The following is a 72,089-nucleotide window of genomic DNA, read 5'->3' as shown; positions in this document are numbered from 1 at the left end:
GTTTCACGGCTCCTTCCTCATTTTCATGTTTGACACGTGTTGCCATGAAAACCATGCGATGGAAAATATCATTTCTTGAAAAACTTTTTTTTTTTTTTTCCACAGATGCGTACTTTTCCACTTTGTGCAAAAGAGGAAAAATGACTTGCTATATGTTGCAATTCTGTGGTACTGTAACAAAAGTGTTTTCTCCTTCCCTCTTTCAGAATAAAGATAGAAGAAGAGTATGCCAAGAACCTCTCCAAGCTGTCACAGATTCCCCTTGCAGGACAGGAGGAAGGGTGAGTGAGCAGTGGCATCACTTCCTGTGGTGGTTCCTTAATAAAGAGGAACCTACATGTACACTGAGTATACAAAACAATAAGAACACCTGTTTTTTTCCATGATATAAACTCACCAGGTGAATGTTATGATCCCTTACTGATGTCACTTGTTAAAACCACTTCAATCAGTGTAGATGAAGGGGAGGAGACAGGTTCAATAATGATTTTTAAGCCTTGAGACAATTGAGACATGGATTGTGTATGGGCTCCATTCAGAGGGTGAATGGGAAAGACAAAATATCTAAGTGCCTTTGAACGGGGTATGTTAGTAGGTGCGAGGCTCACTGGTTTGGTTCAAGAACTGCACCGCTGCTGCGTTTTTCAGCTTAACAGTTTACCATGTGTATCAAAAATGGTCCACCACCCAAAGGACATCCAGCCAACTGGACACAACTGTGGGAAACATTGGAGCCTAAATGACACAGCATCCATGTGGAACGCTTTTGTCATTTTGTAGAGTCCTTGCCCCGACGAATTGAGGCTGTTCTGAGTGCAGAAGTGGGGTGCAACTCAATGTTAGGAAGGTGTTCTTAATGTTTGGTATACTCAGTGTATGAGTCACAGCTGGAATGGCACGCACTGTGCTCGTGCTCACTAACGCTTAGGAAGATAGGGCACAATACAAGAAAATCGCTCCGCGTCAACATTTTGAACGATTCCATGTCAAAGGTTATTTCACAGATTATGCACATTCTTTTCCAACTCCTCGCCAACTCCTGTAGCTCTGAAAGGATTTGATGATTGTACATTTTAGTCAAAGATGGAGACTTTCTGATGATAAAACAATCATATAGCTAGGAGCAGGAAAACTGTGTTTGTTGGACTGGACAGCAGGGTACTGTGGTTCCTCTCCCATTAGGGTGGTATTGAACCATATCAGGCCAGACTCATTGGTGAGACTGCATGGAGGCCCAGCCAGTCAGTAGAATCAGTGAAAGCGGAAGTATGGTCGTCCTGTAAATCGCTACAACTTCCTTTGATCCAGACCCTCCAGACCCCATCAGACTGAGCCTTTAAACCACTACATACAGTGCCTTCGGAAAGTATTCAGACCCCTTGACTCCACATTTTGTTACGTTACAGCCTTCTTCTAGTATTGATTACATTTTTTTTAAAGTCCTCAGCAATTTACACAAAATGCCCCATAATGGCAAAGTGAAAACAGGTTTTTAGACATTTTTGCTAATTTCTATAAAAAAAAAAAAATGTAAGTACGTTTATTATAAGTATTCAGACCCTTTGCTATGAGACTCGAAATTGAGCTCAGGTGCATCCTGTTTCCATTGATCATCCTTGGACATCCCTGATTGGAGTCCACCTGTGGTAAATTCAATTGATTGGACATGATTTGGAAAGGCAGACACGTGTCTTTATAAGGTCCCACAGTTGACAGTGCGTGTCAGAGCAAAAACCAAGCCACGAAGTCAACGAAATTGTCCGTAGAGCTCCGAGACAGGATTGTGTCGAGGCACAGATCTAAGAAAGGGTACCAAAACATTTCTGCAGCATTGAAGTTCCCCAAGAACACAATGGCCTCCATCATTCTTAAATGGAAGAAGTTTGGAACCACCAAGACTCTTTCTAGAGCTGTCTGCCCGGCCACCTGAGCAATCGGGGGAGAAGGGCCTTGGTCAGGGAGGTGACCAAGAACCTGATGGTCACTCTGACACAGCTCTAGAGTTCCTCTGCAAAGATGGGAGAACCTTCCAGAAGGACAACCATCACTGCAGCACTCCACCAATCAGGCCTTATGGTAGAGTGGACACTCTTCAGAAAAAGGCACATGACAGCCTGTAGTTTGGCAAAACACACCTAAAGACTCTGACCATGAGAAACAAGATTCTCTGGTCTGATGAAACCAAGATTCAACTCTTGGGCCTGAATGTCAAGCATCACGTCTGGAGGAAACCTGGCATCATCCCTACGGTGAAGCATGGTAGTGGCAGCATCATGCTGTGGGTATGTTTTTCAACAGCAGGGACCAGGAGACTAGTCAGGATCGAGGGAAAGATGAACAGAGCAAAGTACAGCGAGATCCTTGATGAAAACCTGCTTAGGACCTCAGACTGGGGTGAAGGTTCACCTTCCAACAAGACAATGACCCTAAGCACACAGCCAAGACAACGCAGGAGTGGCTTTGGGACAAGTCTCTGAATGTCCTTGAGTGGCCCAGCCAGAGCCCAGACTTGAACTGATCGAACATCTTAGGAGAGACCTGAAATTAACTGTACAGCGACGTTCCCCATCCAGCCTGACACAGCTTGAGAGGATCTGCAGAGAAGAATGGGAGAAACTTCCCAAATACAGGTGTGCCAAGCTTGTAGCTTCATTCCCAAGAAGACTCAAGGCTGTAGTCACCTCTAAAGGTGCTTCAAGAAAGTACTGAGCAAATGGTCTGAATACTTATGTGAATGTGATATTTAAGTTTATTTGTAATAAATTAGCAACATTTCTAAAAACATGTTTTTGGTTTGTCATTATGGGGTGTTGTGTGTAGGTTGAGGTTGCCTTTTTTTTATCTAACAAAATCTGGAAAAAGTCAAGGGGTCTGAATACTTTCTGAAGGCACTGTATGAGAGGAGGGAGGTATAGATAGATGGGGGGGGATTGATTAAGAGACAGGTGGGGGGGGGTCACACACAGAGAAAGAGAGAGAGAAGGGGGACCCCTCTTCAGTCTGGCACAATAGGGTAACCTCTCACTGTGAGCACCTCTTTGTCTGGTACTCCCCTGGTAAATGGTTTCCTGAGGGGGAATGGCCGGCTGTATGGTGAGGGTCCTGGGCTAGGCTGAGGGGGAATGGCCGGCTGTATGGCGAGGGTCCTGGGCTAGGCTGAGGGGGAATGGCCGGCTGTATGGTGAGGGTCCTGGGCTAGGCTGAGGGGGAGGGAAGGCTGTAAAAGAACGTCTGCATACCACATTTACGACACAGACATAATGAACTACAGTACATGTGCTCTAAACACACACTGTGTTATGAGACTGCCCTGTGCCAGATACTTGTACCAGATATGGCTCTTTATGGCTCTAAGAGGGGGTGAGAATGGAGACAGAGGAGAGAGAGATGCTGCACCAGTTTATGAGGGGCTTGATGTACTGATGTTTATGATACTGCCCTACGGTCAACACTGAAACAAAGATGGTACGGCACTCTCCTGCATTAGACATATGATGCTGGACTACTAAAACCCCTTCTCTGCGATTTATACAACTCTGTACGAGTTGGCCTCTCTCCACTACTGTACTGCACCAGTGTTATTGTGATAGAATGGCAGGGTGGGGTGGAATTGTTTCATATAGATTCTAGAATCTAGACGATGCCAGTGAGTTCCGTCCGCTCACGCCCACCACATCCAGAGAGAGCAACACAATACTGTTATTATCTCCTCTCCCTCTACCCTGCTCTGTTGTCAGCCTGGCTTCCTGGACAATCACTGTTTTGTTGCTATGCTCCTGCCCTGCCTGCGTCCGAGCCCAGAAATACTGCCTGTTTATTCCTGAATTTACCATTTGTCTGGCCGTAACACAGCCCCGAGAGCATGTGACTAGCTTGTATCACTAGATTCGCTACCAATCATGTGCTGTATTTACAGTGGGCTAGAAAGGAGTGGACACTGGTTCATTTGTTTGACTCAACTGTTGTTGGCCAATGCTCCCTGGGGTATGAACACTTTTTAAGCAGCTGTCTTAAGGATATGAGTATGAGGAACCAACTGTGAATGCGTTTTGGATCGGTGCCATTGTGTACTTTTTAGTAGCCTGTAAGACTTTATATCCTACCAGTATAGAAACCTTCTTGGCCAGGCCTCCCTTGCAAAACACAGTATTCATCTCAGTGGGACTTCTTGATCAGATAAAAGTCAAAATACATTTTTTTAGCTATTTGTTTGTGTATCTGTTCTTATCCGTCGTCTATCTCTTATCTATCTTCTATTTTTTTCTCCGATGGCTCTGAAAGTAGCTGAATATAGTATATTAAAGTGCAGTTGGCAGAGCAGAGAGCAGCACCCCGATGCAGAGCAGAGAGCAGCACCCCGATGCAGAGCAGAGAGCAGCACCCCGATGCAGAGCAGAGAGCAGCACCCCGATGCAGAGCAGAGAGCAGCACCCCGATGCAGAGCAGAGAGCAGCACCCCGATGCAGAGCAGAGAGCAGCACCCCGATGCAGAGCAGAGAGCAGCACCCCGATGCAGAGCAGAGAGCAGCACCCCGATGCAGAGCAGAGAGCAGCACCCCGATGCTGTAGGAATGTAGCCTGCCTTCCATTCTGTCTTCCATTCAGAGCGGTGCTTTGATGTGACCTGGTGAAGAGGCTAAAGACCCTCAGGCCCTCTCCTCTCCTCTCCTGCTCCAGACCCAGACCCAGACCCAGAAGTGCCTCATGGCTGTATGGGCCTGCTGCTGGCTCACTGTATGGCAACTTGGATAAATATTCTGCTAATATTTGGAATGGAGGACTCAAGATTTATGTTCAGAGGACAAGAGGTTCTAGCCTGGTGTCTGGTGTCTCTCTTTTTAACAACGTCTAGTACCCTCTGCTATGATCAGTGTTAATTTTATTTAAATTAACTAGGCAAGTCAGTTAAGAACACATTTTTATCTACAATGACAGCCTACCGGGAAACAGTGGGTTAACTGCCTTGTTCAGGGGTAGAACAACAGATTTTTACCTTGTCAGCTCGGGGATTCGATCTCTCAACCTTTCGGTTACTGGCCCCAAAACTTATTATACATTTTCCCACAATGCATTATGTTACAGAGATTAAAGTGTTGCAGAATGAAGAAGCCGTGAAAGGGTTTAGCTGTGTCTCATATCCTCAGTCTATACATCCTAACCAGCCAGTTAACTTGCAGAGGACCAAACACGACTGTGAGATGGGCTGCCTGCTGGGTTATATGCAGCCAATGAACTTTTAAACTGAACCTTCAGTTGAACCTCATCGCTCTCTCTGTTTGGCGGGATCAACCCTGACACTTCTCATCTTTTCATTCCCTCGCCCTCTTTCATGATCTCTCTTACTCCTCCCTTTTTGCTCTCTCTCTTTCGCGCTCTTTCTCGCTCGCTCTCACTTTCTCTCTCGCTCTGTAAAGCCTGTGTGGTCTTAACTCTTGATGTGAGTGGTACTTACCTCCTACAGGATGTGGTCCTCTCACCCCTACCCTTCTTTCTACTATTACCCCCCCCCCCCCTACTACGTAGTGTCATACAGTGATAGTGTGGTTTCTCTGTGGTCTGACTGGTGTGTTATCTCTCTCCTCAGTACTCTAGGGGAAGCCTGGGCGCAGCTGAAGAATAGTTTGGCTGAAGAGGCTGAGGTTCACCTCAAGTTCTCCTCTAAGGTACTGTATTACAGTGGACCGCATTCTTTACCCAAAGAAACCACTTCACATTTTGGGAATTATTTTCCACGTGACTTCAGTTCACAGTACAGTCTATTTAACATTGTGTCCCATGGTTTTGTAACACTTAATTGAGGCCTATTTACTCTCTGGCCCCTTGCTGCGAAATACACATGTATGATTGGTTTGTCTTGGGAGCGAGAGCGCGGGGGTGGGGTGGGGGGGGGGGTGTATTGTGTGTGAGAGAAAGAGAGGTTCCAGCCAGAAGCCCAGCTGGACTGAGTGGAGGAAACAACGTCAGTGTTTCAATTCTCTGGAGACAGACAGGCACACACAGATGTGCTGTATTTAGTACAGCTTGAGGTTTAGGGGGGAGTATGAGAGATGGAAGCAAAGAGTGAGAGAATGAGCAGAGAGTATTATCTAGGAGGGGGGGGGGGGGGGGGGGAAGTGAGCAGATTTGAATACATTCTTCATGCACCTCTATCTCTTCAATAGCTATTTATTATCCTTAAATCTGTGTCCTATTCAATCAGGTTTCTGCAGTAATTGAATAATGTTTCCTCTTGCATTGTGCTTTTCGTAATTTACTGATTTGCCCATATAATTTCTATAAACTGTTTATGGGCAGGAAGGAGTCTGTCTCCCAACCGTAAATAATCTCCTGGTCCTAAGCAGACACTCTTCAGGAGAATCAAAGCAGCTCACAAATCAAACTCTACATTGACCTACTTTAATGTTTTAGAGAGACACATTTGTGACTGTAAATCATTGACAGCTCTGTCAGATAAACACGTTTTATGGGTAAAAGGGGCTTTTGTAAATAGCTGTCCCTTAGCCACTAAGGATACGAGATACAGGCGTAGACAAAAACAACACAACTGTCAACACAGTATATCATTATTATAGGAAAGGCCATGGGCCAGCTGTTTTTATTAACCACATGGCTTAAACAGGAAAAAAAACCCAGGTAATAGTATAGGCCTTCCTAACAGTTGTTTCCAATGAGGTCTGCATTTCTTGTTTCTGAACTCGTTCAGCTCCAGAGCGAGGTGGAGAAGCCTCTGTTGACTTTCAGAGATAACTTTAAGAAGGACATGAAGCGGTTCGACCATCACATCGCAGAACTACGGAAACATCTGGTCGGACGGCACACAGCCGTGGAGAAGGTACGCATCCCGACGTAACGAGAGGCGACAAACGCATACACATGCAGGCACACACACACATACACACAAACACACACAAAAATCTATGTTTACATTTTTGTTATTTAGCAGACGGTCTTATGCAGAGCTACTTACATTAGTTATACAAAAGTTGACGCAATAATAACCGTCCTTGCACTTTGCAGCTGTAGAATTTCAGGAATCTTCTCACATGAGATTAAAATTCCACAACTTGTCCCTAAGTAGAGGACCGTTTCCTGTCAACACACACACACACACACACACACAACCTCTTTGTGCTTCTATAAATAATGATTGGGCCGATCCCTTCACCTACCATAGACTTGTCAACCCCTCGCCATCAGCCATTTAGACATTCATAATGCATGGCTAATAGCAAGTAGTAGCCTACTGCAGGGTAGGCAACCCTGTCCCTGGAGTGCTGGAGGTACAAGATTTTGTTCCAAGAAGGCAATGAGGTCCAACTGAGCTAAATTCAACACACCTGGTCTTCCAGGTTGGTTAAATCAAAAACATGAAGTGCCTGCAGCCCTCCAGAACCAGGGTTCCCTACACCTGGCCTACTGAAATACCCTCCGGTATGTCCCCATTGGCTTTCTTATCATCTTATAACAAAGTTATGACAACCTTTTTATAACATCTGAATGCATCTCTAGGCTTGTAAAGCTCTAGCGGACAGACAGAAGGACCTGAAGGTGAAGAGTCAGCAGCTATAAGCGTTCATAACAGCTTTTATAACATCTTAATATATCTCTCTAGGCCCGTAAGGCTCTAGCGGACAGACAGAAGGACCTGGAGGTGAAGAGTCAGCAGCTATAAGCGTTCATAACAGCTTTTATAACATCTTAATATATCTCTCTAGGCCCGTAAGGCTCTAGCGGACAGACAGAAGGACCTGGAGGTGAAGAGTCAGCAGCTATAAGCGTTCATAACAGCTTTTATAACATCTTAATATATCTCTCTAGGCCCGTAAGGCTCTAGCGGACAGACAGAAGGACCTGGAGGTGAAGAGTCAGCAGCTATAAGCGTTCATAACAGCTTTTATAACATCTTAATATATCTCTCTAGGCCCGTAAGGCTCTAGCGGACAGACAGAAGGACCTGGAGGTGAAGAGTCAGCAGCTATAAGCGTTCATAACAGCTTTTATAACATCTTAATATATCTCTCTAGGCCCGTAAGGCTCTAGCGGACAGACAGAAGGACCTGGAGGTGAAAACTCAGCAGATGGAGATCAAACTAAGCAACAAGATCGAGGAGGACATTAAGAAGGCCCGGCGGAAGTCCACACAAGCAGGTCAGAGTCCAGGTCAAAGGTCAAACCAGAGGTCATCAGTCACTGTGGGGTTAGCCAGTGGGGTCAAAGACTCGCATGTTTGTTATAACTGATAGGGGTGTCATTAATTACATCCCCCATCTGAGTGTCTGAGTATTTTATCTGCTCAGATTACAGGTTCTTATAGTACAAATCTGACCAAGTGAGACTAAGATGTAGCTAGCTAACACCTAACTTTAAACAAGAAAGTTGTTTATGACTTGCTAAACAGACACTAAACTATATACAAACAGTCGTCATGACTGTGCTGTCAGTGTTATGTCCAATGGCATGTTGCCGTGGAGACTGAGTACACATGCAGACTAGCATATATAGCAATAAACCAGAAGAAAAGGAAAGTTCCTGTAAGAAAGCTCTTGAAGCTGGCAACGAAACAGAAAGGTGTCTAGAGGCTTAATCTCATCCCTCTCAAGTGCCTCCTTTTTGACGGTCAGATGGAGATGGCACTGCACACCATGTGGTTTAATCTATCTGTACAGTAGACTGCACACCATGTGGTTTAATCTATCTGTACAGTAGACTGCACACCATGTGGTTTAATCTATCTGTACAGTAGACTGCACACCATGTGGTTTAATCTATCTGTACAGTAGACTGCACACCATGTGGTTTAATCTATCTGTACAGTAGACTGCACACCATGTGGTTTAATCTATCTGTACAGTAGACTGCACACCATGTGGTTTAATCTATCTGTACAGTAGACTGCACACCATGTGGTTTAATCTATCTGTACAGTAGACTGCACACCATGTGGTTTAATCTATCTGTACAGTAGACTGCACACCATGTGGTTTAATCTATCTGTACAGTAGACTGCACACCATGTGGTTTAATCTATCTGTACAGTAGACTGCACACCATGTGGTTTAATCTATCTGTACAGTAGACTGCACACCATGTGGTTTAATCTATCTGTACAGTAGACTGCACACCATGTGGTTTAATCTATCTGTACAGTAGACTGCACACCATGTGGTTTAATCTATCTGTACAGTAGACTGCACACCATGTGGTTTAATCTATCTGTACAGTAGACTGCACACCATGTGGTTTAATCTATCTGTACAGTAGACTGCACACCATGTGGTTTAATCTATCTGTACAGTAGACTGCACACCATGTGGTTTAATCTATCTGTACAGTTGACATTTAACTGTGTATGAGTCACCGGTTTATCAGCAGTTTCACTGAGACTGGGGGGGGTCTGTGGAACGACATGGAGAACAGCAACAGTGTAGTGCATCTCTAGGCCTGTAGACAGGCGTGGGTGTGGTGGGTTATCTCTCTCCAAGCTTCCCTCTGGAGGCTAACCTACTGGCAGGGAGGGAGGGAGGGAGGGAGGGAGGGAGGGAGAATGCTGTAGACAAAATGTAGTTTTAGGTTAGAGATTTGGAAAAGTAACTGTTGAGAATAAACAGATGACCTCATCCGGAGAGTGACATCATGGCTGGACCATACACTCACATCATGGCTCGCCAGATACACTCACATCATGGCTCGCCAGATACTCACAGTGAGAGGTGGATGAACACACACACACACACTCGCACAAACTTGCTAACACATGCACACACACACACACTCACACACCACACACACTCACACCTCCTCTTTGCTTGCGTAGTCTGTGTGAAAAGCAGCAGCAGTTGTTTGTGACGATGGTGATGGTGGTGTGTGTGCCAGCTATGACAGTCGTGTGAAGGAGACAGAGAGAGAGAGAGAGAGAGCCAACACACCACAACGCATCTGCTTAGCCTTTAGCAAGGCTACATTCTCAGTCCCAGTCCTAATAAAATACCAAACTAAATAAAACACTATATAAGACTCAAATCGCATACAGACCCATTTATAGCAGGTTGTTCTGCAACACGAGCCTTGGTTATCGTTTTAATTTGTCGGCGCTAAGGTTGAAGGAGAAGACTTTCTTCTGTAAGTTAATATTTAGACTGGGGCTCTCTCCCGCCTGGAGAAGTTATTTAACATGCATCATAAACCCAGACGAGAGAAAAAGGTGCCAGCCCGTGTCCAAAGTATAGATGGGTTTGTCTTAACATCCTTTGTGTCTCTACCAGGAGATGACCTGATGCGCTGTGTCGACCTTTACAACCAGTCCCAGTCCAAATGGTTTGAGGAGATGGTGACCACAAGCTTGGTAAGCCTCATCTGTCGTTCATATTGTATTTTCTCCTTTTATTAAAAGTGTCTCGGGGTGTAACTCATTGCTTTGGTAGCCTGGGTGCTAGTCTGTTTCTACTCCAGCCATCTTCAAAAACGGTGAGGCGTTGGTTTTAGCGACAGAAAGGAGGAATCATGTCGTCTAAAACCCCGTTCCCTTCAATCCATTCTGTCCATCAGGAGTTGGAGAGGCTGGAGGTAGAGAGGGTGGAGATGATACGACAGCATCTGTGTCAGTACACCACCTTGCGGCATGAGACGGACATGTTTAACCAGAGTGTAAGTCAAGCGCCACCTCGTAGTACCTCTAGAGGGCACTAAATGCCTTGTTTCCCCCTCCACACACACAAACACACACAAACATACAGGGTATTGATTGTTTTTCCACCTGTCCCTGCAGACGATGGAGCCGGTGGATCAGCTGTTACAGAGTGTGGACCCAGCTAAAGACCGAGAGCTCTGGGTCCAGGAGCACAAGACAGGAGACATCAGGCCTGTGGACATTGAGATATAACACACACGTGGATCCACAAGCCTAAATCTTTAATAGGGCTTCAAGACCTTAGCCCACCTTACTAAAGTCAACTTTGTGATATTATGGACATCCTGAGAAATGAGAATAAGTCATTAGAGAGAGGTTTAATGGCATGATTCACACTGTCAACTCATTCTACTAAAGAGAAGTGATTCTGAAAGTGAATGACAGCAGTGTACCACCAGACAGTATTCTTGATGCCCTTGAGTATTCTATATGTATGGTAGACAGACAGTGTTCATTATGCCCTAGACCTTGAGGACTACTATAGGGAAGACAGGTGTGTGTATATGGGCCAAACTCAAGTGGGGGGGGAATGTATTACCAACATAAACAAACGGAATGGCTATTTTGACCTGCACATAATCTCTGGTCTACAGTACAAGCCTGCGAGACTGAGGCTGTGTGAACTTTATCCCCTTCATTAAAATAACCCCAAACAAATTCTGTAAGTTGTTGGCCAACTGAAATACTGACGCAAAGGTTTATTATGAAATGTAACAGCTACTGCTGCTTTTGTGTAATAACCGTCCATCAAATGCATTCCAATGTATAGATGATATTTTATCTGCGCCACTACATTTGAAACTATAAAGTGAGGTGAACAAAAGGTTTTTAAGGTGACTATTGATTCTGCAAACCTATATCAAATGGGTCGTTTGGAAGAGGGATTGACACACATGTAACAATCTACAACGTTTTGTGATGTTTTCCTTTACTGTTGAGTTGATCGACATTTTAATTATAGTCTATAAGGGGGCAGTACAACTGGGATGCTGTTACAAGGGAATGTGCTTTAGCTTTTTGTAAATACAAGATGAACATACTGGGGTGTAGAAGTAAAACATCTAAAGAATGAAGGATGTAAAATAGTGTGAAATAGTGGAATCGGCAGCAAAACAGATGAGAGATATATATATATATATATATATATATATATATATATATATATATATATATATATATATATATATATATATATATATATATATATATATATATATATATATATATATATATATATATATATACACATTACACAGGAGTGATGGTACAAATAATATATTAAACTGATATTACACAACGATTATTTTTCTACTAAATGAAACGACGACAACGTTGTTTCAGAGACAAGCTAACTGGATATAGATCCTCAACTGAAGATGAAATGGTTACAGTATATCACGATCCCGTTTCTCTCCCGTAAGTATTACGTACATGTTACTACTGTTCCATGCAGACGCATACATGTTGTACAGACTTTTCCATTGTTTGTTTGTTTGGTGCAACAAGAACAGTGAACATTCCAAGGATTCTGAATATGGACATAACTGCTGAATCTTTGGCATTTTAATGTTTTTGCATTGATATGATAAATATATAGATATACATTTTATGTTACATCTATCTCTGGTAGTTCCTTTCTGCTGTTTTTTTATTTTACAATATAACCAGGTGATTTTTGTAGGTGTTTTGTGTTTCTGGCAAATTATTTTGAGGGTAGAAGAAGACATTTAAGGGATGAATAAAAAAGGTTTATTTCTTAACACATTTTCACATTCAACAATAAAATGCTTTGGACAAGTAATGTAAAAATGCTTTGGCAGCGATGTATATGTCTGCACATTATAATAATGGTCAACTTTGATATACCATCTTTGTCAAATCTTACATCCGAAATTCTGGGAACAGCTTATTTGGATAGTACGACCGTCTGTAGAGCATCGGACTATCAACAAACGATCTGTTGATAAGCAATTGCTTGCTAAGGTTACGGTTAGGTTTAGAATAAGGGTTAAGGTTAGTTAGTAGATGGTTTGTTGAAATGTTACTGATTAGTCTGGGGCATCTACAGATGGACTATCCAAATAAAGTGTTAGTGAAATTCTTACTCGACATGCAAGCGTGTATAACCACAGATGCCAGTGGAAGACTTGCGATACAAATGCAGATTTCAGGTAAGGATATTGACCCCTAGTTGCAAAAGGTCATGCACATCACTGCTATATAACTTCACTTGGTCAAACTCTTTGGATGAGCAAGTAGAATGAGAGTTAAAAGTGAACACAAACTTTCTTGTGACCTCTCTATGTCGGTCTTTAAACTGTCTATCGATGTCTTTATAACCAAGCATCAATTTTTACATTTTATATATTTTTTTTACAAAACATTTGATCTGGAGAATATAAACGTGATGAAGTTTAAGAAGTGTTTTTTGTTATCATCAGTATTATGAACTGAATCACAAATACCTAGGATGGATTAAATCATACAAAGGAAATCAACTGGACAACAATCTCATTAACATTAGCATTGTTGATATACAGTTGAAGTCGGAAGATTACATACACCTAGGTTGGAGTCATTAAAACTCGTTTTTCAACCACTCCACAAATTTCTTGTTACAAACTATAGTTGTGGCAAGTCGGTTAGGACATTTACTTTGTGCATGACACAAGTAATTTTTCCAACAATTGTTTACAGACAGATTATTTAACTTATAATTCACTGTATCACAATCCCAGTAGGTCAGAAGTTTACATACACTAAATTGACTGTGCCTTTAAACAGCTTGGAAAATTCCAGAAAATGATGTCATGGCTTTAGACGTTTCTGAAAGGCTAATTGACATAATTTGAGTCAATTGGATGTGTACCTGTGGATGTATTTCAAGGCCTACCTTCAAACTCAGTGCCTCTTTGCTTGACATCATGAGAAAATCAAAAGAAATCAGTCAAGACCTCAGGAAAAAAATGTGTAGACCTCCACAAGACTGGTTTATCCTTGGGAGCAATTTCCAAATGCCTGAAGGTACCACGTTCATCTGTGCAAACAATAGTACGCGAGTATAAACACCATGGGACCACGCAGCCGTCATACCGCTTAGGAAGGAGACGCGTTCTGTCTCCTAGAGATGAATGTACTTTGGTGCGAAACGAGCAAATCAATCCCAGAACAATAGTGAAGGACCCTGTGAAGATGCTGGAGGAAACAGGTACAAAAGTATCTATATCCACAGTGAAACGAGTCATATATCAACATAACCTGAAAGGCTGCTCAGCAAGGAAGAAGCCATTGCTCCAAGACCGCCATTAAAAAAAGCCAGGCTATGGTTTGCAACTGCACATGGAGAAAAATATTGTATTTTTTGGAGAAATGTCCTCTGGTCTGATGAAACAAAAATAGAACTGTTTGGCCATAATGACCATCGTTATGTTTTGAGGAAAAAGGGGAACGCTTGCAAGCCGAAGAACACCATCCAAACCGTGAAGCACGGAGGTGGCAGCATCATGTTGTGGAGGTGCTTTGCTCCAGGAGGGACTGGGGCACTTCACAAAATAGATGGCATCATCAGGTAGGAAAATGAGGTGGATAATTTGAAGCAACATCAGTCAGGAAGTTAAAATGTGGTTGCAAATTGGTCTTCCAAATGGACAATGACCCCAAGCATACTTCCAAAGTTGTGGCAAAATGGCTTAAGGACAACAAAGTCAAGGTATTGGAGTGGCCATCACTAAGCCCTGACCTCAATCCTATAGAACATTTGTGGGCAGAACTGAAAAAGCGTGTGCGAGCAAGGAGGCCTACAAACCTGACTCCGTTACTCCAGCTCTGTCAGGAGAAATTTCACCCAATTTATTGTGGAAAGCTTGTGGAAGGCTACCCAAAACATTTGACCCAAGTTAAACAATTGAAAGGCAATGCTACCAAATACTAATTGAGTGTATGTAAACTTCTGACCCACTGGGAATGTGATGAAAGAAATTAAAGCTGAAATAAATATTTCTCTCCACTATTATTCTGACATTTCACATTCTTAAAATAAAGTGGTGATCCTAACTGACCTAAAACGGGTTATTTCTACTAGGATTAAATGTCAGGAATTGTGAAAAACAAAGTCTTTAAATGTATTTGGCTAAGATGTATGTAAACTTCTGACATCAACTGTATGTATTGCATACCACAAAATCCAGAAAAAAATATTGCTTTGAAATGTCTGACACTGCATGTATGCAGGGAAATTGGTTTGGATTTAAAAGTAAAAACATACAAACGTAGGATCTTAATTTGAGAATTGTCCTGCACAGTAGGAAACACAAACTTGTAGTTTATTTGAATTTTAAAAAGTCTTCTAAAGTTTACTTTCCACTTTGAAATGTCAGACTTAATTTGCCCAAATGAAAAATGTATCAACCCCTTCAAAAATGTCCATGAATTATAATCCACATTTCCTGCTGTAGCAAACTGTCTCAAATTAAGATCCTACATATGTACATGTTTCTTTGCTCCCACTGGAATGTTTGGTACATCCAACTGACTCCCTCCCTAGGTGCTAGTCTATCATGAGTTTCTTCAGGGAGTTGAGATAAGCTGGGATGAGGGAGCTGACCGAGTCATTGTCATCGTTGATGATCTTCTCACTTCTACCCTCTGACCCCACGGAACTGGGTGACCTCACGATCCCCCCGGGGTACGGAGTGCTGTAACCCTGGAAACATGCAAGAGGACGAAACATCAGATCAGCGTTAAGATGACTTACTTGACTAACAACAACTCAACACAATACATAGACTTTCTATAAATTTAAAGCACAGATGTGACCCACAGTTTCAGTACAGACGACATTAATGATGATTTGACTATCTTCAATTCAAGTTACTGCGGTAAGGTTGTAGGACTTACAGACGAGTATCCCTTGCTGAAGCTACCGCGGTTCTTGGTCCTGATCTTGGTGAGAGCTGACTCAGCGATGTCTGCCCTTTCTTCAGCATCATCCAACTCATGTACAGTCTTCCTGTACTTAGCGAGGTTCATGTTGGCCTGCTCCTCCTGTAGGAAACGTGCAAGTCATGTTGTAAAGACAATGTGGAGTCAGAGAACGGAATGAGAGAGACTGAGAAAACGAGAGGATGGGAGAAGGAGCAAGAGAAAACGGATTGACAGAAGGGCAATCAGACAGACAAGCCTTACCGTCTCCTCTACTTGTCTCTTGTAGGCCTTCATCTTGTTCTGGAGTCTCTCCACAAGTTCCTGCATGCGGTGTTGGTTCTTCTGGTCCTCCTCGGACTGGAACAGCAGCTCCTTCAGACGACGCTCGTTCTTACGCAGCGTCTTCACCGTCTCAGCGTGACGCTTCTGCTCCGAGTCCAGCTCCAACTCCAGCTCCTTTACCTAGAGCCAGACACATGGTCAGTCTAGGAAAATATACATTTTGATGCCCATCTTTCCCTGTAAACCTGAAACACTGGGCAATGCGACAGAAACAACCATTTCAAAGTTTAGGAACAGTGTTTGAGCATATGTGAGTGTGTGTGCGTTTACCTTGCCCTCCAGTTTCTGGATGATCTTCTTGCCTCCTTTGAGGGCCATCTGCTCAGCCTCGTCCAGCCTGGTGCCCATGTCCTTTAACTGGGCCTCCAGACCCTTCTTCACCCGCTCCATGTGCAGGGTGTGGTCCTGCTCTAACCTCAGTTCCTCTGACACACGTGCTCCCTAGAGAGAAGGGACATCAATTTCTATTCCACTGGTTCTCAAAGACAGGCGTACATACAGTACATTTGTATTCTATCGATACTTTGAGAAATACATTTTTATTGAAAAAAATATTTATAAATAATGTTCTATTGACAAGTCAATTAAAATCAATGATCCTAATGATCAAAAATCCGGTATTGTCCTACCTCACAGTTGGCCTTCTTGATCTTGTCATTGGCTCCTCTCAGTTCGTTCTGCAGCTCCTCATGCTCCTGCTGCAGTGCCTGCAAATCCACATCCAGTTTCCTCCTACCACTCAGCGCTGACTGGAACTACAACAGGAAACAAAACCACCATGAACTTGACAACATGAGGTTAGCATGGGAGAGGATTGATTCATGTACCGGCTGAAGTTCTGTTCTTCATTGTTTATTCAGTGAGAAACTGAGCTCTTTTAACCTAATGTCCATAATGTAACTAAGCCAGTTTAATTTGATTTATTATTGATAAAACACTGAACAGAAGGTGTTGCAATCTGTACTCTACCTGGTTGTTGAGGTCGTTGTACTTCTCGTTGGTCTCTGTAAGCTCAATCTCTAAGGTTTTGCGTTGTCTGTCAGCATTCTCCAGCGCACCACGTGTCTCCTCTCCCTCGCTCACCAGCAGGAGGCAGCGTCGCTCCAACACGGTCTGCTCCTCCCTCCGCTCCTCCTGCCCACGCACCTCCTCCTCCAATTGGCCCTGCAGTTCCTAAGAAGGAAAAGGAGAGAAGAGGTCAATCCACTAATAAATCAATCTCATTCTGTATGCAGCTCCTTTCAGAGGGTGGGAAGAGGAGAGAAAAGGAGGTAGAGAGAGAGGGAAACGCTGAAGAAAGAGTCAAGCAAGCAGAGGAGACTGGGTAAAGGAAAGAGCAAGGGAAGAAAGGGGATGAGGAGGACGAGAGAGCAAAAGAGAGAGGGAGAGAAGCGATGGAGGTGTAGAATCTCACCTTGATCTGCTGCTGCATCTTCTTTGTGTTCTTGGTGAGCTCTATGTTGTTCTTGGTGAACAGGTCCACCTGTAGTTCCAGCTCATTTAGGTCAGACTCCAGCTTCTTCTTCACCCTCAACCCCTCACCACGACCTTTGACCTCCACATCCAGACTGGCCTGAAGGGACTCCAGCGCCCTCTGGTGGCTCTTCCTGGAAGGGGAGGAGAGAGAGAGAGATATCAATAGAGCAATCAACTGAAGAAGCAGGGCCGGATTACGGAACGGGTAGGGGGGATTGCCCCCTGGAGGTTGGGGCCTCGCTAGATAGCATATGAACATGCCATATGCAACGGCAAAATGTGTAGAATAGCATTATAAAACTTCACATTTTTCTCTCTTCCCAATGGCAAAATATGTTGCAATGCAGGAAGTTAGCCATTTCCCCCAAAAGCTAAAACAATTCCTTAAAATAAATCCCTTTCAGTTGAAAAGAAAGACAAAGGGCAGAGGGGAAAAACACATTTTTCTTAAATTAAAATGCAGCTCTATGGACAGTGGGTACCTTACCTTGCTGCCTCAAACTCCTCCTCTTTCTCCTGGAGTCTCCTCTCCATGTCTCCTTTAGCCTGGGACAGTTCCAGATGCAGACGCAGCACCTTGGTCTCCTCAGCCTGGAGAGGGGGAGGGGGGAGCAAGCGGGCGGGTGGGTGAGCGAGGGAAAGAAAAGTAGAGAGAGGTGGGTGAATCAACCATCTATGCCGAGTAGCCAGGGGGCTCCTGTCTAGTAAGATTCCAGTCCCTGGAGGGCCAGGCTGATTATAGGAGCAGATAGCTGATGGTGTAGTGTTATCAGTGGCTGGGATCTGTCTGCTCTCGGCCTGCATGAATGGCCAATACTAATTGAAACATGTTGTCTGGGGGCCTTTTCTCCCCTCTCACTGTCAGATCTGCCACATCGCTGCCACACTGTTTCACCTCCACACCTCAGTCTTACATTGTGCATGATCTTATGTAAACAGAGATCAAATAATATTGAATGTGACAATGATCTAAGATAACACATTTAAATGCATATTACGTAATAGTTGTGGAATGATTGGTGTAGATGTATTTTATTCCACCCAATATGGCCACCTCCTACTGTAACCTCCATACCTCTAAGGCAGCTTCAGACTCTTCCAATGAGGCCTGCAGCTCCTCCTTCTCCATCTCTATCTTCTTCTTTGTCTTCTGCAGCTCGTGGACGCTCTTACCTCCATCCGAGAGCTGGTCAGTCAGGTCAACTATCTCCTCTGAGTTAACGACAGAAGAGTTGCACTCAGTCACGCAGAAAAGTAACTGGAAGTTTTCCTTTATACCTTGGGCTTTAAACATGTATCATCTCTCACCCTAAGCTACAAGACTGTTTCGCAAGCACAGATTGGAATATGTTCCGGGATTCATCCAATACATTGGGATCCCATGCTCTTTCAATGGAAAGCTATGGTTTCTATGCAATTCCAGATTGCAATTCCTATGGCTTCCACTACATGTCAACAGTCTTTGTTCAAGTTTCAGGCTTGATTCTTCCAAAACAAGGAAGAATTTTGAGTTTTTGTACCAGGAGTCACAGTTGGAAATCAATCTGTGGACGCGTGACGAAGAGGACTCGAACTTGCTAATTTTATTTTTCCATTGAACATACTTCTTTCTGTATGAAATATTATAGTTTAGTTACATTGTAAGGTACCTGAGGATTAAATAGAAACGTAGTTTGGCTTGTTTTAACAAAGTTTAGTGGTATCTTTTTAGATTCCTTTGTCTGCATGTTGAACGAGTGGATGACTGAAATCAATGGCGCCAACTAAACTGACTTTTTGGGATATAAAGAAGGATTTTATCTAAAAAACGATCATGCATGTTGTAGCTGGGACCCTTGGGATTGCAAACAGAGGAAGATTTTCAAAAAGTGATTTATTTAACCTTTTGGGATAGGGGGCAGCATTTTCACTTTTGGATGAATAGCGTTCCCAGAGTGAACCTACTCTGGGAACCTACTCTCTCTACTCTCTACTCTGTCCCAGATGCTAATATATGCATATTATTATTAGTATTGGATAGACAGTTTCTAAAACCGTTTGAATGATGTCTGTGAGTATAACATAACTCATATGACAGGTGAAAACCTGAGAAAAATCCAACCAGGAAATGGGACATCTGAAGTTTGTAGTTTTTCAAAGCTTGGCCTACCAAATACACATTGAGATATGGAGGTGGTTGCACTTCCTACGACTTCCACTAGATGTCAACCATCTTTAGAAACTTGAATGAGGATTCTACTATAATGGAGAGGCTCATGAGACCTCTGAGTCAGTGGTCTGGCAGAGTGCCTTGGTCTCATGACACGCGCTCCCGACAGAGTTAACACTCATTCCAGTGCTTTTCTGAAGACAAAGGAATTCTCCGGTTGGAACATTATTAATGTTTTATGATAAACACATCCTAAAGATTGATTCCATACATCGTTTGACATGTTTCTAAAGGACTGTAACAGAACTTTTCGAGTTTTTGTCTGGACGAAGTGCCTGCCCCTCATGAAGAACGATTACTGGGCTGAATACGCTAACAACAAGTGGCTATTTGGACATAAATGATGGAACTTTATGGAACAAATCAGTCATTTATTGTCGAACTGGGATTCCTGGGAGTGCCTTCTGATGAAGATCATCAAAGGTAAGTGAATATTTATGGTGTAATTTCTAATTTATGTCGACTCCAAAATGGCGGATATTCCTCTGGCTGTTTTGGGTTCTGAGCGCCGTTCTCAGATTATGCTTTTTCCGTAAAGTTTTTTTGAAATCTGACACAGCGGTGGCATTAAGGAGAAGTCTATCTTTAATTCTGTGAATAACACTAGTATCTTTTATCAATGTTTATTATTAGTATTTCTGCAAAATCACCGGATATTTTGGAATCAAAACATTCCTGCACGTAAGGCGCCAATGTAAACTGAGATTTTTGGATATAAATATGCACATTATCAAACAAAACATACTTGTATTGTGTAACATGATATCCTATGAGTGTCATCTGATGGAGATCACCAAAGGTTAGTGATTAATTTGATCTATATTTCTGCTTTTTGTGACTCCTATCTTTGGCTGGAAAAAGGGCTGTGTTTTTTCGACTTGGCTATGACCTAACATAATCATATGTTGTGCTTTCGCTGTAAAGCATTTTTGAATTCGGACACAATGGGTAGATTAACAAGATGTTTATCTTTCATTTGCTGTATTGGACTTGTTAATGTGTGAAAGTTACATATTTCAAAAAAATATTTTTGAATTTCACGCGCTGCCTTTTCACCGGAATGTTGTCGAGGGGTTCCGCTAGCGGAACGCCTGCCCTAGAAAGGTTCATCGCTATTTGTGATTTTATGAAGCCTGTGTTGGTTGAAAAATATGTTGATGTGCTGTGCCGTCCTCAAACAAGCCCTGACCTTAATCCTATAGAAAATTTGTGGGCAGAACTGAAAAAGCGTGTGTGAGCAAGGAGGCCTAGAAACCTGACTCAGTTACACCAGCTCTGCCAAGAGGAATGGGCCACAATTCACCCAACTTATTGTGGGAAGCTTGTGGAAGGCTTCCCAAAACATTTGCCCCAAGTTAAACAATTCAAAGGCAATGCTACCAAATACTATTAATACTACTATTTTCATTTGATCTATTTATTAATTTTCTTACTTTTTAACAGCATTGTTAGGAAAGGGCTCGTAATTAAGCATTTCACGATAAAGTCTACACTTGTTGTATTCGGCGTATGTGACAAATACAATTTGATTTGATCCTGGTAGGCCTTGTTCCAGGGCTTTGTACTCTGGTATCTAACCCTCACCCTGGTAGGCCTTGTTCTCTCTGCGTAGGGCATCTCCCTGTTCCAGAGCCTCTTCATGGGCCGTCTTCAGTTTGAAGAGCTCCGTGGCGTGCTGTCTGCTCTCCTTCTGACAACCCTCCACCTCCAGCACCAGCTCCTCACACTTCTGCTTCCAGTCGCCCAGCTGCTTTTCCAAGATGCGCTGTTTCTTATCCAGCGCCTGGCCACAATTACTAGCCTGGAAGGAAGAACAATGAAGGCAGAAGGATTGGTCGTTATCACCCGGCAGCTACCATTTCTCAGTTTTGACCAGTTAATAATTGATTACATTGATAAAGTAGGTTATTCAGCTCCTCTGCCATGTTTTAATGTGTCCTCTTACCTTCTCCAGGTCTATACAGAGATCCTCCACCTCTCCCTGGAGTCTCTGCTTGGTCTTCTCCAGAGAGGAGCACTTCGCCTGGGTGGCCTCCACCGCCTCCTCAGCCTCCTGGAGCCGAGACGCCAGCTTCTTCCTGGAACACACACAAATGTCTGGATATGAAGGTGTGTGAGAGTGTGTCTCAATACCTCTACATACTTGTAGTATGTGACATTTTGAAAGTATGCTTTAGATGCCAGGATGTCATACTAATTTTGGCTTTTCATCTAGTACAATTCCCTGCAAGCGATTGAAAAAGAGAATCAGCTTTTCAGACCCATGTGTGTTTGACAACACTCAGCTCAAAATCAGGGGATAGACTGTAGCAAAATGAATGAATGGCGGGAAACATTACACATTCTCAGTATGGTGAGCCTAGCATTTTATGTTTGTTGCTTACTGCATGAATGTTTACTTAGCAGTATGATCTAAATAGTATGTCATACAATTGGCACACAGTATGTTGTTGTAGTAAGAAGTAGGCAAGATTTTGGGTGTAACTCTCCCTTCTTGTCTTCTAGCTCAGTTGCGTTTGTGTGTGTGTTCTGTATACTAGTATGTGTCTTACTTGGTCTCCTCCAGTTCGTCCAAGTGCTGTATGGCGTCTGCCTCTTGTCTGGTCCTCCAATGTGTGACCTCGGTGTTGAGTTTGGAGATGAAACGCTGCAGCTCCAGCTTGCTTTCCTGCTCCTCCTCCAGCTGTTCCTTCAACACCTCACACTCCTGACGCAGCCCTGCCAGACTGCTGGCCAGGGCCAGCTTAGACTGGGGACAGTGAAAAAGACGCACACTGTCACATACACTGTAACACACTCCGGACGCAGCCCTGCCAGACTGCTTCCCAGGGCCAGCTTAGACTGGGGACAGTGAAAAAGACACACACTGTCACATACACTGTAACACACTCTGGACGCAGCCCTGCCAGACTGCTTCCCAGGGCCAGCTTAGACTGGGGACAGTGAAAAAGACACACACTGTCACATACACTGTAACACACTCTGGACGCAGCCCTGCCAGACTGCTTCCCAGGGCCAGCTTAGAATGGGGGAGAGATGCACAGAAACTGTCGAAGACATCTGAAAGCTATAAGGATCCGTAATGAAACATTGTGCGTAGGGAGGACACATATTTGGGATATGAGGTCATTCCGATGCTTAGATTCCTCAATTCTTATCAGTTATTGACACAACTGAACTGACACACACACACACACACACACCACTGCCTGGTCCTACCTTGAGCTCCTCGTCCATCTGTTTCTTGATGTCTTCATGTTGGGTCACAATCAGGGTCTTGGAGCGACAGACCTGGCTGGCTCTGCTCTCTGCCTCCTCCAGCTGTCTGGCCAGGTCTGTGTTGTCGGCTAACATCACACAGAGAGAAGACAAGTTAGAGACACAACCAGGGGCTAGATTCTATCAGATCCGTGCCAGCCGACACCCGCATAGCGTTTTTTTTCCCGGCAGTGTCGGAGGTCGAACTGCGCTAGAGCAGTCAAATCCACAAGCGGCTTGCAGCATTATACCTAAAGCGGACATTGCCATTGGTTGCATGGAGTCACATTAAGGGAAATCCCATGCAGCCTTCTTTAGTTCAAACACTGGAATGCGTAATCTACACCTCGATTAGGCTGATAGAAATCCTCAACATTTGGTTTCATGATTTTCATTCATTTTTTTATAGACCCTACACTTTCCTGTTCTGAACATCTAACGCAAGTGGGATGGGTGTAGCTTCATGACTGACCACACAAGCAGCCTCTCACCGATTTGATATCTCTAACTTTACACCTTCGACACCACCAAAATATCACCTTTGAGGGTGTCTGCTATCGCGGGTGAATGCTTGATCTGATTGAATCTAGGCCCAGGTGTGTTATCAACTACCAGAACATACAGGGGACAGAGACCGACTTGGTCAAAACTGATGTGGCCGACTGTGTTTGTACCCGATTCGGCACTTTTACCATACAGCTAACTGATATAAACACATAAACACACACATATGATAGCTATGCTCACAGTGATTTTTAATACACAGAGCAAAGACAAAGAGAGGACTCTTCACGGAATTCGCAGAGGGTTCATGACAGCACTTTATATGATACTTAATGATATTTCCCCTGCCGCATTCAAGGCCATCTGAGGCCAAGAGTGGAGAAGCTGTAAATGATGTAGTTTCTTCTAGTGTGTCTGTTTCCCATTGCTCAGCACTGGACTGGGCTGAACTGAGTTTGGCTGGCAGTAGGCCAGTTGGTCTAAACTCAAAACTGTGTCATAAGGTCTTTGTTGCACCACAGCCCTGTTCGATCTGTATCTATAGTCCTAGTGCTGACTAACTCTGTTCAATCTGTTTGTGTGAGTATTTGTACTCTGCACTCTAAGCCAAGTAGAGGGTTAAACCCGATTGAACTAAACATTGGAGACACGCCAAAGGCTTTGAGCTTTCACTTGGTTGTGTGTGCGAGGTTGTGTGTTTGCACTTGTACGTGCACCTGTGAGTCTGTTCCTGGCTACGTTGACCTCAGTCAGGGCTTTCTGCAGATCGTCTCCTCTGGTGTTGGCCTCAGAGAGCTGCTCCTCCAGCTTCCTCAGCTGGCTGTCTGTCGACACCTGGGGATAAGATGAAAACATGGCATTTCTAGGCGCTTTGGCCATATTACATCGGCACTCACATGGCTGATTCTTTTTAGAGTGTGACTAAAGATCAAGACCTGGAAAGGTTTTACAAGACACCTCCAAAAGCTTGATGTGGGTCACTGTGACAGAACGAATCGCTAACTCTCAGGGACAGCCTTCCCATCCGAGGTGTGACTAACCCTGACTTTCTGCAGGGTGTCCAGTGAGGCAGCAAGGTCCTCCAACTCCATGCGTAGACTCTGTTTCTCCTTGTCCAGCTTGGCCCTGGTCCTCTGGAGACTCTCATACTGCTCTCCCAGCTCTGCCATCGCATCACCATGACGCTTCCTTAGAGACGCAGCCAGGGCCTCTGATTGGATAGAAGACTCCTCCAAGTCCCTTCTCAGACGCTGGAGCTCCGCCTCCCGCTTTTTATTTACTTCAATCTGAGGGGAGTGATTGAGGGAGTGAGAGGGGGAGGTAGAAGCTAGTCATCCCATTTACAATGGCTATGATTACTGTTACATTCCTCCCATTACTGGTCAAATGGAGTGACATGTGAAGTGCAAGTGCCAATACATCTCAGGGTTACATGCTAGAGTGTGTTTGTCTGCATGTGTACCTGTGAAGCTGTGGCTCCCCCTGCCTCCTCCAGTCGGTCAGTAAGGTCATCCAGTTCTCTGGTCAGATCAGCTCTCTGCTTCTCCACCTACAAAACAAAGTCATTTGTAGTCTCTCATAATAGACTTAACAATTACAAATTAGTTGGCTAGAGGCCAGTGCTCATGCGAGATTTGTTTCTGGGTGCAATTGCGTCAGAAACAGAAGACACCAACATGAAGTGACCGCCACAGGGTTCAGAGGTCAGGATCAGCGAACAGCAGGGAGGAGCATCCTTTGCAAAGTCCAAATATTGAGCGACTCCTCTTTCTTGGTCATCTACAGTAGCTACTACCATCTCTGTGTTTCCAGGTAGAGAAGTGTAAATGATTTAAATGTCTATATAAAAATCTATGTTGTGCTAGACCAGACTAAGCATCATCTCCATAAATATAATCTTCAAAGGACAATCACAATCAGAGTGGTAATGACAGGCTTGGGTGATGTTTATCTAAAACTTGAGGCATTTCCATTATAAAACAAGGCAACACATGTAACGGTTATAGTACTCTGAAACATATGGTCGAGAAATGCACAAACGATCAAAGCTTTAGATGTTCCAGTTGAACGCAGTTGTTGGTTTTATGTTGATCTTTTACTGCTGTTTTAAAGCTGTTGTGAATGTTGAGAGGGTCTGTAGCCCTTTCCTCCAATCAAATGACCCAGTGGCCTCGTGGATGGAATGTTCTAAATGTTTTTCATACAAATATTTTTCATACAAAAAAAATATATATTTTTTTTAAATGACAAATATCTGGTGTTTCTATGTCAAACAGTTTTGTTATATTTCAGTCTTCTGTGATGTACAGTTGAAGTCGGAAGTTTACATACACTTCGGTTGGAGTCATAAATTCGTTTTTCAACCACTCCACAAATGTCTTGTTAATATCAAACTGTAGTTTTGTCAAGTCAGTTAGGACATCTACTTTGTGCATGACACAAGTCATTTTTCCAGCAATTGTTTACAGACAGATTATTTCACTTTTATAATTCACTGTATCACAATTCCAGTGGTTCAGAAGTTTACATACACTAAGTTGACTGTGCCTTTAAACAGCTTGGGAAATTCCATAAAATGATGTCATGACTTTAGAAGCTTCTGATAGGCTAATTGACATCATTTGAGTCAATTGGAGGTGTACCTGTGGATGTATTTCAAGGGCTACCTTCAAACTCAGTGCCTCTTTGCTTGACATCATGGGAAAATCAAAAGAAATCAGCCAAGACCTCAGAAAATAATTGTAGACCTCCACAAGTCTGGTTCATCCTTGGGAGCAATTTCCAAACGTCTGAAGGTACCACGTTCAATCTGTACAAACAATAGTACGCGAGTATAAACACCATGTGACCACGCAGCCGTCATACCGCTCAGGAAGGAGATGCGTTCTGTCTCCTAGAGATGAACATACTTTGGTACGAAAAGTGCAAATCAATCCCAGAACAACAGCAAAGGACCTTGTGAAGATGCTGGAGGAAACGGGTACAAAAGTATCTATATCCACAGTAAAACGAGTCCTATATCGACATAACCAGAAAGGCCACTCAGCAAGGAAGAAGCCACTGCTCCAAAACCACCATAAAAAAGCCAGACTACGGTTTGCAACTGCACATGGGGACAAAGATTGTACTTTTTAGAGAAATATCGTCTGGTCTGATGAAACAAAAATAGAACTGTTTGGCCATAATGACCATCGTTATGTTTGGAAGAAAAAGGGGGAGGCTTGCAAGCCGAAGGACACCATCCCAACGTGAAGCGCTGTCACACCCTGACCATAGTTTGCTTTGTATGTTTTGTTTGGTCAGGGTGTGATCTGAGTGGGCATTCTATGTTGGATGTCTAGTTTGTCTGTTTCTGTGTTTGGCCTGATATGGTTCTCAATCAGAGGCCGTTGTCTCTGATTGGGAGCCATATTTAGGTAGCCTGTTTTGTCATTGTGGGTTGTGGGTGATTGTCTATGTTAGTTGCTTGTGTCAGGACAGTTCTCATTATAGCTTCACGGTCGTTATTCGTTTATTGTTTTGTATAGTTTGTATTCAGTGTTCAGTGCTTTCTTTAATGAAAAAATCATGAACACATACCCCGCTGTATTTTGGTCCACTCCTTACGACGATCGTGACAAGCAAGGGGGTGGCAGCATCACGTTGTGGGGTGCTTTGCTGCAGGAGGGGCTGGTGCACTTCACAAAATAGATGGCAGGGAAAATGAGGTGGATATATTGAAGCAACATCTCAAGACATCAGTCAGGAGGTTAAAGCTTGGTTGCAAATGGGTATTCCAAATGAACAATGACCCCAAGCATACTTCCAAAGTTGTGGCAAAAAGGCTTAAGGACAACAAAGTCAAGGTATTGGAATGGCCATCACAAAGCCCTGACCTCAATCCTATAGAACATTTGTGGGCAGAAAAAGCATGTGCGAGCAATGAGGCTTACAAACCTGACTCGGTTACACCAGCTCTGTCAGGAGGAATGGGTCACAATTCACTTATTGTGGGAAACTTGTGGAACTCGTCCCGAAACATTTGACACAAGTTAAACAATTTAAAGGCAAAGCTACCAAATACTAATTGAGTGTATGTAAACGTCTGACCCACTGGGAATGTGATGAAAGAAATAAAAGCTGAAATAAAATAAATTCTCTACTATTGTTCTCGCATTTCACATTCTTAAAATGAAGTGGTGACTGACCTTAGACAGGGAATTTTTACTAGGATTAAATGTCAGGAATTGTGAAAAACTGAGTTTAAATGTATGTAAACTTCCAACTTCAACTGTGTATAAAGTGTCATAATGGGATGCAAACTCAAAATTGAATATTTCAACTCTATATCTGACATGGAACAGTTACCTTCTTTTCTTAAGACCATAACCATGTGTGTGAGGTGTACACTTTTGTTTCAAAGTAGATTTGTTAAAGACTACTAAGAAACACTCTGTAGCCCACTGCAGTAGAAGGTTAAAGCTTCAGTCCACTGGTAGTGTTTGGTAGGCCACACTACCTTAAATCCAAGTGTGTTTGTCCATGTACAGTATTTGTGCCTGCTTCCTGATATTCTACATTCTGTATTTTCTGTATGGTCTTCCTCTTGACATGGTTAATCAGCGCTCAAAGTGAAAACAGACTAATCTCATTTCAGCTCCAACCAAGCAGAGGGATCTCATCTTTCAGTTTCCTGTGCACTCACCCCTCCCCACTCTACCACTATAGCTCCCTATCTCTGTCTCGCCCATGCACTCTGACCTCTGACCTGTTTCTGTCATCACACTCGTCCAGTCCATTGACAGTGTCAACAGCTACTTCAGCTCAATACACTTCACGACCGTTCCCTTTCTGTTCTAAACGAAAGGGGCTAAAGGAAGGTCAGCTGTGTCTTAGTCCATGTGGAATGGCAGACAACTCTTGTTTGCATGAGAGTGTCAGGGAGTTTGGGTGAGCGTGTGTGTGTGTCCGACATTCCACTGGGGAGAAGATCCCATGGAAAACAGTACCAGGAGATAGTGCCGGCACTATCTCCATCTCCTCATCTCTCCCTACCTGAGCTGAGCCAGACAATAGACAGCCTGTCTGCAGCGCTGGTATGTGTGTTAGAGACACTGAGATAAAGCTTTACAAGTCTCTGCCTGTCTCTCTCTCACACTCTGCTGGCTTTAATAGGAGGCAGGGGGAGCACAGGGCTATTAGTTAAGTATACCACCCAGTGTGTGTGTGTGTGTGTGTGTGTGTGCCACCCAGAGCTAGGGAAGAAGTGTGCAAACAGCCTAAAGGGACTGGATGTCACTCCATTCACCACCAGTGAGGATGAAAAATGTATGTTTCTATCTCTGGCCTGCTTATTGCCACAGTGGAATCGCAGCAGGGTCGGTCTCTCTAAAATGCACACAAAACTCAAGTCTCGTTTCACATAAGAAGGGGTTAACAATCTCCTCCTACTGTTAAGTGAACAATCTTCTCTTCTACAAGGGATTAGTTTGACATGGACTAAGCTCAGAGTTTTAAACTCCGTTTGTAGCCTTAACATACAAATATACCAGATGCCTTTTGGCCACCTTGGCATACTGAAGAAGAAGGAGAGCGAAAAAATTATCCTTGTCCATCACTTCTGTCACGCTCGTACGGAGCAAGGTGGAGGAATGTGTGTGTGTGTGTGTGTGTGTGTGTGTGTGTGTGTGTGTGTGTGTGTGTGTGTGTGTGTGTGTGTGTGTGTGTGTGTGTGTGTGTGTGTGTGTGTGTGTGTGTGTGTGTGTGTGTGTGTGTGTGTGTGTGTCCATTTGTGTTTTCATGCGTGTTTGGAATGGTCGGATGTAGGGGCTCTGTTTGCCTCCGGGGCTGCTCTGTGAGTTAACCAGAAACACCAGGGCTTTCCTCTCATTTATTTTCACAGGTGCAGCTGATTTGGGGTAACCACCAGAGGCACGGGACAGACCTATTTACCCCACCAGCATGCCAAACACCAGGTCCCCCAAACCCCGTCACTCCCATTTGCCTCAATCCCACTTCCCTACTCCAACTGAACCCTTCACTACCCTTCCTGTCTGAAATCAACCTCTCACCTTACCGATTCTTCTCTTTTTCATTCTCCAAACCTAACTCCCTTCCCCAGTATTCCTCCTTCTCTCTCCTTGACTTCCCTTCCAAGGTTTCAATCCTATGACAACTCCTAGCTGCACCACGTCTCAGAGTATTACAGCCGGGCAAAGCTCATCTCATCCCACAGCACCTTGGACTGCTCTAGTCTCTGACTGATATGTGATACAGGACTCTCCCTCAGGAAGCTCCGCCATCCAACACCACAAACATTCACTCGGACAGTTCAGGACATGCCTTGCATGCCTTGCACTGACCACAGTAGACAGCAGGACATGCCTTGCACTGACCACAGTAGACCGCAGTACTGGCCACAGCACCTCCAAACATAACGCTAACTCTAGCTCACACTCCTATAATACTAATGACAGCCCAACTCCAGAGAGTTATGGATGCAATAGGTTTGATAGAGTTAGGTGATAATGTAGGGGTTGCAGTACTGGACCAGTGACAGATGTAATGTACCTTGGCTCTCATGGTTCTTTCTGTCTCCAGTTCCTCCTCCAGCTCCTCGATACGGACCTACAGAGAGCCGAGAGAGCATTGTCCTCATTACATGCATGTGCTAGCATTTCATAGAATCACTGTAACTTTGACAGATTTGAATAATTCCCATTGTCCCAGTAAACCTACATACTCTGCAGAAATACAATGTTTTGTCTGGGCAAATAAGAGGCACCACCCCGTTGTTGGCTTGCTATTTCAGGGCAGTAGGTTTGTGGTGAGAGATATTCTCATTCTCCGTATTTCTCCCTGGGTTGGTTCAGCATGCCAGTGGTTTTTTTTCTTCTTCACAGCAGGAATGTCAGCAGCAGTAGCCTCCATCATTATTTCTACTCTGACCCTCAGACTGAGTCTGCATGGGACTGGGCTTTCATATCAGGTCAGTCAGCTCAACAGAGAATATCAACTGTCATTTCACATTATCTTTAATTCATACATGGCTGCCCAACGGGTGGGACGACAGTAATGAAGGATTTCACTTCATGAAATGATCGGGTTCATGTTGCAATATTTGATTATATTATAATTGTTACTATAGCTGAATTATTTATTGCACTTTCATCATTAATATATGACATCTATGACATACAATTGTAGGCTATTATAGCGTCAGTATAGATGCAATGTCATGCAGCTTCTTATAACACTAATGGATCTCTAAGCACATTTCAGTTTTCCCAATATCATAACTCAATTCACTGACACAGGTTGTTTATGTCCTTTTGACACAAACATATTGCTAGAGTTTCTAAACATTGCAGTCTTCAGGCTCCAAGTCATGTCATGTTCTGTGGTATCTACAGCTCCATCTTGTCTCAGTGTCAGGAAGTGTGTCTAACATGTGCCGTATAGCCCCAGGACATCACATCCCATACACACACACACACACACACACACACACACACACACACACACACACACACAGCCAACTCTCTCACTACTAACCACAAAACGCAGAGACTTGGGGAAACACCAAACAAAGTTCCACACTCTACACACACAGGCAGGGTCATAACTTTCAATATCTCAATCACACTCCTTTTTTTTAACCCTTATTTTACTAGGTAAATTAACTGAGAACACATTTTCATGTACAGCAATGATCTGGGGAATAGTTACAGGAGAGAGGAAGAATGAGCCAATTGGAAGCTGGGGATTATTAGGTGACCATGAGGGCCAAATTGGGAATTTAGCCAAGACACCGGGTTTAACACCATACTCTCACAATAAGTGCCATGGGATCTTTAGTGACCACAGCGAGACAGGACACCCGTTTAACATTCCATCTGAAAGATGGCGTCCTACACAGGGCAATGTCCCCAACCACTGCCCAGGGGCATTGAGATATTTTTTTTAGATCAGAGGAAAGAGTGCCTCCTACTAACACCACTTCCAGCAGCATCTGGTCTCCCATCAAGGACAAACCTTACATAGCTTCAGAGGAAAGCTAGGAGTGGGATGCAGGGTGCTAACCTTCCCCAACCAGAAACTGTGGATTGATGGCAGCATTCGCGCAAAACTGAAAGCACGAACCATTGCTTTTAATCAGGGCAAGGCGACCAAAATCATGACCGAATACAAACAGTTTAGCTATTCCCTCCGCAAGGCAATCAAACCAGCTAAGCGTCAGTATAGAGACAAAATAGAGTTGCAATTCAACAGCTCAGACATGAGGTATGTGGCTGGGTCTACAGTCAATCACGGACTACAAAAAGAAAACCAGCCTCGTCGTGGGCCATGATGTCTTGCTCCCAGACAAACTAAATAACTTCTTTGCTCGCTTTGAGGACAATGCAGTCACACCGACACGGCCCGCTACCAAAACCTGCTGGCTCTCCTCTGTGGTCAACGTGAGTAAAACATTTTAACGTGTTAACCCTTGCAAGGCTGCCGACCCAGACGGCATCCCTAGCTGCACCCTCAGAGCATGCGCAGACCAGCTGGCTGGTGTGTTTACAGACATTCAATCAATCTTCATCCCAGTCTGCTGTTCCCACATGCTTCAAGAGGGCCACCATTGTTCCTGATCCCAAGAAAGCTAAGGTAACTGAGCTAAATGACTATCGCCCAGTAGCACTCACTTCCATCATCATGAAGTGCTTTGAGAGACTAGTCAAGCACCATATCCCCTCCACCCTACCTTACACCCTAGACCCACTCCAATTTGCTTACAGCCCCAGTAGGTCCACAGACGACGCAATCACAATCACACTGCATACTGCCCTAACCCATCTGGACAAGAGGAATACCTATGTAAGAATGCTGTTCATCGACTACAGCTCAGCATTTAACACCATAGTACCCTCCAAACTTGTCATTAAGGTCGAGACCCTGGGTCTCGACCCCACCCTGTGCAACTGGGTCCTGGACTTCCTGACGGGCCGCCCCCAGGTGGTGAGGGTAGGAAATAACATCTCCACCCCGCTTATCCTCAACACTGGGACCCCACAGGGTGCGTTCTCAGCCCTCTCCTGTTTTCCCTGTTCACCCATGACTGCGTGGCCATGCACGCCTCCAACTCAATCATCAAGTTTGCAGACGACACTACAGTGGTTGGCTTGATTACCAACAACAACGAGACGGCCTACAGGAAGGAGGTGAGGGCCATCGGAGTGTGGTGTCTGGAAAATAACCTCACACTCAATGTCAACAAAACAAAGGAGATGATCGTGGACTTCAGGAAACAGCAGAGGGCTCAGCCCCCTATCCACATCGACAGGACAGTAGTGGAGAAGGTGGAAAATTTTAAGTTCCTCGGTGTACACATCCCGGACAAACTGAAATGGTCCACCCACACAGACAGCGTAGTGAAGAAGGCGCAGCAGCGCCTCTTCAACCTCAGGAGGCTGAAGAAATTTGGCTTGTCACCAAAAACACTCACAAACTTTTACAGATGCACAATCGAGAGCATCCTGTCGGGCTGTATCACCGCCTGGTATGGCAACTGCTCCGCCCCCAACCGTAAGGCTCTCCAGAGGGTAGTGAGGTCTGCACAACGCATGAATGCGGGCAAACTACCTGCCCTCCAGGACACCTACACCACCCGATGTCACAGGAAGGCCATAAAGAACATCAAGGACAGCAACCACCCGAGCCACTGCCTGTTCACCTCACTATCATCCAGAAGGCGAGGTCAGTACAGGTGCATCAAAGCAGGGACCGAGAGACTGAAAAACAGCTTCTATCTCAAGGCCATCAGACTGTTAAACAGCCACCACTAACATTGAGTGGCTGCAGCCAAACATACTGACTCAAATCTCTAGACACTTTAATCATTAAAAATTGGATGTAATAAATGTATCACTAGTCACTTTAAACAATGCCACTTTATATAATGTTTACATACCCTACATTACTCACTGTACTTACTGTATACACTGTACTCTATACCATTTACTGCATCTTGCCTATGCCGTTCGGCCATCGCTCATCCATATATTTTTATGTACATATTCTTATTCATTCCTTTACACTTGTGTGTATAAGGTAGTTGTTGTGAAATTGTTAGATTACTTGTAAGATATTACACTGCATGGTCAGAACTAGAAGCACAAGCATTTCGCCTCACTCGCATTAACATTTGCTAACCATGTGTATGTGACAAATACAATTTGATTTGGTATGCTGCTGGCCCTAATCATCTCTAAGTCAAATGAGTTTTAGTGATGACAGTAAACCGGTATAATACATGCAAATATTTCAACAATAGTCTACAGGTAGCAAAACAACCAGGAGGCTAGTCCTTCAGATAACATCGGTATAACTTTAGCTAATAACGTTCAAGCATCCTATGAATGGCACAAGCCCACACAAACGTTCCAGAGCATGCACAAAGAAAGAGGAGAGGAGGATAAAAGAGAGCGAGCGAGCGAGAGAAAAGTGGTGTAGAAACTCACGTGCCAGCGCAGGACCTCAGCAGAGAGCACAGCCATGGTGAGGCAGCAGCAGCCCAACTGACTGACTGACTCTCCCCAACACTCTCTCTCTCACACACATACCGACACACACACATGCTGCTGCGCTCCACTCAGCCGAGCCGCTTCTCCTCCGGCATTCTACACTCCACACTTCCTGACACACACACACACACACAGAGAGTAGCAGAGCTCCCCGACTGCTCCATTTAATACCTTGTGTCTGTTTCTGTTACTTCTCCCCCGGTCAACTTTGCCTGAAACTGTTATCGCTAATATTTTGATACAATAATACTGCCCTGTAGAATAACAGTTTGTTGGACCACCTGTTTTTTTCCTTCTGAACATGCCTGGGAACTGCTGTACTGGCACACTATTGTGTTTTACCACAGTAGGTCCATTTCAGCATCATCGTATAAGCATAAGACACCGCAAAAGGAAACAAAACAGTTAGCCCATTATTACAGTGGACTTTTGGACGGTCTGATATCTGAAATTGCACTTACTTAAACTTTCCACATTAGGGGCTTTTTTTCCCCAGTGCAACTCTCCACCATTTTAAATTGAGCATAAATTGCAATCACATGTGAGTTGAGCCTGATGGCTCGGTGATTGTATCTGAGGGGGTATTCTATAGCGTGGGCAGCTATATCCTGTCAACCTCCCTCAGAGAGCCCTCCGAGAGGGGAACCAGACCAGAGGCTGAACGATTAGTCTCTCCTGGCACACGCCTACCACAGACCTGCTCCTGCATCAAACTAACCTCATTACAGACTCTACTGCTACCAATAGAACTCTCCATACTGTCCACGTACGTATGCTTTGATCATTTCAGACTCTAAGCTCTAAAAGTTCTGGAATAAGAACCCTTTGTTTTTTAAAAAAAAAAACACCTTCAGATGGAGCTGTAGCTACCATGGCAATGCCCTGGTGATTTCATTGACTGGAGCGATGGCCAGGTAATTCAAGGCTTTTACCTCATCAATCTCTATCTGGAACCTAAAAGGGTTCTTCAGCTGTCCCCATAGTAGAAGCCTTTGAATAACCCTTTTTGGTTGCAGGCAGAACCCTTTTGGTTCCATGTACAACCCTTTCCACCGAGAGTTCTATATGGAACCCAAAAGGGTTCTACCTGGAACCAAAAACGCTTACCCTATGGGGGATAGCCGAAGAACCATTTTGGAACCCTTTTTTCTAAGAGTGTAGCTGAGGACAGGAAGGTCAAAATCATATTATTAAAAACGATGTGCTCTGTGTACAGTACCCAGGTGGCTGAGGGCCTGGCTCCTGTCCTGTGTTACTTTTGCACATGTACTGGACATGCAAACCCACATCTGCTTTAAAGCAAAACAGAAAAATACTTGTCACAAACTAGTTCATGATGATTGACTTGACCTCTGACCTCACACAATGATCCCTTTTCAGTCCGCTAGAATTGCTTTATTATAAACACCATAAAACCAGCCATTAAACATCTCCCACCTCTGAGATGGAAGTGAATAGCATGCATCTGCTCGCCCCATTCTACAACTGCATTCATATCGTGTCTGCCAAAGCTGCTTTGAACTGTAGAGGAGTAGTGGGAGCTCCATCATCATAGGTCTTCACTAGCCAACTCTCCCCCACGTACACAATATAAATACAGAACATTGCACTGTCAAGTACACATGCTATTCAGAGCTATCACAAAGCTATTCAGAGCTATCTCTTTGAGCTACAACTCTCCTAAGAAGCAGCTGAAATGCATAACTGCTAACCCCAGCAGTACGTTGTGCTTTAACTGTACTGTAGGGGGGGAAGATAGCTACATCATAAATGAGATATCTCTTTGATTTTCTGTGAGCTACAATGCTGTCTTGGGAATCTTGATATATTCATGTGACCTTTATATTTAAACCACACACGAGTGGGCGAGCAATAATCTGGTCTTTTGTTCAGCGCTGGCCTGGCCTGGACACCTGCATCTTTATCTGTGGGAGGAGATGCTAAACATGATCCAAACACACACAGACACACAGACACACACACACACACACACACACACACACACAGGCTTCATTGATGGGATAATGCCAGGGCTACAGTAAATGTGAAAACATGACCACTCTCACCGACACACCGATCGTCTTTCAGTCCCTCGTTCACCCAGCAGACAGACAAAGACAGTCTTTATTCCTCTGTTCTTTCCCAACCTCTGGATAGAGGATCAAGGAACTGGAGTTATCCATGGATCTCAGGATGAGTTTACCTGATCTGCCCCTTTTTGCTTTTACCACTCTCTCTTTTTCCTCAATCTGTCGCTCTGTTTCTCTCTTGGTTTCTCTTTCCATCTCTGTCTTTCTTTCTCTCTGCATCTCTGTGTGTCTCTCTCTGTTTCTCTTCTTGCCTCTCTTTCCGTCCCTCTGTTTATCTGCAACTCCTTCAGTATCTCTCTCCATCTCATTCTTTTGCATGAAGGAACAGAGCCAGACAAAACACATGTTCATCTACAAGTTCCAGTGGCAGAGAGAGATAATCGTGTTGGAGCGACAGTATGCCACTGCGTGTCAACGTTGTTCCCGTAACCTTGTCTTCCGTGGGCCTTTTCATCATTTTGGGGTCGACAGGTAGTCTAGCGGTTAAGAGTGTTGAGCCAGTAACCGAAAGGTTGTTGGTCTGAATCCCTGAGCTGACAACATGAACAAAATCTGCCGACGCGCATTTAACCCTAATTGACCCTGTAAGTCACTCTGGAGAAGAGTGTCTGCAAAAATGTGATGCAATGACAACTGCAAATAGTACAATGAAACCAAACGTCCTGTTTAAAGTAATCATTTCAGCGTTATTACGTGTTCCTTCAGGCATTTATGCCAGACATAAGAACTGAATGACCTGAATGTTATTTTAGTTGCGTAGGCACTGTTGAATCAAAAAGAAATTGCAACCTCTTTCCCAATCATTGACATACTTCTGGACTGAATGTGGAAACACAACAAGCTGCAGGGCGCATCGTTTTTGTTGTGTGTCTCTTCTGAGGACATGAAGCCCATTTACATAGTGCAAAGTATCTGCAAATCAGACACTATAATGACTTATTTATAAAACATTATTTCACTAGGAAGGCTCTTGTGATTTTGAAGTGCATCTTTGCAAACCGTAACCTGAACGGAGAAATCAAAGAGCAATGTCTACACAGCATATATCCACAGAGAGTGAAGGAGTTAACTCTCTAAGAGAGAGTCCAGGCTATAGATGTTTATCAGTTCAGATGGAGGTTAACTCTCTAAGAGAGAGTCCAGGCTATAGATGTTTATCAGTTCAGATGGAGGTTAACTCTCTAAGAGAGAGTCCAGGCTATAGATGTTTATCAGTTCAGATGGAGGTTAACTCTCTATAAGAGAGGCCAGGCTATAGATGTTTATCAGTTCAGATGAAGGAGTTAACTCCCTATAAGAGAGGCCAGGCTATAGATGTTTATCAGTTCAGATGGAGGAGTTAACTCCCTATAAGAGAGGCCAGGCTATAGATGTTTATCAGTTCAGATGAAGGAGTTAACTCCCTATAAGAGAGGCCAGGCTATAGATGTTTATCAGTTCAGATGAAGGAGTTAACTCCCTATAAGAGAGGCCAGGCTATAGATGCTTGTCAGCTCAGATGGAGGATGTGTGTTTTTACCAGCTCCTCATTCTCCTGACAGGCAGGGGGCTGTGAAACCAGCCCACCAATCAGAGGACAGAACACAGCCGTGGTGCTGAAAAGTAGGAATGCAGATCCCTCCTTGACATCCCGACCGGGAGCAACCCCCTTCAATCTTACCCCTCAAATCCACCCCAACCCCCTCCCCCCCTCCCCTAATCTCCCCCCAGTCCTCCCACTCTCTCCGACACGTCTTAATGCCTCCCGACCCCTGACCCTACACCCCCTCTTCCAACTCAACCCATCACCCTCCCCCTCGCCACCTCACAATATGTCTCAATGCCTCCTACCCCTGACCCCAACTCCCTTTAAAGTCCTTCAAACCCACAACATTACCCCTCTCCCCTCCCACCCCTCAATATCTCCACTCAAGCACCCCTTCATATCCAGTCTGGGTCCAACCTGCAGCTCCTTGTTCCTCCTATGCAGGCTGATGTTTAGGGCCTCTTCTGCCTCCAGCTTGGTACTGGTGCTGGTTATCTCCACATCTCTCCTTGAGAAAGAGAGAGAGAATATATCAATATCATCATACCTTTTCCACAGTAAACTGCCCTGTGAGGGGACATGCTCAGCAGAGAGAATGAGTGGCAGACCTCGTTTGATCCTGGTGGTGCAACAAGGTGACTCACTCATTTGATTGGCGTTCACAAGTGAGAATAATATTGTGCAACGAGGATGAATGACTTCAAGGACCCCTCTTCCTTTGAAAATGAAAATGTTTTTTTTGTGAGAAACAGAGGTGTGTGAGTGAAAGAGAAGGAGGGAAGGAAAGGGGGGAAATTAATGAATGACATCTGACGTCAAGGCCTAGTTCTGTTTTGGTAATGAAAATGTTATTGCGTTTGTGTCCTGTATGTCACAGCTGGTTCTACTCTCCAGGTAAAGGTCAGAGAACACCTTCCTCCATTCAGCCTCATATTACTGAGAGGCACATACCAACAAGTTAGGACATTACTGAAACCCTGGCCCGAGGCCCTGAGCCCTTAAAATCTAGATAACGGTCCTCTGCACTACTGATATCATGTTATAACCTCCACCAGGCATCTGTTTTGCTGCAAGCCAGGGACATGCAATCCAAATGTCTGCAAGCAGCAAACCAAATACTGTTTCTGGACTGTTTTTTAATTTCTTGGATGTTGAACAGATATCATATGGCTGATATAGTATGCAGATGCAATTCCTTAGCAAAGACATCAGTTGACAACACCTGGACTGTCGGTCTGCCAATTTCCCTTGTTTTGGTTGAGGATAAGATGGGTATTTCAACAGACTATAACAGACTTTTCAACAGACCAGTCCCAACTCTATTGGGTCTATGAAAAAACTAAGCCACTGCATTATATTTCTCTCTATAAATATCTCATATCTCTGTAACTCATTGTCTATAAGTTGTAATTGAACTCTTCAACTGTTCTTTTTTCAACGATTTGCCATTGTCTATAGCAGGGACGTCTAGCCCCACTAAAATATTAATTAGCCCCCCCTAAATAAATCAATATATCAGTCAATATGTTTTCTTTGTGAATCCTTTTTTTCGGCTGTTGATGCAGAGAATGCTGCACGCGCTAGTGACCGTTAGGCCTACTCGTAGCTAACATTTTGGTTAACGTTACCTACTTCTGTGGCTTGAGACTGCTTGCTAACAGTAAACGGACAGGAAAAGGCTCTGACAGGACGGATTCATGTAGATAGGCTACAATGTGAATTTGTGGTAAGTTGGAACAGAGGGCAAGAGAGTTCATTACTATAAACTTTGGTCATAATCAAAGCTTTGTTAACCAATACGTTTTTACGTTAGCTACCTAACGGTAACGTTAACTTATGTTGAATTTAAAAGACACCGTTATGTGGCGATGATATCTAATTAACGTTGTATTTCATGTAGTTTTGCTATCTGTGCCAGGCTATAAAATGAGACCGAGGACGTAACATCATGAACATATCTTTTCATACTCAATTTCTTTCATTCAGTAGGCCATTGCAAAACAATTATCAGTAGGTCATGTGTAGAAAAGGCGACAGTGTTGATCGCAGTGTTACTATATTATCCTCAATTTCTCAACTGCCGGCTAGCTAACAACTAATGTCAGCTGGATATATGGACATTTTTGAAGAGAGGCAATGCCAGCAGCTCTGCCGAGCTCAATCCGGTGAGAGATGAAGATTTTATCAGTTCAAACAAATTAAACTTAAACTGATTAATCACCTATTAAACCTTGAGTTATTATAAATATGAGTTTAATAACAATACACGTCAAAACATAGCAGACAAGAATGAGGGAAAGAAGCTGGAGGCTGAGGGAGCATGTCGAAGGTTAGTGACTCAAAAAAGCCAGTAGATGTTTAAGCTTTCAGTTAAATTTATACAGCATATGCCTTACTTTTGTTAGGCATAAATAAATGATTTTCATGACATCTTAAAATGGTCATGCAGAAAGAGAGGCTTCTGTGCAAGGCAGAGATCAACATGCGAGCTGTGTAAGTGAGAGAGAGCAAGCATGCCCAGAGAGAGAGGGACAAGAAACAGATCCAGAGAAATGAAGTAGACAAGCTGCTGCAGCAACTCCTTCCACAAATTAGAGCAATTTTGGTGACAAAGACACTGGGCCCAGACAAGTGAAGCTGAATAACTACCCACACGAAAGTTTTGGTACACAGAAAAGGGCATTTTAGCACTGCTGGTTTGAGAAATACAATTGTGTAGAGTAAAGTTTTCTGCTTTCCATGTAGAGTTTTTGGCAAAACCATTTACATTTGATTATTTTGTCAGTAATGGCTGCAAAAATTTGAAAAAAATCTTTGTCCATCTTCGGTAAACATGAGCTGGCACAAACACACAGAGACAGTGTTGTGGCAGAGCAAAGCTACCAAGCAACTAGCAATCATGGGAACATTGCTCAGATTTGAACATCTGCCCATGTTAGTGATATTGCAGAGAGAAGGGAGTATCTGTTACAGTCACCTCAATGTTAGGAAGACAGGGACTCTCTTTCCGTGCCAATGATGAATCTAGTGAAATAACAAATAGAGGGAACTTTCTTGAATGTATGGAGCTTTTGAAGGAGTTTGACCCTTTCCTGCAAAGGTACAACACTCGATCAAATGTGACGTATCTCTCTCCAGAATCTCAGAATGACATGATCGAATGCTGTGTTCAGGGATGGGCAGTCTGAACAGTTGGCTCTGTGTATTACGTATGTGACAGAGGGGACAGTTAAGGAGCGTTTACTAGCACTAGCAGAAATCAAGTCATTTGATACCCAATCAAAAGCAAATGAGTTGCAACAGCAGCTCCAAATGACAGGGGTAGCAGACCTAAAGTGTGTTGACCTATGATGGGGGTAGCAGACCTAAAGTGTGTTGACCCATGATGGGGGTAGCAGGCCTAAAGTGTGTTGACCTATGATGGGGGTAGCAGACCTAAAGTGTGTTGACCTATGATGGGGGTAGCAGACCTAAAGTGTGTTGACCTATGATGGGGGTAGCAGGCCTAAGGTGTGTTGACCTATGATGGGGGTAGCAGACCTAAAGTGTGTTGACCTATGATGGGGGTAGCAGGCCTAAAGTGTGTTGACATATGATGGGGGTAGCAGGCCTAAAGTGTGTTGACCTATGATGGGGGTAGCAGACCTAAAGTGTGTTGACCTATGATGGGGGTAGCAGGCCTAAAGTGCGTTGACCTATGATGGAGGTAACAGGCCTAAAGTGTGTTGACCTATGGTGGGGGTAGCAGGCCTAAAGTGCGTTGACCTATGGTGGGGGTAGCAGGCCTAAAGTGCGTTGACCTATGATGGGGGTAGCAGGCCTAAAGTGTGTTGACCACCTAAAGTGTGTTGACCTATGATGGAGGTAGCAGGCCTAAAGTGTGTTGACCTATGATGGAGGTAGCAGGCCTAAAGTGTGTTGACCTATGATGGTGCAGCTGTCATGAGTGGGTCCAAAGGAGGTGTGCAAGCACATTTCAGAGTGCTGCATCCGGAGGCAGTATATGTACATTGCTATGCTCATGAGCATAATTTGGTGTCGTGTCATACTTGCAGGGCTATTCCGGAGGCTGCTGAGTTTTTCAGTTTCTTGGAGAATGTGTATTCGTTTTTCAATACATCCCTAGTTAACACCACAAGTTCAAAGAAGCTCAGTCCAAACTTGTAATAGCATCAGCTGAACTTGAACAGCTCTCAAACACTCACTGGGCATGCCAGCTGCGGTCCATTAATGCAGTCTTGGACACTAACTGCTATTTTTGATTGTCTATCTGCCATTGGATCCCCCATGGCTGTCGGTCTGAGAGCAAAGCTTCATCAGTTCTCCACCGTGTGTTTGCTACTGATGTTTCAGTCTCTTCTTTCTGTAACTGAGGGACGACAAGTTCCTCCAGAAAGAGACTGTAGACCTGGCAGAAGCTTGTTTCGGCAAACAAGCTGTATGTGACACACAAAGTCAAACGCACAGATGCATTTGCCACAGAACTTGATGACAGAACCAAAGCAGATCCAGGCAGATCCATCAAGAAAGCGCAAACAAAGGAAAATGGGAGATTTTGTGGTGGAGACCTCCTTGGGTTTAGGCACAGAATTGTCATGTTCCCAAACAATGAAAACAGAGTTATTGCTCCCCTGCTTGGACAGGATGGTTTGTGAGCTTGACCAGTGATGCTCTACTGCAGATACAGGTCTGCTCAAAGGCAGACAGGCATGCAGCCCCAACTCAAAAAGCTTCCTAGATACATCATGCTGAACTGAGTTTGCCAAGCACTACGGTATTGATGTTAAAACACAAGAGATGTTGGTAGCCAGAAACTTTCTTGCCTTTTAAAGAGAGGCTGGACGTTCTCCCAAAGATGTACTTGCTGTGCATAACCTCCTGGATGATGATGTGTTTCCTTCTCTGAAGGAAATCATTCAGGTTTCCCTCACAGTTCCTGTGAGCAGCTGCTCCTGTGAAAGGTCATTTAGTGCACTGTGCCGGCTGTACTCCTGGTTGCGTAAGACAATGGGTCAGAAAAGGCTTGCAAGTCTTGCAGCCATGTCTATTGAGGGTGAAGTGCTTGGGTCACTAAGCCACAATAGTGTCATTGACCAATTTGCAACCTTTAAAAATAGGAGGTACACTTTGATGCATCCAACCACAAAATAAGCAGCAAAAGAGGGAAGCTGGAGGAGCAGTTCTGTAACAAAGTTTGTAATATTTGTTTGGGATCTTCCATGTGTCTGAATTATTGGGTTCATTTTGAGCAACAATTAACAAAAGGGTGAAACTTAAATTAAAAAAAAAAATCTAATGGTATAATATGACCTGCATGTCTACTCACTCACTCACTCACTCACTCACTCACTCACTCATTCACTCACTCACTCACTCACTCTCACACAAAATAAAATCCCAAAAGTATTTTGGCTACATAGTACAGCCATTTTTGTGCCTTTTGTTGGTGTTGGATGGATGGGGACAGAGTGGACTTTAATTTCTTAATTTGGATAGAATTTAAGTAAGTCATATTAGATCAGTGTCTAACACAAACTATCAGACAGGTATACTTTTAGCCAACCTTGACCAAAAATAACTGTATTTTAATAGATTTCACACCCGTTGTTACTCTAAACACACATTGAGAAAATACGTTTTGGGGGCTTTAACTCCTGGGGGAGTATGCCCAGACCCCCCTAAAATGGGCTTAGCCCCCCTATCTATGAATCTCTAGTGATGTCCCTGGTCTATAACCCACTTCTTGACTTGTAAACTGTTATTAAGCATCTATAACCGATTTAACTGAGTGCCTATAACTGGCTTATTGTGCTTATAACTGGTGTATGAAGCGTGTATATAATCTACTTCTTCATGAGTTCCTCCAGGCTGCTCCTCATCCTCTCCATCTCAGTGAGGCTCTCCAGAGTGGACCTGCTGTCTCCCTCCAGCTTCCTCCTGCCTTTCTCCAGCTCCCCACGCTGATGCCGCTCCTGCTCTAACAGGTACTCCAACTGAGTGAGAGTGAGAGCGAGAGAATAACAATATAAGTTTTAAAGGTTCTGGGCTTCAACGGAGGGGACAGCATAACCGTTCATCATCATCCGAAAAACATCATAGAGGCGTAACGTTCTTTGATCATATGTTACAATGATACTGTACCAATACCATAAAGCTAGACACTACTGAAGTCAAATTTAGCGTATCTCCCCCAAATACACTTACATCTTCCGCCTGCACCTGTAACTTTGCCCTCTCTTTGGTCAGGAGGTTCACCTTTTCCTCCTCGCTCTGCAGATCCTCAATGGCTTGCTGCATACAGGGATGAAACAAAATGGCTGAGTCTGGCCCACAGATGTAGCTTAAATCTTTAATCCCCTATTGGGATTGCGTGCATCTGTCAGCCATATTGGATCTGAGGAGCCATGATGAGTTCATTTGGGTTGTTCAAGGGAATGCCAAGAGTGAGTCCTCTCTCTCCAACATCGATAACAGAAGACGGACACAAACTCATTGGGGTGACATGATGTATGTAACCCTACCATAACATCTGACCCTGTGACTGTATCCCTCATAACATTTTAGGAGCTTTGAGCCATTTCCATTCCCACTTCTCACACTACTTGAATTGCTAAACTGTAACTTCCAGACATCTTCCATCACGCTGGACATGTATAATAAGCAGTCCGTGTACTGTAGGATAATGGCTCAGATTCTAAATGACTTTAACAGATTATATAGGATATCAAGCTGCTACTGTTGGTTACAGCATCTGGTATGCATTGCTGTACTGGGGTTCCTATAGCTGCAAGTATAGGGCATGATGGATGGAAGGAGAGAAAGACAAGGAGAGAGGGAGAAAGAGAGGGCGAGAGAGAGAAAATCCACACAAGACACACACGCACACACATGCACATGCATACATGCTCTTTATAGTGAGAGTGATATGCATTTCTGCAAACCCTTTCATAATCTCCCTTCCTGTTAGACCCAGGGTCGACCTTTCACATTTCACCCTGACCTCACTTTATGACCCCTGGGGACAGTGTGTTCTCACCATTGGCTGAGCTCCACCAGGTGTTAGTACTGGGTGAGGAGAGGTCAGTCAGTTCTCACCTGGCTGAGCTCCACCAGGTGTTCTTTCTCCTTCTGAAGCTTTTGGACAGCTTCCTCTCTCTGGGACAGCTCCTCTGAAAGCTTCCTGACTGAGCCGTCTGAAAACTGGAGGATGAGGGGGAGAGAAAGAGGAAATTAAAATCATCTGATATCATAAAACATATCCCATTGTATTTGTTACTTATCTTCCCCAGACATGTTGCTAAATGGAGAAAAATAATAAACCTTCGAAAATATCAAACGAGTATAAATCTGTCTGTACAAAGAACACCACAGTGCATGTTTTAATCTGGAAGTAATTTGACCCTTAGACAATGTGTTTTCTACTGATACAATAACCGTGATGAGGGTTTGGGAAAACAGTTGCATTAGTCAATGGCTTTGCAGCCAAACCATAAAACAATTATCCCTTCGATGACCAAACAGATTCCATTACTCTCAATCTGTTCTTCATGAACATCAAAGTGGAACATGCATGTAGCATTCTGGTCCCACTTTGGCCATCAGGTTCTAATGAACCAGGGGAACAGTTTGGGACTGTCGGGACTTTAAAATACAGATAAATAAATCAGAAGGAATTGAGGAGAGGGAAGTGATTTAGTTTAGAGGAAAGTGTTTATACCTCATTATAAACAGGGTAGTTTGGATGCTGATTGGCTAAAAGCCGTGGTATATCAGACAATATAGCACACCCCCTCGGGACTTATTGCTGAATTATGTATACCTTTTATATGAAGTTGCAAGTGTTGCAAATATTTTATGACAAATACCATAGAAATGATAAGTGTACAATAAAAATGTAAAAGTGTCAATCCCAATAGCCAATCCTTGTAGTTTATTTCATTTTCCTTTGATAAAAAAACACCCATATCTATAGTACTACAACTGTTATGACATCAAGACCGACCACTTACTAGGTGTGAAAGCACGGTGCCAATAGCTCCACCATGCAGGTCTAGTCTTGTAGATCCCAGTGTGCTGCATCCATATTGAAACAACCTTGTTTTCTACTGTACATGTCAGGAAACCCACATGAGCCAACAAAAGATTCACATAGTTCAAGGATTTGACACCATTATTCTTTGTTTCTCAAAAACCCCTCTCATGCCAAATACACTTGGAGTACCATATTGATTGCCTAGGTAAAACGGACTAATTTGACAAAGTCCAAGTCAAAGGAATTCAACTCTCTCCCATCATAGACAACCAATGCTGTGAGTACAGTGCATTCTATGAAGCATTCCTGAGTAAAGATACCATCTAAATCCTTCCATAAACCTCAATGAAATAGCTAAAGCTCTGAGGGGGTTGTAAAAGTATATGTTAACACCCCCTCTATTTACCTCTGTCTGTACATGTAGTAGTCACACTAGTTTAACATTTAGATATTTACAATATAGTCACTCTCCAGGGACTATTCAAGTGATAAAAAAGGAGGACAGAAAAGGCATAAAATTCAATACTGAAAGCCAGAGGAAAACAGATGAAGCAGAGAGGTAAAGTAAAACTAGAAGCGTGTCAGTATAGTGCAGACCTGTTCAGGAGTCCCAAATCAAGGACATTCTCTTGTTTAAATAATATCTCTCTCCGCTCCGGTTTAGTGCATTTGGTGCTAAGCCATAGAGAATGCATAAGGAGTCGGTTGTAGCCTACCTGTTTGTCTCTCTCGGTGGTAGTCAGAGCACTCTCCAGTTCCTCCAGGTCCCGTCTGAGGCTGCTGTTCTCTGCCTCCAGCCTCTCTCTGTGGTGGGCCAGCTGGGTCGAGCACGCCTCCTCCTCCTCCAGGCGCTCAGATAGGCCAGACAGCTGCAGCTCCAGCCCACGCTGGGCCTTCTCCAGCTGGGCACAACGGTGATCTGACGCCTGGGCACACTCCTGCTCCTGAAGAGGTGGAGAAGAAGACAGGGATGAAGCACAGAGGGTCAGGAGGTGAGTATGGGAGGAGGAGATGGAGCATGAACAGGAGGAGGGAGGCCTCAGGGTTGAGGGGTGAAACGGTGAGACAACGTAAAAGTGGTGGAATGTGAAGGAAAAGAAGAGAGAGGACAGTAGGGTAAATCATTTAGCTTACATAGAGAGACGATCATATCCCAGACACACAGATGTAAAACCAGCAGAATGCCTTGCATCAAGAGTACTCCCAAGTAGCGAGACATTTATCCTCCCTTTCCCAACCCTCTCTCCAATATATAGTGGGAAACCATCCTCTCAGTGACGCCTCGAGAGAAAGAAACACACTGGCTTGATAAGCCAGTTTTACAATAACACAAACAGCTGTCCCGAACAGGACAGATTTAAAAGTCTGTCTTATTTGGCGCCTGGTTGAGTGTGTCAGCTATTTTCTAATGTACCAGTCATCATGGTCAAGGCATTTGGAATGAGGCTGAACTGCATACCCAAATATGTGTCCATTTGCAAATGTATCATTGACCACATGTTCCATCTGAATATGTTTATATAAATGTGTTTGTGCTGTGCTCTTTCTTCATAATCTCTACTTTATCTACCCAGCTAGTGAGTTACGTCAAAAAAAAATATTTTCCAAAACATAATTGGCACTCTCTTTTCCCAACCCTCAATACAGATTATCCAAAAGGTTGGCTGGTGTGTTAAGATAAATCACTGTCTCAAAATTACCAGATGATGTGATGATACTGTAAAAAAAAGTTAACAGTACAGACACACATGTACAGACACACATGTAAACACATCTATTCTCTCACTCACTCACTCACTCACTCACTCACTCACTCACTCACTCACTCACTCACTCACTCACTCACTCACACACACACACACACACACACACACACCCTCCAACCCAACACACCAGTATACCCACAATAGTCAGTCTCTGTTCCAATGCAGTACTAAAGCTATCCCAGTCCAGTTCCTCTGGTTCAGGATCCACCTGCAGCCCGTTGGTTTCTTCCGAGTCAGAGAGGGGGTGGCCACGTCCCTGGCCCCGCTCCACAGACATCACCTTAACCCGACGCCTGTCAATCAACCTGTCAATTGACCTGTCAACACTCTCTACCTACCGCAACTCAACAGTAACCTAACACCCTTACACAGTCCCTGTACTGCACCTGTATCAACTGCACCTCCTTAATAGGCCAGGTAGACTTATAGGTTGTAAATAAAGTTCCATGTAACACCTCTACCCTCTGCTTTTCTCTCCCTGTGATTGGTTAGCGGAGGTTCAGGAGGGTTCACTGTAGAAGAGAAGGTACTAATTCATGATTTGGTCACCACGGTAACTCCACTCAGCATGCTGCGAACAGTCAGTCTCCTTTCTCTCTCCCTATAGCCCACTGTTTAGCGCCGCACACCTGCAGCGGTATGCCCTTAATCTCTTTCTTTCTCTCTTTCTCTGTCTCTCTCTATCAATCTCTCTTTCTTTCTCTCTCGCTTTCTCTCTCTCTCTCTACTATTTGTTCGGTTGCTTTCTCTTTTTTTTCCTGCTCAATCAAATACTTTTCTCCTCTTTAATTTCAGTCTGTTGGTACTTGCTACTGTAATCCACACATTCCTCCTCTGCTCTCCTCAATTCTTTCTTCGCCTACAGTCCCCCAGAGTAGAAAACAAGCCCACTTCTCTGTGTCCAGTCCTCCGCTACTGTACTGCTCTCACACCGCAACAACAGCCTCTCCTCCTTTCCTCCCCCTCTGCTCCTTCGTTCCCTTCACCTCACCACTCCTGAAACAGGTGTCTCTCTCTCCCCAGTGGCAGAGGATCCAAAGGATTCCTGGAGGGACTGTAGGAAGGTGTAGGATGGCAAGTCATGTGAATGGCTCTAAGTTATCCTCTTCAGTCTGTTGGTAACACAACCCTTACACTATCAAAGCAGTCAACTAAACAACACAAAGAGACGAAAACAAGGGCAGTGTCGCAAGTACGACTTTTTTTCTCTCTCTTCTCTCTCTCTGTTAAAATTAACAGCATAAAGACCTTATGTGCCCACCACGCCCACATAGTTTCTACAATGCCAGGGCATTCATCTAGACAGGGACACAAAGGCCATATTGTGCCTTAGGTTCAAGTGCAGCGGATTTTCTTGAATGAACCAGCAGACGAAGCGTAGAGACTAGGCTAGACTGAGCATACCCACTGGGCACAGATGTCAATTCAACGTCTATTCCACGCTGGTTCAACGTAATTTCATTGAAATGACATGAAAATAACGTTTATTCAACCGGTGTGTCCCCAGTGGGTACTCACTATCTGTAATGGTGTACCGAAGATAACAGAAGTGATTTTACATCAGTGCTTCATTAAAAACCTCTCTAGGGTATGTGGGACGCTAGCGTCCCACCTGGCCAACATCCAGTGAGATTGCAGAGCGCCAAATTCAAATACAGAAATACTTATTATAAAAATTCTGAAAATATACAACTATTTTACATAGGTTTAAAGATTAACTTCTTGTGATTCAAAAATACTTTACGCCGAAAGCATACCGTACAATTATTTGAGAACATCGCCCATTAGACAAATCATTACAAACAGTAATCAGCCAAGTAGAAGAGTTACACAAGTCAGAAATAGAGAGAGAATGAATCACTTACCTTTGATGATCTTCATATGTTTGCCATTCATTTATTCAATAAATGTTCCTTTTGTTCGATAAAGTCTCTCTTTATATCCAGAAACCTCAGTTTTGTTCGCGGTTTTCTTCAGTAATCCACAGGCTCAAACGCAGTCACAACAGGCAGACCAAAAAAATCCAAATTGTATCTGTAAAGTTCATAGAAACATGTCAAACGATGCTTATATTCATTCCTCAAGCTGTTTTTAGCCTAAATAATCAATAATATTTGAACCGGACAATAACGTTGTCAATATAAAAGGTAAACAAGAAAGGCGCACTCTCGGTCACGCGCATGAAAAAGCTTGACGCGGCAGAGTCCACTCATTCAGACTGCTCTTACTCCCTCATTTTTCAGAATACAAGCCTGAAACAATTTCTAAAGACTGTTGACATCTAGTGGAAGGCATAGGAACTGCAATTTGAGTCCTAAGTCAATGGATACTGTAATGGCACTGAGTAGAAAACTACAAAAAGAAAAAAATCCTACTTCCTGAATGGATTTTTTTCCGGTTTTCGCCTGCCAAATCAGTTCTGTTATACTCACAGACACTATTTAACAGTTTTGGAAACTTTTATGTTTTCTATCCAAATCTACCAATTATATGTATATCCTATCTTCTGGGTCTGAGTAGAAGGCAGTTTAATTTGGGCACGCTTTTTATCCAAAATTCCAAATGCTGCCCCCTACCCCAGAGAAGTTAAGTAGTTAGTATTGAGGGTTATCGTAAAAACAAACTAACCAGGTGAAACTGAAAGCATTCTTGTTATGGTTTTGATTTAACATCCCTTCTTAACAGGACATAAGCTTTTAAAGTAGAAGCTTATACTTGACCACCACATGAGCATGAGTTATGTAGACTGTGTGACAGACCAAGTCAAACAGTTTACTGCATTGATCATTTTTGAACGGAGTGTTTGAAGGTTACTATGAAAGAATCGTTTGGCACCAACAACCAAACCTCATAAATAACCCTTCTGAATTTCTCAAAAACTAAAGCATGCAGTGAATCTTAAAAACTTGACCACTGACTGAGCGTAAACAATGTGAGGGAGGGCAAGTATGCTACAAATGCCTCATCCAACCATGGCAAGCTTCCATCCATCTGCAGAAAAAACACTGAAACAAAACATCTTCTCAGAAGATTGCTGAATTTTCAACATTATGTTAAGAGTTCTGCTGTGGACAGAACAGAGGAACCCGTTCATGTCTGCATAAAAGCCTGCAGTAACACCCATATGAACTACACACACCAGAGACACTCAGCATGCCCAGACAGTGTTCAAGCACCACTCACATCCAACACTAACACTGATCTTTTGTAGCAGATAACATGGATGCCAAGTATGGATATGTACTCAGATGGATTTGGGTTGAAGGAATCTGAGGGATTCTCTTCTGTCAGAGGAAGACACGTGTGTGTGTGTGTCATCAATGACTGTCATTTGATTGTTCTGACCAAGCAACTGCTATTCCATTTCACATCATGGTTCCGTAGTTAGTTGTTTAAAAGTTGTAATACAGCTTCTATGAACTGACGCTGATGTAATATTATGTTGCACTCTGCATTTCATTCAACTTTTGGTTGGAGTGATAGTCTTATCTTCCATATAGGCAAGGCTATAAGACTAAGCTACAGTAAGGAACTCACAGGTGCAGAAGTATACTGAGGACACAGAAGCCATTATGAAAGCTTTCTGGAAAGCCCCTATGGATGTGGAAGATTATGAAGGTAAAGTTTATGTCCCTAGACAGGATAATATCCAGCTATTTCAAACAGCTTCCTTGCCAAACTGCATCATTCTTCCCCCTCCAGAGAGAGAGAGAGAAGACTAGAGAGATCTATGTCTATTAGATTACAGGAAAATCGGAATCTAACCACATTAGATAGTGAGTGGGTGCTGCCTTCCAGGGTTTCTATGGCAGAATAGAGAGTTGAAATTGAAGAGGTGGAAAGTTCAACCAACAGCCTCTGGTTGTTTTCACAATCAAACACTGCTGACATGAAATTGGATGATTAAAAAAAATATTAAAAAGCATATCCAAACACTCACATATCTGATCCCTTGGGCACCACCTTGGCTGGATACCTCTAAAACCCTGTCTTACTCGCTCATCTTTCTCTCTTTTTCAACCTCTCTTCTGCCTGTCTCTCTCCCTCCCTCACTGTCACTCTCCACACAGTTGAAAACAGTCCAGACCCTCTTTACCCTTTTCATCACTCTCCTTCTCTTTCTCTACCCACTCCAACACACATTTGCAGTCCTTTCCTTGGGCCCCAGTACCTCTAAAACCATCCCAGACCCTCTGTACCCTCTCCTTTACACACACACACACACACACACACACACACACACACACACACACACACACACACACAGTACATCTAAACCAGTCCAGACAGTGCGGAGACTACTGTTACTAGAGCATCTGGATAGCTCTGGAAAACTACTCCACATTTATTTACCATTAGCCGTAATTGAAGGGTAAACCGAGCACTTTTCTCTGTTTATGTATCTTTGAAGCACTACCATTTCATTAGGCTAACTTTTACTGGGGGAGCTAAATTAGATTTTTTTTGTCTAATGTTCCCATACATTGTTGCCTATAGAGTTGAAACAGAGACACTATGTTAACTAATGAGAAAGATAATGCATGATGTAAAAAATAACACACACACACACACACAAACACACTTGCACGCACGCACACACACTAAGAAGAAGGAATACATAATTTCCTGATGACAGAGAAAGCTGGGAGGTGGTGTCCCTCTGAGCCCCCCCAGAACTCCGACCAGCTCCGACATCAGAAAACTACGGGATAATGAAGAAAGGGACAAACTTCCCTCGAAAACTGGGAAGTGCTCCTTAAGCAGGAGAAGTCGATGCTTCTAAAGGGAAATCCAAAATAACCTGCGTGTGAACGGTCAGCCATGAGGCAAAAGTTACGACTTCAAGATTCCAAATTACACTTCAATATGTCAAATTCAGACGGTGATAAAATGTGTGTGAAGAGAGCTGCAGTGGTACTTTTTAACTCCACAAAGTGTTCCATTGGAGCAGGCTGAAGGGCGGCCTGACGGGTCTGCTAAGGAAATCAGCACCAGTAATGGCCAAATCCCCTGGGCTGGATTGGAGCTTTCTTTGAAACCACTGGCAATACCACCAAATACACTCTCTCTCCCTCTCTCTCCTTTCCACTCACACTAAATCATTTGCCCTGGTGGGTCTTGTCTTTTCTACAACTTCTCTAGCCTGGTCCCAGATCAGTATGTGCTTTAGCCAACATATCTAACTGTTGTTATATAATGGCAGATCTGTACTTATCTGGGACGAGGCTACAACTTCTCCTCTGCAAGTCAGAACCAGAACAGCCGCAGTAGCCTAATACGTGTAGTGCTAAGTAAGTGCCAACCTGTCTATCTACTGCCTTCTTGACACAGATCTCTCTTGATGAACCGTTTTTTAATCTCATCTGGATCACCTGGATGAATAACTCAAAAAGTGATAGCTTATCCTATCATTCTGCCACCCTTCTTTTCAATGGAAGGGAGCATGTCTATCAGAGAGTTCTCCGAGCAGTTAACCACTCAATCACTGTACTGCCTGAGGCCACAGAGCTGTACAACGCCTGTTATTGGCTCTGAGAGAATCACAATAAAAACGCACAACATCTCTATCTTCTCTCTACAGTAAAACAATGTGCTGGAATAAAAACTGACACCGAGAGACAGTATCATTAAAACAAGCTGGTACTGTCTGGCTCTTACTTTCTCCCTCTTTCCATCCCCCCCCCCCCCCCCCCTCTCTTTCTCCAGAGAAGTATCATTATATAGTGAGTACTATTCGCTGGCGGTTGAAGTAATAACTACGTTCAGAATCCCTTATCATGCACAAATTTGCCCTTGCCGACACATCCCATCCATGCCATTTGTCACGTGACGAAGCTCAATGGAAACCAGATCGACTAACAACACAATGAACGACTGTCAACGTCAGAAAAAGTTGTGTACACAACACATGGCAAAGAGAGAGAAACCGAGGGAAGGAGAGAGAGAAACAGATGGACAGAGATGCAGACAGAGAGAGAAACAGAGGGAGAAAGGACAACAGACAGAGAATTGGGTGAAGGTAAGGGGGACTTAGAGAAAACAGACGTTTAGTAAATGGAGACTTACAGCTCTGTATTTAGTGGCCAACTCATTCTTGTCCTTCCCGAGTTGTGTGTTCTGTTCCTCCAGCTCTTGGACCCTGGCTAGCAGACGGTCGCTCTGCTCTATAGCCCTCCTCAGCTCCTCTCTCTCCCTCATCCCTGCCTCCTGGGTCTGAGTCTGAGCTTGAGTACACTGCTGCAGCGACAGAGACCCAACCTGCAGCAATACACACACACACACAGAGACAACGCTCCTTTAGCTGGCTGGCTGGCTCTCGCTGCTGTCTGGAGACTGGACTGCTCCCCCATCCTACACGCACACACACACCTCTCTCTCTCTCCAGATGGGGCCTTCTCCTGGCCCACTCTCTTTAAAACAATATAAAATGTCCTCCTGTGGGCTGCGGCTGCTGCTCCCCTGCTGAACCAAAGACCTCTGGACTCAGAAAGGAAAGCAAATACCTCAATACTGCTGCTGCTGCTGTCGTCGCAGTGTCATCTAACAGCTCTGATATTGACAGGTGAGAAAGAGGAGAGAGCTGGGCTTATGGAAACGTACACAGAGCTATAGTGTGCGGAGAGAGATAACATCTGTTCATGTTATCATACTTTAACATGTACGTGGAGGAGAATCCATCAGAATAGAGCACAGTGATTCTTAAATCGTAGCTAGATCCGTCAGACATTTACACGAACACCTGATTCTGTTGTCTGTCAATGAATCAATTGATATCGTCCCAGAGGGAATTTTACTGTAATTCTCTGGAAACCCTTCCAGACCATTCCATATATTGTCCTATACAATATCTCCAGCTGTTCCTGTCACTCTAGGAGTTTCATCCTCACGTACAGTACAGTGCATTCCAGGAAGTGAGCTGTACCTGGCACGCAAGGGTAAGAGGTTAGAGGTCAGACAGCTGGTGAGCTGCTTAGTGGAGACAGATGGAGATGACAGAATGGTAATAATATCTTTACATGTTTACCAAGTACCAGCCCTTTCTTTGTCCATGCGTCTCTCTCATCAGCACCATACAGCCTCTGACCGTAACACATCCCCTACACCAGTCCATGGGTTTTCTTTAGCTAAACAGTCCTCTATCAAAGGTTGAGCCCCCTGACAAGTTATCACAAACATACAATAACACTCTCAGTGGAATGCAGCCTGCCATGAGAAAATTGGGCCTGCTTCTCTAAATCAAACGTGTTTTCTTTCAAATACTTTAGGTGCACTTGATTGAGCTTGGCAACTTGCCTCGAACAACAGAGCCAATGGAATTGTCCCAAAAAGTGCACATCAGGCCACCTGGCACACCAGACAATTAAGCTAAATCAAGTTATCGAAAGAAAACAAATAGTATTTTGACCTGCAGGTCTGAGTCCCTGGAACGTTCCAAAGGGAATCGAGGTGAATCGGAGGGAACAACCAGAGGTTTAGGAACTAGCTCTCTCAGTCCAGTGTATAGTCAGCCCTCTCTGCTAGAGAGTCTTTACAGCCAACCGAAGTACAGTGGCAGAGAAGGTGTAGTGCGGTCACCAGGTTCGCCGTCTCATTCATCTGCACTGCTCCGGGAAGGGAAAATGCCACTCTTGGAGGACGGTAAATGCTAATACATGTGATTTAAAGTCATGTGATATACTGTCAAACTAAAGGCTAGATGGGTTATTTGAATCAGATGTGCTGGGTGCACACACTGCAGCCCCTGGTTTGAATCACATCCGGTTGTGATTGGGAGTCCCATAGGGCGGCGCACAACTGGCCCAGCATTGTCCGGGTTTGTCCGGTGTAGGCCGTCATTGTCAATAAGAATTTGTTCTTAATTGACTTGCCTAGTTAAATAAAAAATGTATTGTACTGGTGACTGAACCAGCCTAAAACTGTGTCTCAAATGCCACCCCAAAAGTAGTGCACTAGGGAATAGGGTGCCACTTGGGATGTACATCATGCCTGGTATTGTATTTGTGTGATAAACTAAGCCAGACGATCAATGCGTTCTCGTGCATACTTGATCTCTGGAACAGCACTTCATATGAAGGTACAGAAACCTCCATATTTGAAGTATTCTACATGGCACTGAAGTGCGCTTGGCATGTAACCTTGGCCTACATGCTGTCCAGAACAATGAGAAGTCTCACAGCAATCATTTAGACTTTTACTGTGCACCAGGGCAAATCAATCTTCTCTTATTTTCTCTCTTTAGCTAACAAGAATCTACAAGCAATTCTGGCTTGAGTACAAAAGCATAAATTTGTAGTTTCCTTGTGTGGAAAAACAGATGTGAACAAATTTTCCACAGCTCGATCTAAAGAAGTTTGAAAAGGAAAGCTGTGTAAAATCCACACACACACACACACACACACACACAGAGCAATAGAAAACCTGTCGCAGCTTGAGCCAAGGTATCTGTGTCACTGGAAAAGAGCTGTCATTAGCCCAACTCTAACCCTAACCTCAACAAAGGGTTTACCTCTTCAAACTCATGTACAGTTTGTCAACTAACAATGACAGGGAAACATTAAGTGTCTGTGGGCATTCGCCTTGTTGTCCAAATATGATTTAAGATGTGTGTTTTTAACCAACATTGAGGATATACACACTGAGACACACCTGAACTTCCCTTGGCTACAGTCAGGTGAATAGACCGTATTTTACTTGTCAGGGCTGGATTTATCGTCGCACTTAACATCATTCTGCACATTAGCTCCATAGCCCTCAGTACTGCTAAGCACGGGGAAGATATTTAAAGTGACACATCAATGGTTCACCTTTCACATAATCACAGTGCTAAGCTATATAAGCATTGGGTATTGTCTGTGTGAATAAGGCAGCTAACCCTGATGAACCTCTGTCTTTGTTATGTACATCCCCTCCTGCTTGATGAATGGGACTTATTGTGGAGCAGAGCGTTTGTGTCATGACTTGAGGAGGGAGGATGTTTGTCCCATCAGAAAATGTCGAAACACATATACAGGAGCATGCATGCACACACATATGTACACATAGGCACGCACACACACCTACATTTATGCGATTCGTGCAGATTGTTACTTTTCAGTGAACTGATCTTTCCATTTTATCTAGATCTGTAAATAGGCCTAACAAAGATAGAGAAAGGGAGAATCCAGAAGATACCTTTATTTTTCTCTCCCTCTCTGAACTTCACACTCACTTTTTTCAAGGACAGAGTGGCAGATCCCCAAGTAAAGTCCCTCTTGTTAACACCGTTTCTGCACTGTTAGTCATTTTATCAGTAACTTATTGTATCAATCAACAGTATGATAAAAGTGTTTGGCCAGTAACCAAAAGGTTGCTGGTTCAAATCCCAGAGCTGGCAAGGTGGTAAAATCTGCTGTTCTGCTCTTGAGCAAGGCAGTTGACTGCTCCCCGGACGTGGATTAAGGCAGCCCCCCGCACCTCTCTGATTCAGGGAGGTTGGGTTAAATGCGGAAGACACATTTCGGTTGAATGCATTGTTGTCCAACTGTAGGAACAATTCTAGTACTGGGAAACCAATGATATCTCAACTCCAAGATACTGCAAAGCCCTTAAATGCCTGGAATGTACAGTACTTTCACTGCATTGACCTGAGGGTATCTGTACTGTACCACCCACTGGTTTCTCATCAGTCTGTGTAAAATAATACTAAACCCTACAATCTTAATCTACACGGTTTCACTTTATAATAAGAAGGTTGTGATGATTTTAAGCAAGAACTATTAACATAACTCTGACCCACTACAACACATATAAAGCTAGGCTATATCCTTAAACACACACAGTACTACTCTAAACAATGCCAGGTGGTTGAACTGCAGCCCAGCCCAATCTGAAGCAGATTGGTCTGGCCTCTACCTGAACTCTAGCAGGTCCAGGTCATGGAGGTAAGCACACAGACTCTTTGATCACCCGACCACTACACATGCACTACATCTACAGGATGCTGCGGTTGATCTCTGGGTGCATGTACTGCTATTGGATTGCAATTAGATCAATGACATGATTGTTTTCATATGATTCGATTTCATAAGCCAAGACCCGAGAGAGAATATCTTCAGTACAGCTGTTTTGGGATGCTGAGGAATTCCAACACAGAAACATAGAGCGACAGCAGTCAAACTAGAGCTCCTGGTGATTTAATAATATGCAGCGTTCATGAAACACACCCATTATCATCTGGAAAATCAAAACACTGTAAAAGAACTCTACCTTTCAATTAGTTTATTTCATTACAAGGTGTCTGGAATGTGAACACTATACCATACCTGACCCATACACACTGTGCTGTAATGTCTTGACCCATAATAAACAGTATTATCAAGGTGTGAAAATCACACTGCTTTTGATGACTTCAAAAGCTGTGTGTGTGTGTGTGTGTGTGTGTGTGTGTGTGTGTGTGTGTGTGTGTGTGTGTGTGTGTGTGTGTGTGAGAGAGAGATCCCACATGGTCTGCAATGGAGAGAGACAGGCTGATGTCACAGGCTCGTTGATCATACAAAGATATCATCCATCTCAGATCTGACTCACACACTGCTGTACTATCCAATCTGAAGTACCACTCACTCTCAGTATAACTAAACACGCAAGCCTGACGGAAATCTCTAATATATTACATACTTTCAGAGAACTTTGAGACCAATATTGATTTTCAACAATTCAACCAAACTATCCCCCATGTCTTCTGCCTGGCTGATTGACAGTCTGTTTGCATTCCTTTGCTGCATCGATGTGAGTCTCTCCAGACAGACAATATTATCACTGTCTGTCAAAGCCATAAACACTCTCTCAAGGTTAACTAACCACTAGGGAAGACTGTTACTCTTCCCTGCTGAAGAGGCAGCAAGTAAAACAACAAATGCCTCCTCTCATTCAGTCACTGATGTATAAGTTCACTCACTCCCTCCCCCTGCAGGAAGAGTAGAGACCAACACTAGACCCCCTAACTCAGGGGGTAGGCCTCCTGCAGAACAGAGGAGGGGCTGTAACCAATTTAACAAGCATGGAGAGAGAGAGAGAGAGAGAGAGAGAGAGAGAGAGAGAGACAGAAACAGAACCAGACACAGAGAAGTGGATCCAAAGAGAAGGAGGAGAGGTGGTTCTTACGTGTGCCAGTGGCTTGCTGTGGATGGCGATGATGGGTTTGTACTGACGGAAGTCTGTCTGGATGACACACACTCTCTTCTCCATCCTCACATCTCTTTCTGGGAGCTACACCCCATCCTGTCTTCACCCACCGGCCTCTGGGGAGCAAGTGTGTGTGCTCGCCGGTGCTCTGGGGAGTGTGTGTGTGTGTGTGTGTGTGTGTGTGTGTATGTGTGCTCACTGCAGCCCTGCTACCTGACCCTGAGAAGAACAGATCTGTCTGGAGAAAGGGAGGAAGGGGGAGGGAGAGAGAGAGGAGGGATCTGACGTGCAAAAAGAAAACAGAAACGAGCTTCAACATTCCCCCCAAACACCTCCCTCCCTCTCCTCCCCTTCTCCTCCCTCCACACCCTCTTTTAAGCTCCACCACCCACTGACAGGGGCACAACACACAGAGACCGTCTGCCCCCACCTCCCCTCCCCGGAGGAAAGCTCTATGTTAACCCCCGATACACTGCACCACTAAGGTGAAAATTCACAGAAAGGGGATTCAGTGAGCCTGAACCTGCTAAAAAGATAAATCATCTTTATTTGTTTGCGTCTATTCAGTGTACCGTGTCAGTGTAATTAGTCAAAAGGTAATGACAGCAATGTTTTCTGTAACAGAGCTCTCCACTTTGAGTACTCTGTAATTCTGAGCAAAGTACTCAGTGCAGCCAAATTGAAAATGCTGAGGCAGAATTCCCTTAATCCTCCGTGAAATCGAAATACCTGCGGATTTTCATTATAATCAAACCAAACACTGACAGAAAAACATGTTTTATTATAGCTTTACTGATCAAACACACAGGAAATATTGTACATGTATTAGAAAAGTAAAAAATGTAGTATCTACACTACTTATACATAGTTGATTAACCCTTTAACTGTCACAGCAATAAAGAATTATCAGAACAATTCTTGTTCTGCAAAATATGTGTATTTAGCCTCAATATAAGCTATGAATCCAAATCAAATCTATTTATATAGCCCCTCGTACATCAGCTGATATCTCAAAGTGCTGTACAGAAACCCAGCCTAAAACCCCAAACAGCAAGCAATGCAGGTGTATAAGCACGGTGGCTAGGAAAAACTCCATAGAAAGGCCAAAACCTAGGAAGAAACCTAGAGAGGAACCAGGCTATGTGGGGTGGCCAGTCCTCTTCTGGCTGTGCCGGTGGAGATTATAACAGAACATGGCCAAGATGTTCAAATGTTCATAAATGACCAGCATGGTCAAATAATAATAATCACAGGCAGAACAGTTGAAACTGGAGCAGCAGCATGGCCAGGTGGAATGGGGACAGCAAGGAGTCATCATGTCAGGTAGTCCTGAGGCATGGTCCTAGGGCTCAGGTCCTCCAAGAGAGAGAAAGAAAGAGAGAATTAGAGAGGGCATACTTAAATTCACACAGGACAACGGATAGGACAGGAGAAGTACTCCAGATATAACAAACTGACCCTAGCCCCCCGACACATAAACTACTGCAGCATAAACACTGGAGGCTGAGACAGGAAATTAATCATGTTCGCTTGCAGCCAGTTGAGTTGCCCAATTAGAGTAAACAAATTTTGAATTGGAATTTGCAGACCTTTTTAAATCATCTAAAAAAGTATGCATTCATTTACATTATGTCTGCTTCATTTACTTATAATGGAAGATAGGCCTAGTTAAATGACTGATATAGAATATTAATCAAATATGAACATTTGCGTCAAAATATGAATACCAGTAAAATTACATCTACAGAATATTGTGAAACATATTGAAGATAGCAGGCAGACAGTAGATAATGATATGAATTTAAAGGATTTTTGTATTTGCACAGACAAAAAATTCCCATAACAATACTGTTCTAATGTCCATTATCACTAACAATGACTTAATGGCATTCCTTTAATGGCATTCCTTTAATAGCATTCCTTTAATAGCATTCCTTTAATGGCATTCCTTTAATAGCATTCCTTTAATGTCATTCCCTTAATAGCATTCCTTTAATGGCATTCCTTTAATGGCATTCCTTTAATAGCATTCCTTTAATGGCATTCCCTTAATAGCATTCCTTTAATGGCATTCCTTTAATAGCATTCCTTTAATGGCATTCCCTTAATAGCATTCCTTTAATGGCATTCCTTTAATAGCATTCCTTTAATAGCATTCCTTTAATGGCATTCCTTTAATAGCATTCCTTTAATGGCATTCCTTTAATAGCATTCCTTTAATAGCGTTCCTTTAATAGCATTCCTTTAATAGCATTCCTTTAATAGCATTCCTTTAATAGCATTCCTTTAATAGCGTTCCCTTAATAGCATTCCTTTAATAGCATTCCTTTAATAGCATTCCTTTAATAGCATTCCTTTAATGGCATTTCTTTAATAGCATTCCTTTAATAGCATTCCTTTAATGGCATTCCTTTAATAGCATTCCTTTAATAGCATTCCTTTAATAGCATTCCTTTAATAGCATTCCTTTAATGGCATTCCTTTAATGGCATTCCTTTAATAGCATTCCTTTAATAGCATTCCTTTAATAGCATTCCTTTAATGGGTAACTCAACAGCTTGGTAAAGCATATTTTTCTTAAATGTCTAAAACAACAATATAGTAGTAATTTAATCATTCTTAAATTATGTTTTTAGGGGTCAACAACATTTCACAACCTTGTCATTCCCCATTTTATACACAATTAGTAAAACAATGTGTGGTAAATTAGGTTTGGCTTTTGCTCACATTCACTTCCTGGTTTTCAACCATCATTGAATGGGTGTTAAAGAATATATAGGAGTCTGATAATGAAAACCACATGATCATTTTACTAAATGGCATTGGTTGAGATGGTAAAATATGCCAAACAAAATTAATATGTTTTATTTCATTTAAAATTGGTTGTCAAAATTAGCTGAGCTGCCTGTTATAAAGGGTTAACGTTTATTACTTGAAAGCTATTCTAAAGCGTTACCAACATCCATCGGTATTTCCCCACATTCATCCGATCTGTCTGTGGTCATTAAATTCTCTCTATACAAACACTTCCTACAGTACCTGACATAACCTGTCCTTTCCAGGTTAAGCTCTTTAGAACTCACATCTGACAGGACTTTTCTCCTGCAGACAACATCCCAACATCTCTACAGGCAGGGAAAGAGATAGGGACGCCGTGCGTGACATTACATGTTTACTTAGTAGGTGGAAGAAATGACAGGGAGGATGATTGGTTTGTTTCATCTTGGGGCATGCAGAGGACAGGTCATTTCACTTTTTAATCACCATGACAGTTGAAAATATTAATTTCCCCAGCATTATCTGACAAAGAAGATCGCATGACAGTACATTTCAGAGTTTTCCACAAGCACCAGGTTGAAGCAGATGGAGTTGAAGAATTTGACCTCGGTGGGGAGTACCACACTGGATATCAAGTTCAGTTTACTGTACCATTTTACCTGGATGACTTTGTTAAAAAATCAAGGCTTTTTCTGCACAAGGTCAAACTGTACCAACATTCCTGTTATGAAAACCTCTGAGATGCCATTCAATCAAGCCCGCAGTTTGGTATTTGCTGTAAGCTGTAGCTGTTTTCCCATAAAGGTGAAAAAAAAGGAGTAACACCAGTTTGTTTTTGTTTTTTTACCTTTATTTAACTAGGCAAGTCAGTTAAGAAAACTTTCTTATTTACAATGACGGCCTACACCGGCCAAACCCGGGCGACGCTGGGCCAATTGTGAGCCGCCCTATGGGACTCGCAATCACGGCTGGATTTGAACCAGGGTGTCTGTAGGGACGCCTCTAGTGCTGAGATGCAGTGCCTTAGGTAGACTGCTTCCACTCAGGTAGACTACTTCCAGTTGTCAGAATAAGAGTTGTGTATCCTGGCAGCCAACAGATGATAGTTTGATTGAATTCTAACGCATTGGCTTCCCAGCCTTTATACCAACCCTTTCTTTAATAAATGTACTAAATCCATCTCCCAGTCTCCTAAGTCTCTTCAGCTCAGACCTCTCAACCCTAGCCTCTGTGATAGAGCCAGTTAGATGCCAGTGGAATAATTGTTCCTGCTCCTCCTCCTCCAAGGCTCTTGTACGGCTTATCATCAAGGTTGTGTTCTGGCTCGGGGCCACATCTCAGTGAATGGGTTTTTTGTTTGGCGTGAAACACATTAAATGATAACAGCATGGGCTGTGTGTGTGTATTATAGTCTCTTTTGGGACACTGTCATAGTGGGGGGGTTGGGGGTCAGGAGGAGGAATGATAAAATACATCTCACAGCTTCAGTAAAACTTGGGCAGCAGGTAGCCTAGTGGTTAGGGCATTGGGCCAGTAACCGAAAGGTTGCTGGATTGAATCCTCAAGGTAAAAATCTGTCGTTCAGCCCCTGAACAAGGCAGTTTAACCCACTGTTCCCTGGTAGGCTGTCATTGTAAAAAAAAATATATATATATACTGACTTGCCTAGTTAAATGAAGGAAAAATAAAAAACACAAACGTGTAAAAACAATTATTTGTCTTCAAAAGAGGGGGGTGGATGTTTCACTCTGCACACATGTTCATGAGAAATTACAACTGAAATGTGATATGTTTGTCAATACAGTTTGAGTAATCAAATCGGCGTGCTTCGAGTCCCAAAAACTGTTGAGGAATCACCTGCAGGTCTTCAGGAGAGACACAGCTAATAAAGAAAGTCTTGGATGGTTTGATCCATGGTCATAATGCACCACATTGATTATCCTCATAGGAAGATGCTATCAAACCACCTTATATGAAGCAGAGCCCTAATGACAGGCTTTTACCTGGTAATTGCTATAATCTTACTGCCTAGTATGTGGGTGTAATGATAGGGCCCAAAGCACTGTGCACTGTGTGATGCCATCTCTACTGCTCCAGTTAAAAGTTGCTTGTAGGCACAGATCTAGGATCAGCCTACCTTCCTTAGATCCAAACCTTTTTGGGAGTTAAAATCTAAAACTGACCTAGGATCAATTTCTAAGGGGAAACTTGGACCTGCTCTATCGTGCTCTAGCATGATCATAGCATCAGGTCTGCGGGTGCATGACGCACATTTTTGGAATCTGATTAATTGTGGGTTGGTGCCGTGGTAACATCTTGCCTCATACTATACAGTCACCCAGTACATCCTTCAAATAAATCATAACTCTGGCAGAGAAGGGCCCCCTCGTTTCAGTGTCATCATCCTATCTACATATACCTTATGACATTTCACATATGTTGTGGTCTGAATCACAAGAGTATTCAGGGGATCCGCATTGCAGTTTATTAGACAAAGTGGTTGTGGTTAGGTGACAGATTTCAAGCCATGAATGAATGAAAACCGAGGAGAAAAAAACACGCCAAGATGCACTGAGAGGATTTGAAAGCAGGCTTACTAAAATACATGGTCATCACATGAGTACCAATCTGTAAGCACACATACTGCCCCAAAGCCTCACCACTGAACTGTATGATGAGTTGTAGTATGTTGACATTGTGTCAGCTATGATTTGTCACTGACATTTGTTTCAGGATTCTACAGTACCAGCGTAAAAACTGTTTCTAATTTACAGTATGTGCTAGCTGTGGTTAACCTGGAGGTCTGAAAGAGAATCATGCATCACAAAACATTTGTTATTTAATGTCTAGAAGATGAAATACCTTACTACTGGCTTCTCGTTAACGTCATAGTTCCCGCTTGCACTATCTCCATAAATCACGTAAGGGCGGTCTGGTGTTAAGGTGCCGGGATATACTACAGTATATACATGCTTTATTCATCTGTGGAGGAGCTCATAACAAGAAGACCGAGATGGTGGGGACTGTAGTTCATGTTCCAGGGCTGTGCATGTATAAGATCATACTGTAGGATCTTATACAAGTCACGAGATCTAATCCTTTTTAAAAGGAAAGTAAAGAGAGCCACTCCAGGTCCATGTGAGACACTCCAGAATATTGTGCCCCAACAATTAACGAAATATGGTAGCCTACTGTTCAATATTGCAAGTCTTTGCTAGGTAAAGCCCCGCCTTATCTCAGTTCACTGGTCACCATAGCAGCACCCACCCGTAGCACACGTTCCAGCAGGTATATTGCACTGGTCATCCCCAAAGTCAACACTTACTTTGGCCACCTTTCCTTCCAGTTCTCTACTGCCAATGACTCAAACAAATTGCAAAACAAAATCTTATATCTTCCTCTCTAACTTTAAGCATCTGCTGTCTGAGCAGCTAACCGATCACTGTACCTGTACACAGCCAATCTGTAAACAGCACACCCAACTACCTCATCCCCATATTATTACTTACCCTCTTGCACCCCACTAGCTCTACTTGCACATCCATCACTCCAGTATTAATGCTAAATTGTAACTATTTTCACCTCTATGGCCTATTTATTGCCTACCTCCCTACATTTGCACACACTGTACATATATTTTAATATTTTATTTTGTGTTATTGACTGTATGTTTGTTTATGTGTAACTCTGTGTTGTCTTTGTCGCACTGCTTTGCTTTATCTTGGCCAGGTCGCAGTTGTAAATGAGAACTTGCTCAACTTGCCTACCCGGTTAAATAAAAGGTGATTTTTTTTTTTTTTTTTTTAAATGGTAATTGATCAATATCAGTTGATGAGAATTTAGAATGAAACAATAAGCATTTATGGCTTTTCTAAGCCCATTTTAGCTTGTTCCCACAAACAGTGTGACAGTCTCTGAACCTTTTTGTTGTTGTTGATGATTTGACATACTATACCATGTCTCAAACTCATTCCACACAAGGCTTAGTCTCTGCAGGATTTTGCTCCTCCCTGTTTGTATTAACCTTTATTAAACTAGGCAAGTCAGTTAAGAACGAATTCTTATTTTTCAATGACAGCCTACCCTGGTCAAACACACGCTGGGCCAATTGTGCCAAGGTCTGTTGTGATGCCTCTAGCACTGAAATGCAGTGCCTTAGACCGCTGTGCCACTTGGGAGCCCTTGTACTTGTTTGATGAATTAAGGTCACTGATTAGCAACTCTCCTCACCTGGTTGTCTAAGTCTTAATTAAAAGAAAAAACTAAAAACCAGCAGACACTAGGCCCTCCAAGGAATGAGTTTGACACCCCTAAACTAGACATTTCAGTCAAGTCAAGCTGCTTACTGGGCTATGAGGCATTCAGATCCTGCACTCTAGTGGTCAATCTGTAGTCAGGTACATTCTAGATGTTCTCTATTGTAGATGCATTGTAGAGAGGCACAAGCAATTCCATTTATTATTATAACAAAGTTGTAGAGTGGATTGCACCAGCACATGATGCACAATACTATTCAATAGGATAACCTCAACTCTGCACTTTAATACTATCATAACACATCGCATAAGTCCATCTATGAACTCAAATGTGAGATGTGCATACTACATAATATAAATTAGTAAAGATCGTACTAATTACAAGGTACTGAAGGTGGCTGGCTATTCTCCTCGATATACAACAATGTTCTTGTCAGTCTCGTGAATCTTGACCTCGTAGAGAAGATTGGCTGGTAGCTGCTTGACCATGTTGTCCCAGATATATACAGCCACGTTTTCTGTTGTGCTGTACAGCAGACAAAAAAAAAAAAATTAAACCATGGAAACTCTGAATCACATGCTCCGAACTGAAAATCCACCCGTTACTCATAAACATAAGGCTACGGTCCAGTAGAGGAGCACACACCTGACAACATTAGCAAAGTAGGGGACGTCCTTATCCAGGTTTTTATGGTCCAACGGAATCATGATGACTTCCTGTATCAGAATTATACATGAGTTTGTAAATAACACACAAATTAATTAATGCACATTTTCCTTATTCTCTAAAATGCGCTATAAATGTGAAACTAATGAAGAAATTAATAGTCTAGCAGCCTACGCTATCAAAGCATAGCCTTCGCTTCAAATCAAAAAAGTCAAGTCCAGGATTGGATTGGAAGAAAGGGAGGGTCTCACCTCGATGTGTTGCTTCAGATCTGTAATGTTCATCACCATGCCTGTGTGACGATCGATCTGGAGATGGACAAAGAGAAGCTCTGTGACGGTCTGTGTGTTTCCAACATCCATTACCAAGGAGGCAGACTGCTTTCATATCATGAGTGTCATGTGATTTACTGGTGTGTTTATACCACTAGCAACCATGAGAATGTTTTGTAAGTCGTGTTTTTATGAATATGGTACGACGCAAAGTCTCAGGTGGGACTTACCTTTCCCCGTACCGTCACCTCTACTACAAAAATAAAAACACAACAGAGCCTTAGATAAACATTGGGTTAGACCCAGTTTGAAGTTATGGAACAGGACAGCTATGTAACCTATAGGCCAACTGTGAATCAGACAATAACTGACAACAGAATTGGTCCTATTGGTCCTACGTGCATGTTTGGATGAGACCTTGACCAATGACTGACCTTTATAGTTGTGTCCATGGCCATTGGGATTGTTGCACTTCCCAAATATCTTCTTGTTTACCTCATCACTCAACGTCGGGCTGGAGAGACAACACAATACATGAGGTTTCAATTCAACAAATATATAATAAAAACCTTTAACAATTTTAAGAAGTTGATGGCTTCGCTGTCTCTACAATAGAACTACAGATCCCATGATCTTCCGGGATTGACGCAACAGGTCATGCTTGATTCCAATTTCGTTTCGTGGCGTTAAACTCTCCCTTCTATCAAATAAAACGTCTCACTGGAAACACAATCATACCAAAATGCTTTCCATCTTGCACTCGTCTCGCAGCCTCTGCAACAGTTTCTAGATGGCAACCCTGCATTAAGCTGCCTATTGCGTCGTCGTTTACAACAACAAAAAAAGATAGAAAAGGATTGCACTGGTACCTGTGCAATCGATGGCACGCGCTGAAACTCTGGACTCGTGTGATGTATCCAATGCGCTCTGCTACTTCGTTTCTTGAATCGGCTTGTGCCATTGCAATGACAGATGAACAGAAGTAAACAATGTAATTAATAGTCGTCGCAGATGCCGTTAAATAGGTTATGCTGGGCGTGTGGAGAATCGAGTCCACGCCCCCTAGTCTTTTCAGGTCATTCAACGCTCAGCGACAATAGAGTACCACGGTATGAGTTATACTACCCATAAAACCTAGCAGTCAAACAGGGAAATGGTTCCAATAGGTTTTCCTTCATACATTCTTCCCATAGGCATTTTTTTAAAACAAACTAGGAGCTGTGTTTCGTGTAGGCTTACCCTGGCGTGACATTTTGATAACCGTGTAAATCTCTAGGCCAAGGAGACTGTCAATATATTCGCCTGTATTTACCCGCAAAACAATTCCAGCCATTACCACGAGGCCATCTTCCCTAATTAAGCGGCCACCAACCTCCTGTGCACAATACCTGTTAGCAAAGGCGTCAGCTAGAGATGACGTGCAGGAGCTTGCAGGGATTTGTAGTCTTGCATGATGCCAATTAGCGTTTTCGAATCCGAGTGTAAATACAGCCGACTATATTGATCAAAGTCACCATATCCGAGAGAGATTTACATGGTTATCAAAGGGTCAAGTCAGGGTAAGTCTACCCGAAACACAGCCCTTATTAAGTGTTTCTAAAAATTCCCTATGAGAACCATTAATGGTGGAAAACCCATTGGAACTACTCTGTTTGACGCTAGGTTTTATGAGTATTATGACAACCTCCACTGTGGGGCTCTCAACCAACTAATATTTTGCATGCAGCACAAACCCAGACATCACTTTGTATGGTAATGAGAGAACCTTCAAAATAAAAGCCCACCTTTCAAAACATTGAAGTGTGGATAACGCATAACACCCGAAGTCCCTCCGACTCACACGGAGGAAGACATTGTAATGAACTTGTCAAACACATGCTCATCTGCCTTAGGTAAGGGACTGTCATTTGTCCCAACGGCACAGGCCAATGACTGTAATACCGTTATAGACTTCCAAAGTTTTTCCGCAGCTTGAGATTGACTGAATTCTTTGGTAATGGGGTTTGCTCCCTATGCACCTGCCAATGTAAATACATTGAATGAGACAAGTAACCAGACAGGACAGAGTGTTAATGCTCTTCCCATTGATAACCAGAATGACAATGAACTTGACTCTCGCTCTGAGGACATGATACGGGGAAAATACATATTTTAAGAGAAAAAGCACACGTATACCTCCCAAAAGAAATACCTCTCTTGAAAAATACTGTCACCTAGTTGAGAAAGATGCACATAATCTCCTGGCTAAGAAACAAGAACACAAGGTATTCAGCAATATGTCGAAAGCAGAGAAAGTATCCCTTATGGAACTCAAGAATGACTCCACTATCATTATAAAACCTGCCAACAAAGGACGTGCAATAGTGATGTAAAATGCTGCAGACTATGGAAAGAAAATTCTCAGAGATGATTTATTTTGCAAAGACTCCCTGGGGATCCTACTAATCAATTCAAGTCTCTGATCCATGATGAACTGTTTTAAGTTTTTGAATGAAATGGAAATTACAAAGACAGAATTTTGCATATATGAAAGTTGCCTGCCCAACCACACCTGTCATTTACACTCTCCCCGAAATTAAAAAGACGCCAGCTATACCAGGCTGGCTTATTGTGAGTAGCAACTGATCTCTGACAGAGAACATTTCAACCTTTGTAGACCATTTTTGTGAAGCCCTGGGTGAGCTCTCTCCGCACGTACACCAGAGATCCTTGATTTTATCTCCTTAAATCTGTGGACTCTATACCAGATTTATTTATTTTTTTGTACTTTTGATGTTACCATCCTATATTCTACCTCAATGAACACCCCTTAATGCTCTACCCAGTACCAATTGTGTTGTGGACTTGGCTGAACTGGTACTAACCTCCAAGAATTTTCTCTTCAGAGGAGCCTTTTCCTCCAGACCAAAGAGACAGCAATGGGAAGCACTATGGCTCCTAATTATGCTAACATGTATCTAGGAATGTTAGCAAAACAGGTGGTGCTGAATCCAGAACTTAACCCTTTTCTTCCCAATATTTTCCTCATTCTGAGATATTTGGATGATATTTTCCTGATCTATAGTGTATACAGGGACCCAGGAAGAACTATTGGAATTCCATGCCTATCCAAACTCTATGAATGAGCACCTTAATTTCACCAATAACTATGACCTATCACAATGTGATGGTTATTATGGGCAAAACCTCCCTCTCTACAGATCTCTATAGGAAACATATGGATAGTAACACCCTCCTTAGAGGGGACCACTTCCATCCATGCCCACTCATTAAAAGTATCCCTTTAAGTCAATTCAGCCTCATTAAAAGGATATGTAGCTCTGATGCTTCGTACCAGAAACAGACCACGGATCTCAAACAAAGGTTTAAGGAAAGGACGTATTAAAGAAAATTGGGTAAAACATGACAATGATTGTTTTGAAGGGCTAACAGTTGGGAAAACCTTCAACCAAAATTGAAAGAAAAAGCAGAACGTATGCTTATACTTCACCCGATACTCACCCTTGGGGAAGGCATTTAACAGGAAGCACTGGTACATTGTTGACAATGACCCACAACTGAAACCCATCTTTAACATTCCCCACGTATTGTCTTTAAAAGACCCCCAAACGTGAGAGACATTGTGGCCAGATCTGATTACCCTCCTGAAAAAAGGGAAACCTTGGATGGGGTTTCACGAGTGAAACCTCAATCGCACTCCACACTGCCCTTTCCCACCTGGACAAAAGGAACACCTATGTGAGAATGCTGTTCATTGACTACAGGTCAGCATTCAACACCATAGTGCCCACACAGCTCATCACTAAGCTAAGGACCCTGGGACTAAACACCTCCCTCTGCAACTGGATCCTGGACTTCCTGACGGGCCGCCCCCAGGTGGTAAGCGTAGGTAATAACACATCTGCCACGCTGATCCTCAACACCGGGGATGCGTGCTTAGCCCCCTCCTGTAGTCCCGGTTCACCCACAACTGCGTGGCCAGCCACAACTCCAACACCATCATTATGTTTTCTGACGACACAACAGTAGTAGGCCTGATCACTGACAACGATGAGACAGTAGTCTATGGTTTGGGTGGTTGGAGTCTGACAATATTCCGGGCTTTCTTTTCACACCGCCTGATATAGAGGCCCTGGATGGCAGGGACTTCGGCCACATTGATGTACTGGACTGTCCTTGCAACCCTCTGTAGCGCCATGCAATCGAGGGCGTGGCTATTGCCATACCAAGCAGTGATGCGGCCAGGCAATATGATCTCAATGGTACAGCTGTAGAAACTTTTCAGGATTTGAGGGCCCATGCCAAACTTTTTCGACCTCCTGAGAGGGATGAGGCACTGTCACGCTTTCTTCACAACTGTGTGTTAGGACCATTTTAAGTCTTTAGTGATTTGTACACCAAGGAACTTGAAGCTGTATACCTGCTCCACTGCCGCCCTGTCAATGTGGATGGGGGCGTGCTTGCCCCCCCTTTTCCTGTAGTGCACAATCAGCTCTTTGGTCTTGCTGACGTTGAGGGAGAGGTTGTAGCTCCGGCACCACACTGCCAGGTGACTGAATTCCTCCCTGTAGGCTGACTCATCGTTGCAGGTGATCAGGCCTACCATCATCGTGTCTTCAGCGAACTTGATAACGGTGTTGGAGTTCTGCCTGGCCACACAGTTGTGGGTGAATAGGGAGTACAGGAGGGGACTAAGAACACACCCCTGTGTTAAGGGTCAGCGTGGCGGAGGTGATCTTGCCTCCTGTGATCTTGAGTCAGGAAGTCCAGGATCCAGTGGCAGAGGGAGGTGTTCAGACCCAGATTCCTAAGCTTGGTGAACAGCTTGGATGGGACAATGATGTTGAACCCTGAGCTGTAGCCAATGAACAGCATTCTCACATAGGCATTCTTCTGGAGAGCAATTTAGATTGCGTCGTCTATGGCTCTGTGTTGGCGGTATGCAAATTGGAGTGGGTCTAGGGTGGCTGGGATGGTGGAGTTAATGTCATAATTTAGTGCCATAACCAGCATCTCAAAGCATGAAGCCTTAGAGTTCTTAGGAACAGGAATGATTGTGGTCATCTTAAAACATGAGGGGATTACACACTGGGACAAGGATAGGTTAAAAATTCTGTGCATGCTCTGAGAACGCTCTCTGGAATACCATCGGGACCCGCGGCCTTGCAGGTTGTTGACCTGATTAAAATCCCTTCTCACGTCGGCCTCGGAAAGCGAGACCACCCAATCTTCTGGGTCGGTGACGGCGTGTGTGTGTGTGTGTGTGTGTGTGTGTGTGTGTGTGTGTGTGTGTGTGTGTGTGTGTGTGTGTGTGTGTGTGTGTGTGTGTGTGTGTGTGTGTGTGTGTGTGTGTGTGATGCTGTCATCCATCTGGTCACTGTCAGCTGGTACATCGGGTCTCTGGCACATCGGGTCTCTGGCACATCTGTTCTCTAGGATCGCTTTCAAAGTTATGGTGTGAAAACAAAGAATCTCATGAGGTTATTGAAATAAGTCCTTTAATATCAGACATAATTTACATAATGTAAACAATATGTTACTTACCACACAAACTATGAAGTTTCACCTCTCTCCATTGCTCAACATATTCTCACAGA

General features: G+C 43.4%; 3 protein-coding genes across 7 annotated transcripts in view; 1 reads left to right on the top strand and 2 right to left on the bottom strand.

Annotated features, from left to right (window-relative positions):
- Positions 1–11,836, top strand: part of gas7b (growth arrest-specific 7b) — a 56,616-nt gene extending 44,780 nt beyond the window's left edge. For both annotated transcript variants that reach the window (XM_036955688.1, XM_036955689.1), the window contains exons 8-14: positions 207–281; positions 5,585–5,663; positions 6,704–6,832; positions 8,025–8,148; positions 10,263–10,342; positions 10,546–10,644; positions 10,766–11,836. In XM_036955688.1, coding sequence (XP_036811583.1) covers positions 207–281; positions 5,585–5,663; positions 6,704–6,832; positions 8,025–8,148; positions 10,263–10,342; positions 10,546–10,644; positions 10,766–10,879 — 700 coding nt within the window. In that variant the 3' untranslated portion in view covers positions 10,880–11,836. The remainder of the gene's footprint in view (positions 1–206; positions 282–5,584; positions 5,664–6,703; positions 6,833–8,024; positions 8,149–10,262; positions 10,343–10,545; positions 10,645–10,765) is intronic.
- A 2,905-nt stretch (positions 11,837–14,741) lies between these two features.
- Positions 14,742–58,722, bottom strand: LOC110498886 (putative uncharacterized protein MYH16). Of its 4 annotated transcripts, none has more exons than XM_036955684.1 (24): positions 58,499–58,722; positions 53,426–53,617; positions 46,310–46,537; positions 44,657–44,761; positions 43,766–43,852; positions 43,409–43,554; positions 37,979–38,069; positions 29,949–30,005; positions 24,862–24,948; positions 24,440–24,685; positions 24,116–24,233; positions 22,857–22,984; positions 22,190–22,386; positions 21,583–21,715; positions 21,222–21,438; positions 18,504–18,640; positions 17,916–18,019; positions 17,367–17,559; positions 16,922–17,125; positions 16,582–16,707; positions 16,223–16,393; positions 15,872–16,072; positions 15,584–15,730; positions 14,742–15,389 (listed from the first exon to the last, which is right to left on the bottom strand). In XM_036955684.1, the coding sequence occupies exons 1-24, from the start codon at positions 58,580–58,582 to the stop codon at positions 15,234–15,236; spliced, it is 3,555 nt and encodes a 1,184-aa protein (XP_036811579.1). In that variant the 5' UTR covers positions 58,583–58,722; the 3' UTR covers positions 14,742–15,233. The 4 variants fall into 4 exon arrangements, with proteins under 4 accessions (XP_036811579.1, XP_036811581.1, XP_036811582.1 ...); XM_036955686.1 differs by lacking the exon at positions 58,499–58,722 and adding an exon at positions 53,729–53,821; XM_036955687.1 differs by lacking the exon at positions 53,426–53,617 and having other exon boundaries at positions 58,499–58,721.
- Positions 58,723–65,068: 6,346 nt separating this feature from the next.
- On the bottom strand, positions 65,069–68,232 carry pts (6-pyruvoyltetrahydropterin synthase). Its single transcript, XM_021575572.2, has 7 exons — positions 67,732–68,232; positions 67,362–67,443; positions 66,927–67,006; positions 66,723–66,745; positions 66,472–66,528; positions 66,200–66,270; positions 65,069–66,079 (listed from the first exon to the last, which is right to left on the bottom strand). Exons 1-7 carry the CDS (start codon positions 67,823–67,825, stop codon positions 65,956–65,958), a joined length of 531 nt encoding a protein of 176 aa, XP_021431247.1. The 5' UTR covers positions 67,826–68,232; the 3' UTR covers positions 65,069–65,955.
- Between the last annotated feature and the right edge of the window lie 3,857 nt (positions 68,233–72,089).

This window comes from Oncorhynchus mykiss, chromosome 20 (genome assembly GCF_013265735.2).
Source record: "Oncorhynchus mykiss isolate Arlee chromosome 20, USDA_OmykA_1.1, whole genome shotgun sequence".
Taxonomy (NCBI): domain Eukaryota; kingdom Metazoa; phylum Chordata; class Actinopteri; order Salmoniformes; family Salmonidae; genus Oncorhynchus; species Oncorhynchus mykiss.
Note: the sequence above shows the minus strand (reverse complement) of the source record. Positions and strands in the feature narration are given on the sequence as shown.

Excerpts from the sequence above, each read along its gene's own strand:
- LOC110498886 (XM_036955684.1), bottom strand. The coding sequence starts at position 58,582 with ATGGAGAAGAGAGTGTGTGTCATCCAGACAGACTTCCGTCAGTACAAA. Across the intron at positions 44,762-46,309 it reads CCACCGAGAGAGACAAACAG|TTTTCAGACGGCTCAGTCAG; the intron begins GTAGGCTACAAC and ends CTCATCCTCCAG. Across the intron at positions 16,394-16,581 it reads TCAAGAAGGCCAACTGTGAG|GGAGCACGTGTGTCAGAGGA; the intron begins GTAGGACAATAC and ends CCTTCTCTCTAG.
- pts (XM_021575572.2), bottom strand. The coding sequence starts at position 67,825 with ATGGCTGGAATTGTTTTGCGGGTAAATACAGGCGAATATATTGACAGT. Across the intron at positions 67,007-67,361 it reads GCGTGCCATCGATTGCACAG|CCCGACGTTGAGTGATGAGG; the intron begins GTACCAGTGCAA and ends TTGTCTCTCCAG. Across the intron at positions 66,529-66,722 it reads AGGTGACGGTACGGGGAAAG|ATCGATCGTCACACAGGCAT; the intron begins GTAAGTCCCACC and ends GTCCATCTCCAG.